This window comes from Aplidium turbinatum, chromosome 9 (genome assembly GCF_918807975.1).
Source record: "Aplidium turbinatum chromosome 9, kaAplTurb1.1, whole genome shotgun sequence".
In the NCBI taxonomy this organism is placed as follows: domain Eukaryota; kingdom Metazoa; phylum Chordata; class Ascidiacea; order Aplousobranchia; family Polyclinidae; genus Aplidium; species Aplidium turbinatum.
The window spans coordinates 15202105-15266104 of NC_137480.1; the positions used below are offsets into that span (position 1 = coordinate 15202105).

Here is a 64000-nt window from a genome sequence, read left to right on the forward strand (position 1 = left end):
AAATCTTCGTTGGGGGGCTGTCTTCGAACAACGATTGCGCGCATATTAAATAAGATATAACAATGAAAGTTATCACTTCAATCAACAGTAACATGTTCTTTTAATTGAATTTAATTTAGATTGTTTATCATTTAAAATGAAGTTTTGGTGATGGTTTGAATTTGGTCAAGTTTAGGTGGCCACCAGATGGAGCTAGTAGTATTTTGGGACTTGGTATTAATTTAGTTGGTTAGATCTATGCTTGTGCTTTTTAACGATAGCAAATCTGTTGAAATTGAGCAAAAAATGAATAAATGGGAGACAATTAATTATCGTGAACATGCAGGGCGTGAACTGGAAGAGGATCGATTCGCTATTGAAATGCATTGGGCAAAAGCTTCGTTGGGGGGCTGTCTTCGAACAACGATTGCGCGCATATTGAATAAGATATAACAATGAAAGTTAGCACTTCAATAAACAGTAACATGTTCTTTTAAATGGCTGTCGTTTAATGTTCCTATCCTTCCAAATAAACTTTTGATAATGGTTTGAATTTGGTCAAGTTTAGGTGGCCACCAGATGGAGCTAGTAGTATTTTGGGACTTGGTATTAATTTAGTTGGTTAGATCTATGCTTGTGCTTTTTAACGATAGCAAATCTGTTGAAATTGAGCAAAAAATGAATAAATGGGAGACAATTAATTATCGTGAACATGCAGGGCGTGAACTGGAAGACGATCGATTCGCCATTGAAATGCATTGGGCAAAAGCTTCGTTGGGGGGCTGTCTTCGAACAACGATTGCGCGCATATTGAATAAGATACAAAAATGAAAGTTAGCACTTCAATAAACAGTAACATGTTCTTTTAATTGGATTTAATTTAGATTGTTTATCATTTAAAATGAAGTTTTGGTGATGGTTTGCATGTGGTCAAGTTTAGGTGGCCACTAGATGGAGCTATTAGCATTTTGGGACTTGGTATTAACTTAGTTGGTTAGATCTATGCTTGTGCTTTTCAACGATAGCAAATCTGTTGAAATTGAGCAAAAAATGAATGAATGGGAGACAATTAATTATCGTGAACATGCAGGGCTTGAACTGGAAGACGATCGATTCGCTATTGATCACGCAGGGCGTGAACTGGAAGACGAACGATTCGCCATTGAGATGCATTGGGCAAAAGCTTCGTTGGGGGACTGTCTTCGAACAACGATTGCTCATATATTAATTAAGGTATAAAAATGAAAGTTAGCACTTCAATAAACAGTAACATGTTCTTTTAATTGGTTGTCGTTTAATGTTTTTATCATTGCAAATAAACTTTTGATAATGGTTTGATTTTGGTCAAGTTTAGGTGGCCACCAGATGGAGCTAGTAGTATTTTGGGACTTGGTTATAACTTAGTTGGTTAGATCCCTGCTTGTGCTTTTCAACGATAGCAAATCTGTTGAAATTGAGCAAGAAATGAATAAATGGGAGACAATTAATTATCGTGAACATGCAGGGCGTGAACTGGAAGACGATCGATTCACCATTGATCACGCAGGGCGTGAACTGGAAGAGGATCGATTCGCCATTGAAATGCATTGGGCAAAAGCTTCGTTGGGGGGCTGTCTTCGAACAACGATTGCTCATATATTAAATAAGGTATAAAAATGAAAGTTATCACTTCAATAAACAGTAACAAGTTCTTTTAATTGGTTGTCGTTTAATGTTTTTATCATTGCAAATAAACTTTTGATAATGGTTTGAATTTGGTCAAGTTTAGGTGGCCACCAGATGGAGCTAGTAGTATTTTGGGACTTGGTATTAATTTAGTTGGTTAGATCTATGCTTGTGCTTTTTAACGATAGCAAATCTGTTAAAATTGAGCAAGAAATGAATAAATGGGAGACAATTAATTATCGTGATCATGCAGGGCGTGAATTGGAAGACGATCGATTCGCCATTGAAATGCATTGGGCAAAATCTTCGTTAGGGGGCTGTCTTCGAACAACGATTGCGCGCATATTGAATAAGATATAACAATGAAAGTTAGCACTTCAATAAACAGTAACATGTTCTTTTAATTAGATTTGATTTAGATTGTTTATCATTTAAAATGAAGTTTTGGTGATGGTTTGAATTTGGTCAAGTTTAGGTGGCCACCAGATGGAGCTAGTAGTATTTTGGGACTTGGTATTAATTTAGTTGGTTAGATCTATGCTTGTGCTTTTCAACGATACTAAATCTGTTGAAATTGAGCAAGAAATGAATAAATGGGAGACAATTAATTATCGTGAACATGCAGGGCGTGAACTGGAAGACGATCGATTCGCCATTGAAATGCATAGGGCAAAAGCTTCGTTGGGGGGCTGTCTTCGAACAACGATTGCGCGCATATTCAATAAGATATAACAATGAAAGTTAGCACTTCAATAAACAGTAACATGTTCTTTTAATTAGATTTGATTTAGATTGTTTATCATTTAAAATGAAGTTTTGGTGATGGTTTGAATTTGGTCAAGTTTAGGTGGCCACCAGATGGAGCTAGTAGTATTTTAGGACTTGGTATTAATTTAGTTGGTTAGATCTATGCTTGTGCTTTCCAACAATAGCAAATTTGTTGAAATTGAACAAGAAATGAATGAATGGGAGACAATTTCCTTCTGATTTCCACCCCGCACTTCCTCCTTCATAATAGTCCATTCCAATGTGTGACGTCATCATTTTGTCTGGTTGACCAACAGGGCGTCTTGTGGAAGAGCACCGAATTTCATTCAAAAACTGTGGAAAAATTTTGGTGCTCACAACTGCAAACCTACCCATTCTTGGCAAAGCAAGCGATTATTGTTTTGTTACATGGAAGCTACACCGTTATGGTTAGCGAATCGCAACTGCTCGCTGTACTAGTGAGTGCTCAGCCTTGTGCTGATAGCCGGGAAGAACGCCGAGTGGTTAGTGGTTAGCGCGTTGGGCTCGCAGTCGAGAGCCTGCATGTTCGACTCCAGCCACCCGCGCTTGCTGTTGTTTCTCTGGGCAAGAAACTTTACGATAATTGCCTCTACCTAGTGATCGATTTCGAGTAATGGGTAGTACCAAATTTAAGTCATAAGTAAAGTAGACAACCGGAAACAGACATTGCCGTCGGCTGCAGCGTGGGTCAGGTGTATGTCGGAAGGCGTACACCGATGCATAGCGCTCAAGTCCGCTTTCCCGCAATGCAGGATAAAGATAAACAAACAAACAAACAATTCTTAGCTCTTGTTACAATCAAAACTAAACATCAAAATCGCAACTGCTCGCTGTACTAGTGAGTGCTCAGCCTTGTGCTGATAGCCGGGAAGAACGCCCCTTTCTTTACAATTCTCAGCTCTTGTTACAATAAAAACTAAACATCGAAATCGCCTGGACGTTGAAGATGACATGCGTGTTGCATTGTCAAAAACTCAACCACAGTTCAGTCGTTTAGTTCAGGTAAGGCAACAACAACTCTCTCATTAAATTTGCTTACGTTGAAAAAGTTTCGGCATGGCACTTTGGGTCACCTTAATATTCAAATACTGCTGGCATTTCTTGAACAATTTAATCATTTTCTTATTTGAGCAACTGTTTAACCTGATATTTGCCGCAGGAGTCATAGCGGCAATACAATATGACACAGTACAGTAGTTGAGGCAAAATTTAGGTAGGGGTCCGCAGAATTAATAATTTGTCTAAAGGGGTCCGTGACAACCAAAAGGTTGGGAACCACTGCTGTATTGGCTCTGTTGTACCTACCTTAACTGTGTGATTTTTGTTGTTCCTATTACTTTTCTACTTTTCTACTACTGTTACTTTTCTATTGTTAGGAGAAAATTTAGGGCGTTGGTGTAATTCTACGTGAAATGGCGTAATTTGGAGATGGAAATGGTGTAGTGAGCAAATTGGAGTCTGGCAAAACTGCTCCAGGAACCCATCAAACCTTATAGGCACTTACACATAAAAAGTTTTGTAAGACATATGAACCATTGCACCAATCATAAGTTGCAGGGAACGCATAGAAAACATTTCTAATACCGTACAAAGTAAATTAAGTCAACGTTTCCTCGTCCACAACTTGGCGTAGAGGCAGGACTGTGTGAGCACCATCTTAGCCTTCCCTCAAAATCCACTCTGAGTGCGCCCCTACCGGTATGTTTAGTGATGGCGGTTAAAAATAAGACAAGAAAGCGTTTAGGGCCACAAGTGCTTTCAATGAAGAAAGAAAATTACATTCATCATTTTAGCAAATCTATGCCCATTGGCACGGATTCCATTGGCACTCTAAGATTTTTAGAAAACAATACAATGTAGTAGGCTAGTTGTCGGCAGACCAGAGTTTAAAAAGATAAAAAGTTTTAACAAAGCAAAGTTTACAAGATAACTGAACAATGCAAAACTAAATGTCCTAAAAAGTAAAGCTTGAAAGGGGTATGGGGGCTTGTCTCCCAGTAGGGTTGTGAATGGGTGGAAAGTTTCCGGGAATTTTGGAAACTTTCCTGGAAACTTTGCGGAAATTTTGAAGGACCCGGGAATATTGGGAATTTTCATTTGGCATTTATTATATTTAAAACATTTGCTAAATATTTCATCAATTAGAAAAAATATCAAAAACCTATTTTAAGCATTTTTTATTTTCTTGAATTATTATAAACACTAATTTGGTGTTAATCAAGAATGAGGCTTATGCATACTTTTTCAATATTTAAAAAAAATACTGATCATATTTGGGAACACTCACACCAAGGTCTGCAATAGGCTCGCAAATGAAAGGGCGGAAAAACTAGTATCAGCCAGAGCCAGGCTTGCCAGATTGGCCCTTTTTAGAGGTAGTTGGCCCCCAAAAAACTTGTTTGGCCCCTTGGCCCTTATTGTTTTCAATATTTGGCTCTTTTTGGAAGCAGTTGGCACATAATATCAAACTAGCTATTTAAATAAATGTCTTTCGGAAATTGAGACTGAAAATAGAGTTGAAATATCCGGATATCACTTAACCGGCTAACCAAGGCATTTTCACCTATCTGATATCCGGATAGTTTTATGTCGGTAAATCGTGTAATAAAAAAGTAAAAATATTACTGTGTGTTGAGTGTTTTACGCCTCTTTTGCAATTTTGAAATCCTGCATGATCCCAGATTTTTGATGGATGATAAACTTGACATGTTTGGTGAATTCGGAAAAAGAAGCAAGGTATAGGCTACGCTCTCGCAGCAACCCTGTTGCAAAGGTTACTTGGAGAGGTTGCAAGAGATCCTGAACCTAGAGTAGAAGATGAAAGCAACTTGGTATCAACTACTTCTGCAAGGGTAGAAAGAGGGCCTACATCTTTGAAGGAACAACTAGAGCAAGCCATCATGTCAGCATCTGTTGCTGCCACTGCAACTCGATGTCTCTCCTGCCTCTTCACTCCCACTTGGTTCTGAGCTTCAGAGAAGGGAGTGGGTGACACTGAACCGAATAAGAACGGGAGTTGGCCGCTTCAATGCTTGCTTGACACGCTGGGGCATAAGGGACTCTGCTGCTTGTCAGTGCGGTGCGACGGAGCAAACAGCTAACCACATTATCTTTGGGTGTCCCATCTATTCCCCTCCCAATGGAATAACAGGCCTCCGTACACTAGATGACTTGACGAAAAGTTGGCTCCAAGTCCTTCCATTCGGCTGACCACAAACTTTCTGCTTCATACGAACGACGACGACTGCAACTCCACCTTCCAAATCCAGCAATACCATAGAACTTAGCAGAAGGACAATCCGAAAAGAATGTGAAGTCTATGAAGCAACAGCGAAACGGCCAGCCAATCTTCAAATTGTTTATGAAGCGCTCCTTAGGCCTACCATTCAGTCCACTTGTGTAGAAGCAGAAAGAGCATTCAGTGCATGCGGGTTTTTGCTACAAAACTCCGGTCTCGTCGAAACGATTCAACTATTGATGCGTTGTGCTTTATTCGAAATGCGTTACAGAAAAAATAAGCATTCGATAGTTTTCGTTTTATTGTGTAAAAATGAAACAGAGTTGAACCATTAACTTGTAACTGAGTTGCTTGTAAGATAATGGTCTGCTACTATTCGGTGAGTTCCTAACCTCTAACCCCTAACCTTAACCCTAAAACGGCAATGATAATTAGGCTACGGTACCCGATAATTTAAAAAAAAAATGAAAAAATCCCCCGTTAAGGGATCGGACTCACCGAATCGGACTCACCGAATCGGACTCACCGAAACGGGCCATTCCGTAAGATAACATGTGTATTTTAGTGGTTAAAAGACTAGATACGGTATGCTGCGACAGGGTAGCTTTCAGTGTTCCTTCCAATATCCGGTTAATAAAATTGCTAAATATCCGTATATATCCGTTATCCGGATATCAAGCTTTTACAACTATCCGTTCAACCCTCACTGAAAAGTGTTATTACGAATTTTTAGACAGTGTTTAGCTGACAATGTTTATGCCAATGTCAAAGATTCGAGTGGAAACACTATAAAGTGTAGAAGTGGAAGATTTGGAATTGTTCTTGTAGATTGTGATGTTGTAATGTTATTGAAGTTGTTAACGTTATTGTGTTTTATTAGCAACGTTATTAACATTATTGAACAATTTGGCTCTTTTTTACCCAGTTTGGCCCTTTTTTCGACATTGTTTGGCTCTTTTTCTCAAAAGCTGTCTGACAACCCTGGCCCAGAGCCAGGTCAAACTTGGCATTGTTTAGGCTGTGTGAAGACAAGTCAACTCAAGTTGAAGTTGACTCTAAAGTTAATGACGCTGCAAGAACAGTCATTACTACATCATCTGAAGAAGCCGAGCAGGAGGAGATGCTAACTGGCAGCAACTAGAACAATGACTTTGTAACTGACTCAGTATTGTTTTTCTGTGTAAAAAAACAGATTGGTGATGATTAATTTTTGGAGCTGTTAAACTAAACCATATGTTTGTATGTTCTTAAGTATTTTAGTTATACATAGTACTTTTATTCTAAACAGTATAAGGCCATTATTTTCCTGTTTCAACATCAAATTAAGATTGTTTTGAAAATTTCCGAAAATTCTCAAAAAATCTCAAAAATTTTCGTTAATTCCCAAATTTTCCATGGAAAGTTTCAGCTCTGAAAATTCCCAGGAATTTTGCAACCCTATCCCCCAGAAAATAATTTGTTTTGGTCACTTATCGAGATTTTGGGTGCAATAAACTTCGTAACTGGAACTTCAAAAATTGGTCTAACTAAGGTGTCCCCACCTTCACCGATAGCATTTTCACGGCATGGACCAAACAAAAGCTCTCTCAGGCTTCAACAGGGCTACCAGAAAATTATGGTCAACCGCAAACCACAAAAGAACAAAATAAACTAAAATAAATGACAACCTTTACCTATGGGAAATGACAACCTAACAAAACTGCCCAAATAATGCCTGATCATAATAAACCTCTTGAGAATATTGGTTAAACGTATCAATCGGATAATCATATAAATTGTCTGGTGAAGGACTGATACAATTAACCGATTTCGTTTGTATTAATAAACTTGATAGATAAGAATTTTTTCAATCGAGTGGCATCTTAGTTATGTTTTGGATGTTTTTATTGCGCTTACGCAAATGCTCTACATAAGATGTCTAAATGAACAGTTTTTTTCGAAGGGGATTGTTTGGTTACATTAGATAGCTGAAATGGATTGTGGTATAAAAAAAGATTGAAAACCACTGGGGTATACCAGTGGTAGCTCGTCCTAATTGGCTGCAAGGCTGCAGCCTATTCTTGTAAAATTGGTGAATGTACTGTAAAACATTTTTGCAGGCTAGCCTATCCATTAAAACTATCCACAAGTCACCACTGGTCTACACTCTTATTGCAATTTTTTCTTACAGTAGACAAGTTTCAGTTTTCATGCATTGAAATGGGAAAGACCTAGCAATAACTAAAATTTTTGGTTTGACAGTGACACATTCATATCGATTGCACTGACTTTAAAAGCAATTCTCCAATAGACTGACTCATGAAGCACTTTTTTAATACTGGCCTGAAAAACAGACAAATCACCCCAACAGACAATTCCAACCATTTAGGCTTTTGACCTTGAGCTACCCAGGCATCTTTAAGAACAACCCTATTGATCTTAAAAGTAGCGTATTATCGTCTTCACAAGGCTATGCTTTGTTTTTATTTTTTTAAGTTTTTGGATTTTGTGGCTGTGCAAGTTACAGCTCAGTTCCTTTCTAAGCAAACAATTGCCTGTTTTAGGGCAAGGATGTGTTTGCAAACTTGCTGTTTTTCGACAAATGTTCATAACCAAGTGGATCTATGGGACACAGATGTGTTACGTATATGATCATGATGTCATATTATGTATAACCTAGCAAGTACACAAACTTTTGATTTGAAAGAGCATACTATAATTTCTGCTTTTTCAAAAAGTTTTCCACAAAGCTTTACCTTTGGGAAGAGAGATAGAGAATAGAGGTTATCTCACACTGTACTTAATTTCTGACCATTTGATATTAAAAGATAGCATTTTCATTAAGATAAAGTTTCATATTTGTCACTAAAAGGAGTAAGGTGGCCAGTTTTTTTCAAGAGTTTTCAACAACAAAACCCTGGAAAGGTGCGACAAAGCCTTGTAAAGAAGGGAGCGTTCTTCCTGGCTATTAGCACAAAGCTGGGCACTCGAGAACAATTCAACAAATTCACTTGCATGCACCATAAAACATAGGCTATGCCAGTATAAACATGTAGACACATTCAAAATAAGGTTATACAAGGTACATTGCTCTTTTGTACAATGTACAGCTACCGCAAAATGACTTTGGACCTTTCTAAATTTTCAAGAAAAACAAGCATTTTGTATACAATGAAATTTTTTAAAAAAAACTATCGACCTTTCTTAATAATTTGTCACATTGCATTATTATAACCTTCTTCACATTTTTCACAATCTTCGCATTGTTAGTCACAATGCTTATTGTTAGTGGTATGATCTGATGTAAAACGCACAGCTACAAACCTGGCGTAAATTTTGGTAAAAAGGTCCGAAGTCATTTTGCGGTAGCTGTATAGTGCTTATAAAATGATGACAATAAGAAAGAATCTGGTTTCATCAGCAACGAAATTAAACTTTTAGCTGAGATTTTGCAGCTTTTGATAAACGTAAAAAGAGCAATAATTATTTGATAATTTGATAAACGTTTCTGATCAAGGCCTCATATGTAGTACAGTAGTACAACAAGATTTGAAGCTCATTGATGTTTTTGTGACGAGGTAGTCCATATAAAATATGAAACAAATTATCATACGGCACTCGAAGACAATGAATACTAGAACACAAAAATTTACTCCAAAGTTGGCTTTCATACATATGCATACAATATGATTGAAGTAAAGTATCTTTGACTAGGTAAGAACACCAAAAAATCTAGCTCTTAATTTGTTTGCAGAGTAATATAAGGAATGAACTTGTTTAATGATATCACAGTCATCATGCAATTCACTTCTTAAATGCACATCTAAGTACTTATTCGGTCAACAAAATTAAGTTTGGAAGTAAAAAGAGACAGAGATTATATTCAGTTTGAGCCCTTTGGTGGCAAAGTAGCTTACATTGCAAGGGACTTGCCACAATTAAAGACTATGTAATGTGATTGAGCACATTATTCACATACTTTGAGGGTACTTTTTATGCTATTAACACTTGGGTAGAGACAACATAAATCATTAGCAAACAAAAAAAGATTGTTGATTGAATTATATACCAATTAAACAGCCAGCTTTAATTTTGTTCATTGCCACCGATTAATCATCCATGCACACCGAAAAGAGAAATGAGCTCAACAAACCTCCCTGTTTAACCCTTGCTCACAGAAAAGCTACAAGAAAAGTGAGATCCCCATTTTATTTGCATAAGTTGCTGATGCTGATCATGCCATTGGACATGCCAACTGATTCACTGGTCTACACGATTTTTGCTCTATGAACTTTGATGACTGATGTAGAGTAATTTTGGGGTGCTGAATTCGAATCTGACCTCAGATTTATCCTATCATGTCAGGTTTGTGAGATATGATAACAGCAAATTGTTACTTTTGCCAAAAGTGGAAGGTTTGTCGTTGCATTTATTACACATACACATTGTGCTACATCTAGAAATCCAGGTCATGGGGTGCATAAATAGCTGAAATACATCTAAAACCTACAATTTTGATACTAATTTGTTTTGGAAGCAACATTATTAACAAAGCAGTAATATCAAGCTAAAAGTATAATTGACCCCCCCTCCGTCAATGTTTTGCATAAAATAACAAAGATTTAATTTTAATTTAAGCAGGCTTATGGCAATGCTTGTCCACTTGGCTTGTTTAACACTAATCTTTCGCTATGGAACTGCATGTGTTGGTGGTAAATGCAATGCCAAATGTTTCACCTTTGGTGAAAATAAAGTATGTTGTTATGATATCTCAAAATCTGATGTGATAGTAAAAATCTAAGTTTAGATCGGTTTCAGTACCCCAAAATTACATTGAATCAGTTTTCAAAGTCTAAACAGTAGAAAAAAAATCTTTTTTTGTAGACCAGTGTCTTATTATTACTATACAGAAAGACCTTCGTGTTGCACAAGACATAAAAGTGACATCACAATGCTTACTGTGATGCATGAATACATTGGTGTATAATGTTATATGATTAATTTAAGATATTTATTGAACTGTTGATGACTAAACGTAAGTTGATGTAAGGGTAAAGACTTCTCATAATTTGTCTAACTGGCTCGTATCGCAAAAATTTTATTACAACTTGTAAAGTGTAAATCAAAGCTTCAGATCAAACGTACAAAATTTGTTCAGTAAAGTACAGGCAATAATTTAAGTTACTGTAAAAATGGCTTTACTTATCCTTTGCAATAATTTTGTAGGCATATATTGACCATGCCATTTTGAAGATACTATGACAGCTATAAATTTTCATTACATCACAAGAATCTAACCATTTTGATCAAAACTTGTAGAATTTATGTCATAATGATATATATTATATGTATTAGTATTAGTACTTTTTATCTACCGGTGACATACATATCAATAATAGTGAATTACCTGCATTGTGAAAAAGAACAGAAGAATTGATCAAATACTAGATTTTTATAAAGAGTATTTTCTCGTCAATAGAATCATTGAGAAGATACATATTTTTAAAAGTATTAAATTATTTGGTCATGGCTTCGTTTGTTTTTTGCATTTATTTATGTTTTTTGTATTTCTAAGATAAGAATAAAATGTAAGAGGATATTACGATACATGCATTGAGTGTTTGAGTAACTACAGGGTGAACAAAAAATCCTTGGGCCAACTTATAAACGATTTATTAATAGAAAATAAATAAAATTTCATCAAAAAGGTATCACAATGAGAGCTTACAGTACTAGAAATTTATTTATTTTCAATGTGGCCGTTCACTAGGATAACTCTCTCAATTCTTTGTCGGAAGTTTTTGACCCAGGCACATAGCTCATCATGGGGTATTTTGGCCTATTCTCGCAAGAGTGATTGCTTCGGAGTATTAACACTTGGGTGAGCAACGGGCCTTTGCCTCCAATAGCGACCATATGCAAAACTCCATGGGATTCAAATCAGGTAATTTTGCAAGTTGACATGAGCACCAGCCCCGAGTCTTTCTTGAGATGTAGGATGATGCATCATCCAGTTTAAATGTAAAGGGCTGACCTTTGTAGTGTTTCTTCATCTCTTCAAGGCCTGGAACCAAAATATCGTTTATATTATAGTGATTTGAATTGATTTTAACCTCTTGTTCCACAAAAATCAAAGGATATTTTCAAGTTTTTAAGATGGCGACCCACACCAAGACAGAAGACGGTTTTTGACAGCGGTAAACTGTTCTCATAAAATCTTTAATATCTGCTGAAGACTTTGCATATATTTTATCATTCTGATTATTGAACTGAGCTTCAATAATTGTGAAGAATGTTTTGTGTGAAAAAATGATCTCTTTCCATACTTGCCTTCAGTTCTCTGAGAAGAAGCTGTACTCTTTCAAGTCTCTTTTGCTTTTGGAGAGGTATAAGGAACTGTCGTTCTTTCATCTTGTTAGGAGACAAGTGAAGGTCTTTTTTCAAGATGGTTTTCGTTGAAACATTGCTCACATTCATGTCTTCAGTCATTTGACAGATGAATCTGTTTTGGTTTGTCCTCATTCTTTTTTGGACAGCCTTAACCACTTTTTTTGTTTGAGCAGTGCAAGGTTTTCTAATCCTAGGATGATCTTCAGCTGTACCAAGTTCCTTAAATCTATTCACAACATGGTAAACGGTGAATTTGGCAACTTTTAAGAGCTTGATGATCTCTAGAGTTGGCTTTCCTTGCGCGATGGTGCTGAATGATGGCTTCTCTTTGGCTCGTTTTAGACCTTACAATTAAACCTAAATTTTAGAGCATGTATGTGACATTCAATGTGTTAAGTCATAAATTGAAAAAAAAGTCCAAGGACTTTTTGTTCACCTTGTATGATATCTTACATTTTTCACAAACTGGCATATTATCTTCATGTTCACTGTTCAGGTAAACTGATTTTGCTAAAATACCATTCTCACTTTATGAAAAAAAGTTTCTGTGTTACAATGAGTGATTTTGATAATTCAGTTGGTACTGTTGAGATTGTAGAATCTATGCCGTCATCAAATCCTATCTCCAACAGGTATACTATACATACCTTATATCATAGTAAAAAACAATTTTTGATCATTTGTTTAAATTACAATAAGTTTGAAATTATATGGATTGGCTGCTGTGATAACTTAGATTTGCATTGTCATAAGTAGGTTATGTTTTTCATGGATTCTTGTGTTAGTTGAATCCCACAAAACACTAAAACAGTTTGTGTTTTACTCGGCTATTTCAATGTTGTATTTATCACCCATCAGTTTGAGATGGTTTCTTTTAGCAGGCGGAGACGACACCCATCTGATTCATCCAGTAGAAATCAAGAGATTATTATTGTTGATTCACCTGATGACGTCATAACAGCAAGGGCTCGCAGAAGGAGGAGAGGAAATCGACCAACCAACCAACATGGTAGTGGTCGACTCGAACTAGGTGAGATTGAGTAGAAGTTTGGGTTTGAGCAATTCTTTGCAGTTATTTATTAATTTTATTAAAAAGCATACCGTATCTAAATTAGTTAATAGTTAACCTAACCCAAGTGGATCATTTCAGTAATTGGTTTGTCAGCTATCGTCAGGTAGTATTCAGTGCAAAAGTTTATCTCGCAGTATTTTCAAGTTCCTGTACTTCGGCTCAAGCCCATGCTTTAGCGTTTACACTTACTTTAACATAACCAGGTGAACCCGATAGTGTGTCATACCATATTTTAACATTTTTCTTCGTGATTTTATATCATTGCATCAACTGATGTCGTATCGATGATGGTATTATATTATCAGTTATTGTAAGGCTAAAACATTATATGTATATATTTTTTTAAAATGATAATAAACCATAGTGAACAACTTATATGTACTAATGTGAATGTGTAACTCCGTCATTGTGTCTGCAATTCTGCATGACCCCCAAAGTGGAATGATACCAACAGTGTATGTTCCATCTGCATATGATCCAGGACAAGTTTTTTAAGGCAAAGTTGAACAAATAATTATCAACATGGTCAATGTCAGAAATATATTGCTGTAAGTCCTAAACTGCTAACAAGTACTCAGCACCTCTATTTAATGAGATGCCACAGTTACATAACCTTTTGATCAGCGTCTATTTTTTATAACAAAAGCATTTAAAACATCAGTCTTAACCGCTAAACTACTGCTAACTACGAGCACACACAACATTGCTTTTAGTAGTAAGTCAGAATTGATTAAGTGATGGGTAACTGAGAATTAGGTATTGATTAAAATCGATATTCATTTTTCGTCTTTGTCCTCTAACAAATTGCCATCAACACCGTTCACCTAGATCAGTGGTTCTTGATCTTTTTTGTATGTTTTACCCTTTTAACAAAGATGAATATCAGATTTACCCTCTATAGATAAAATGAGGTACTCACTCATTTATTAAAAAACGAAAGTAACAAATTCCATCAGTTACCTATATTCAATGCGATGGCTGCCATTGCTTTTTGGCAACAAGTTATTCAATGTCTGGTAAAGTAGGAGATAATACACAACAAATATCGGATTCAACATGAAGTTGGTTTCGTGCTTTAGATTTGATAGTAAGCAATGCAGAGAAGGGCATTCGCATCTAGATAAGTTGAAGAAAACTTGACCAGAACATTCAGAGCTTGAATACCTACCCTTGGATAGCAATGTTATATTTTAACCCAAAATTTTTCTAGGTTGCAAGAGTGAAACTCATCTTTTGCAAAAGAATCGTTTGTTAATTCTATAAATTCTTCTTGGATTGCTTTAAGACAGGGTTGTCGATATTTTACCCAACCCAAAAAAACCTTGGTGTTTTTTTTAAAAGACCCACTTTAAAAAAACCCATAAAAAACCCAAAGCATCATATTTGTCCAATTTTTATCAGAAAATTGAAAAAATGAACCAAAGTACTTGAAACAAACTTCAAATTAGGACTTAAGGATGTGATTGTGAAGGAAATTTCCAACGATAAATTGAAAACACAGCGGATATTTCTGTACACAAAAATCAAGTAATGCCACTTTGTACTACACTAAAACTCATTTATGCAAAAAGGCCTCATAGTTAAACAGCCCTAGTGCATTATTTGATTGAGTTATACCAGCATGTACTGTGAGTGTGAGGCACTTCATTGGTAAAAAGTAGTATTTGAGGTGAAATAAGCACAAATCTACCTTTTTTGCATCTTTTTTAAATAAAACCCCAAAAAAACCCGGGTTTTTTAAAAAAAAAACATGCGAGTTGGGCTTTTTTAAAAAAACCCAGGTTTTTCTCAACCCTGCATTAGGAACATCTTTCACTTTACATACAAAAGGATTTCTCGCTATTTTCATTAAAATGCTGCCAGTGTTTATCTCGGGGAAATATCTCGTTCAAACTTCTCCTGCAAGTTTTGAAGACAGCTGATGATGTCATCCTTCAAGTTTTGATTGAGATCATCTCCAGTTATCTCCGTCAAGTGGTGAAATGATATCTACAATACCTACAGCTGGCACAATTTTTCTGTCCTGTCAGCTGATGTGGATATTTTGATTGATAGCTCACCCCCCAAAACAAAGAAATTTACTCCCAGGCATACGCGCCGACTTCCGGGGGGCGGTGCCCCCCGTAAATTTAAGGTTGAGGGGCAAAAAAATGGCTACTGTGTATACTCAAGTATAGATCGGTCACGTGTATAAGTCGAACCCCTACTTTTGAGCTGAAAATCGGTGATATTTCCTTCTCCCATCTATGAGTCGAATAACTTATTCTCGATACTACCATTCGATGATTCATCTAAGTATTGGCATTGATAAGTTTCTGGGCAGCCGATTGTAGCATCGAATAGACAGCGATAGACACGTGTTTCGCCCATGAGGCTGGGCTCATCAGTATCGCGCCGTATTCTTGCCACTTGGGTAATCGACCGCCGCATTACCAGTCAGTTTAACTCTAATCTTTGTGGAAAGAAAAGAGCCAACAAAACCAGCAGGTGCAGGGGTAGGACATGTGAAGAAGGGGTGTTCTTCCCGGCCGCCCAGAAACTTATCGTTTATTGGAGGTCTTAATGGCTAGCGGGGAAGCTACACCGTTATGGTTAGCGAAGCGTTACTGCTGCTCGCTGTACTAGCGAGTGATCAGCCTTGTGCTGATGGCGGAGAAGAACACCCCTTCTTCACATATTGGCATTGACGTACGGTATTGAAATTTCAAAGTAGATCGTAGAGTAACTTACGCTGCTGGAATAGTGGAATAGTCACGTCTATTCATTGCAATATTAAGTAAACCAGCTATATTGCGGTAGACGCGCTATTTTGAACGAGGCCTTCTCGCTGTGAGATCAATTATAATTCAACAGAAGGCATTGTTTTGTTCGCAATGTGTGAGAATTAAATGGAAAACTGATAGAACAAAAGGTGTTTAATGATCTTGGTCGCAGCACACTCGCACGCCTGCATTAACGACGTCTCTCACCGCTATTATCACCTAGTCCTAGCCTACATGACATCATTGTTTTATGCGGCCGCTAAGGTTTGACATCGACTTCAATGATCATGGAATGTTACGTAATAAGAACGATTATATCCTACACGCAAAAAAAAAAAACTTGATCTCTTAAAATAGCTCTTTTTCTGCTGTTTTGTCTCGTGAGCTTTGCATATTGCTCAACAAGTGCATAAAGTTTAGAATTGACAAGATATCATTAAATTTGAAAATTAAGTTTGAATCAAGTGCTGCAAATAAACGTATTCCAAACTTTTACTTCGGCCGACGCCATTTCATACTCCGTGATCTACGTCAGCAATGATTTTGCCGCAAAATGTGTTCATTTTGAAAACTGCCGAGCTGGAGACAACAGCTTGTCCCGTGTATAAGTCAAACCTGTCTTTTTGAGCTGCAATTCACTTGCGAACATCTCTACCTATACTCGAGTATATACGGTATTTGATAAAAGACTATAAAGACTTTCGATAGAAAACAGAAGAGAAAACACTTCGCCGATGTTAACGCTTTGAAGGCAAGTAATTAGCAAAACGAACGAAGCGAGGTTAATAAAACATTAAAACTGATAGCGGGTTTCCACTCTGCTTGAGATCATGATTTTTTGCGTTTTATTTCGACAACTTCACTGTCTTGATCGTTGTTATTTACTCGCACGAAAAGGAAAGGATTCGGCTTGTTTTCCAACTATTTCAATTATGAGCTAACAATATCAAAATTTTTACGACTAGGCGTACTGCATGCGTAAAACTAATCGTTTCAAGCAGCGGTTCTAATAAATTCGGCTTGCGACCTAGGTGTCGATATAAACAAGACAGTAAGCTTAATCAAAGACTATTTTAATTAAGTAAAATAGCGTTATGGGTATGACGTCATCACCTTTCTCGCCCCCAAGGTTTTTTGAAAAGTCGGCGCCTATGCCCCCAGGGGTAAATTTACCCCAGTTTAAGAAATGCTGACCTAGACAGCGAATCAGTGTTTTTTTACATTGATTCAACGTCTGCAGACGTCGTCGTTTGCAAACGTTGAATCAATGCAAAAAACGACTAATTTGCTGTCTGGGGCATTGAGGGTATATATTCACATTAAAATCCTAACCAAGTGCCCAATTATGCAAGCATTTATTCTGCCAAAGCACTACAGATTTTCAGTGGGGAAAAAAGCATTGTTGATAGATGGTTTTGTTTGAAAGGAGTCTTGAAATTTCTTAAGATTTCAGGCACAGATTTCCTATTTTTGATGAAATCTTCCACAATAAATGCACGGTGTTCGCCGTTCCTGGCCATTTCACACACTGATACAAAGTTTTAAAAATTTTCACTAAAAATTATTATTTGTTTATAAAAACTAAATTTAAAAACACAAATGACAAGTCATTAGCTGCAAAATTTCATTTCAACTACCTGTCTAACTATAATAGCTTTGCAACAGCAACAATTTGAAATGCGGTAGGTTTTTCTGCCAGACGCTGTGTGTTGTCATAGTAATGCTAGGATAGCAATCAAGTATTGATACTGCAGCACAATCTGGTGTGCTATGTAGTATTAACTACACTCAAAAATATGTTTGCAAAGCAATACAGAGACCTAATAGGATGCATGGACAATTTTAAGATTAGAATGCCTACAATTTTCAGAATGTGAGAGAAACATGAGAATGACAGGACCAGTCAAATCGGTTCTGAAATAAACTATATGGAATATGTTTGAGCGAGTACAAGCTGGATTTTCAAACATTTTAAATCATTTTTCGTCAGAACTTTTTGTTATAAAGGATTGAAGTTTATTGTGTATTTTGTTATTCAGTAAGCTAGTTCTCATTCTCAATGAAATAAACCTTTAGGTGTTTTAATGTGTAGAAGTAAAGCTGTTTGAAAACATTTTTCTAGCGCTATTTCAAGTGCGACTGTTTTATGGCCTCGTTTGGACGCAGTCATGTATTATTTCTCATTGTTCATCCAGCGAAGAAGCTTTAGCTACTTAAAGGCTACTGCACTTCAGCTCATCGATTCTGGTTTCAGCTGAAGCTTAAATCAACTTTGATGAAAAGAACGCGTTGACATAACGTTGCCTGACGTTTGCTGTAATGAAAACGGGCCATACAGCATAATCCATCATTATTACATTAGTTTAACGTCTGCAGATATCAAATCAATGTAAAAATGACTGATTTTGTTGTCTGGCGGTTGTCTCTGCCAGCACTGCTTTTGTTTTTCCGATCTCTTCGTTTCTTATTCTCTTTCTTTTTCTGTATGAAACGTTTTCCGTTACAAACCCAACCAATCCATTGCTTCATACGTCATCACATCCAACGATCAGCTGGTTAACAAGCATTACGTCACCATAAAACAAACAAGTGTTGTTGTGAGGTGTTTAAAATCCCAACCTCTACTTTTACTTGTCCATACTTGTCAACGCTATTACGGTTGATTTTTTTCTTTAGCCTTTAAAATTAAAACCGTTGTCCTGCGTAATTCAGCTTCATTACCAGACTGAAGTTGAGACTTAAACATATGCGATGTTGTCTGTGAGGATGTTAAAAAATGCTCACGAAGCTCTGTTAGAAATTTGGCAGACTGACGAAGAATCGGACCATAGTTACGCCGATGGCTCTGTTGAACACATGGAAAACGTCTTAGAATCGTCTCGCCATAGTTAGTACGACTTAAAGAAAATGATTGTGTGTTACTTGATGCTAAGTGTTAAGATGTATAGGTTCTTGAGTTGTCGCATTTATCTTGTAGAAGTTTCCTTCAGGCAATGCAAGTGGAATTTTTGTTAACAGTCAAAACGCCACAGTGGCATCTAAGCTGTTCACGAAATATTTCTTTACTTCTTAAGCTACAAGCGATTAAAGGAGTTCTGGTGTGTCATTTGTGACGTAATTCCCGCTGATGCGTGGGTCAGGTTCAACATTCCTTTGCTTTCGATAAACTGACGTCGCAATTGCGCTTGGCTTGTTGCAGTAAACACATCAGAATCAATGAGAATATTTCATGGTTGTCTTTTGTTATGTTTTGAAAATGAACTTTTTTGCGGACATTGAAAACGAACCGGGCTTTGGTGTTTGGTTTCATTGTCGCATTTTGGGTAAAATGTATGTTCGGTAAGCAGCGGCATGGACGAAAGATTTCCAGTTGTAACAGGTTACGACAATCTCCATTATTTTTACTTCCTCAGTTAAAATTTGAGCATTGTGATGGACAAAAAGCGGCAGTTAGTGTACTTTTAAGTCATCACTCTGCTTGGTTCAAAAGCAGCGTTTGAGAACTATATAGTATGAATTAGTGGTGCGATACTGATGAGCCCAGCCTCATGGGCGAAACACGTGTCTAACGCTGTCAATTCTTGCAACACTCGACTGCCGAGAAATACAGTCCAGTATAAGGTACCGTATAACGTGTACCGTATAGTATAAGGTACGGTATAACGTGTACGTGTCGTGTACCGTATAAGGTATGGGGTGGAAAATAACTTTTCCAAATAAAAAGCCGTGTTTCTTTTATTACAACGTAGGGTTAAGTGGAAATTCGAAATTGATATTTGGTTAGTCAAACTATCTACTTTCCATCTGCTTTCGTTCTACTTCACTTTCCGGCAGCTTACTGCTGTTACTAGTCCAAGTCTACCGCAGGCGCAGCAGTGTACTTTTACACTTTCACAAAACCTGTTATGTTTATGTTGATTAGATTTGTTTGACCATTCTCAGCTAACAAAACCGTTTTTTTTACATTGATTCAACGTCTGCAAACATTGGATCAATTGATGTAAAAAGAAAGGATTTTGCTGGCTGGGTTACGACGCATAGAACAAAAGCCCAGACACTTTTAATGACATTTTTTTCTATCTGTTATAGTTGACCTAACTTGTCTTCCAAATGAATCCGTCACTGTCGACCTGGTTGATCTAACTTCTTCTCAAGAAAGAACATCTCCTCTTGATTTGAGATCTTCCCAACAAAGTTCCCCTCCCGTTCCAATTTCTTTGGTGAGTTCTTTAATCATTGAAACATCTTAGAAAACTGTGTTGCAGCCCAAGTTTGGATATTTGTTATTCATACAATATGTGTTTTAGCTGTTTTTCTCTCTTTGGCTAAAACCATGACTAACCTTTGTGTATCTGTTAGCCGGCAACCGTACAATTTTTGTTGATCATTTTAAATCGGCTGCAAACAAAGCCCTTGATGGCAGTGTTGGGCCAGCGGCCAGATTAGCATTAAAGAGTTTAGTAAAGTTGCTGAAGTAGATCGGTTATAGCGCTTTGCTTATACCAAACAAGCTCAGTATATATATTTACTTTGTGTACCATTGTGAGCGTTTTTTTAAAACTTGATGACTTGTCTAGCCTCAACCTACGGAATCAAATCGAAACAACCCGGTTTCAGTGACGTCTGGCGTTACTTCCACTGACCGTACCTCGTCTCGTTCTGTACTAATGTTGACATGTCCAGTTTGTTTAGAGTCATTGCAAAAGGTAACTATTGTGAAAAGTTTGTTTGTTTTTAAAATTTGTGCATGCTCTGAAACTGCTTGTCGTTGATCGTTTCATGTCACGTCGCAAGGGTCCCATTCTCATAAACTCAAAAGTTTCTTTTCCTTGTTAACAGTCTGAATTGGAAAAAAATTGTTGATATCTATTGTTATTTTTACCCTTTGACCTCAAACGTTTCCTTCCGTATGAGTGCTCACCAAAAATAGGTGCTTTATAGCAGTAGTTCTCAACCTTTTTGTCTTGGCGGACCCCTTTTGGTGCCTTCAAAGCGGTCGCGTACCCCTAAAAAAATATCTAAAAGTTTGGTACATCGCGTTTCCTAATGGAAACAAATTTTTCATATGTTTCGAAGCGACACACTATAAAAAAAATTTGCTGAACTTGCGAGTTGCGACGCACTTACGATGATTGATTGATCACATTGACGAAGTTATGTTATGAGCTATATGTTGGCACAGGATCAAAAATCAGTATTCTATATGCTGATTCAATGTTTTTCTATAAACTCGACCAAAAATCAGTAGAATTTTTGCGACCGTTACAAAGAATTTTTCCTTTTTGTCATTTGTAATCAATATTTTGTTGTAATCACAGTCATTGCAAAACTGTGACTGCTGAGTCCTGATAGACTGCTTAGTGCTGACTAATGTTTGCATTTCTAAGTTAAGCATTGATCAGCAACCCGCTGTCTCAAAAGAATTGTTAAACATAGTCTTATTAAAAGATTTAATTCATTTATCATATATCATGTTTTAGTTAGGAAATCAAACCTTTGTGCAATGTCCTTTGACATTTCAAACGACGCAACAGCGCGTTGCTACGTATAATACAGTTTGAGAATCACGGTAATACACAAATAAAGAACAAACAATTTTTAAATTTTGTAATTTATCAATCATGCTGCAAACTCGGATACTTTCACCGGTCCGCGGTCCCCAGGTGAGAACCACTGCTTTAAAACCTTAATCTTATGAGTTCAAGGGTCAACTTCGAAAAAAGTAATAACTTAACCCTATCTGGTATTCGTCTCAAAGACGCGCGAAAAGCACGAGACGTGACCATTTGGCCACGCCCGGATTATTGGTTTATAACTCAGCCGCTAAATATCGCACATTTGAGAAAATCGGCATGCACACAGTCAAATGCTTTTATTTTATATTTTAATTATTTGTTTTCAAAACAAATGTTTAGTTTTTGCATTCTGCAAACATATGTTGCAAAAAAGCTCTAAAACACAAATTTTGCTGGCATTTAGTCATTTTATGTCCGATTTTGTTCGTTCGAATTTTAATTTTAATGATTTGTGAACATTCAACAACAATATTTTGAAATTAATTATTTTTTCCTGCAATAAATGCAGTATTTTTCATATTCATACTACATCAAGCGGTTTTGAGGTTATTGTGATGAATTGCTTCTCCGCAGGTGGTCACGGCTGCTTAGCATCGCATCGTAGTATCTCTCATGACAAGTCAAGATGAATGAAAGCATAAAATAGTTGTAGCGATCCCAGCGAGCAAATCATTTTTTTCACATTGATTCAACGTTGGCAGATTGATTTTCTGGTTGAAATAACTCTAGTTTATCACATTCTTTCCAAGCCAGCAAAATTGGTCCTTTTTACATTTATTTAACGTCCGCAGACGTCGAATCATTGTTGAAAGTGGTTGATTTACCGGCTGGGTTAGAAGTATAGGTAACACGATTTCCAGTCAGCTGTTTTGTCAGGCGTTTCATTTCATAGAGTGTAGCTTTCATTTCAACCTGCCAAATGTTTTAGAATCAAAGGAAAAAAAACTTCTTTTTGATACTTTTCAACGTAGCTAAACGTTGAAACGATATAAAAGCCAACTTTTCTGCCTTGGCTGCCTGCTTTTTGCTAAATTTCCCAGACAGCAAACTCGTCATTTTTCAGACGTTGAATCAATGTGAAAATGACGGGTTTTTCTGTCTGGGTTGTTTAACTTGAGTCTGGCAATGTCGAGACAATGTAAGAAAAGTTAATTTTACTTTTCAAGATTCAAAATGAAATGTACCACAATTCTGGATCAACACACATCGAATGATCGTTGAGTTATGAAAAATTCAGTTTAGCGAAACACAATGCTCGCTGTTCTGTCATGAGCAGTCAGGTAGTGCTGACGCCAGGAATATCGCTCCTTCTCAACTGTACAATGTACATGTCATGAATGGCAATAACATACATAGTTTCAACATGTGCTTTGTGCAAAAAGGCATGTTGCATTTGAAGCAACGATGAGGAACTTTGCCGAGATTATTTCTTTTTTTGGAATAACCTGTTCCTCTGATGTCGTCTACACATATGGTACCTACAAAACGCTTTGTGGATGGCTGTGGTTGATGATTCGGTTGTGATTAGCTCTGTTTTTTTTTTTCAAAAGTAGCAAAGTGTAAATACTAAACTACAGTAACGGATCATTACTAGTTGCTAAAGTTTGCTTTTCATGTTGTGAACACGTTTTTTCTTCGTAAAAACTGGTCAACTTCACTTGCCTTGCAATGACGCAACAAAAACTGCCTGAATTGAGGTAAAACGATAAATTGTACTATGAGTCTCATTGCGTTTCGTTCTTAGTTTTAATGTGTGATTGATGACTTGACTCGCGGTTGACTGCGGCCACTGTGTATACAATAGCAGAAGCGATGAGTCATTTCGATGCCGATTGCCAAAATCTAGGAATTTAGACAAAATTTCTGAACAACCTGTGACAAAATGCTTATTGTGAACCACATAGTGTTCCAAAAATAACCAAATTAGGTTTAAACGATGCTCAAATGATAAAAAGTAAAAGTCAAGAAATATCAGCGTTTTAGGAAAATTCCTTCTATATAAAATTTCAAAACTAGTGAAGGGCGTGGCCATTTGACCACGTCTGATAACAGGTCGAGTTAAGTCACTTGATTAATTTTTTCGCACGCATTTCAAGTTAATGCATTTAGAATTTGAGAATATGCAGTTGATGCAAACATTTGAGACCAATCTTTCAAAGACTAAAATTTCGTCCATCGTGTGTATTTGGGATGGAGTTTTTGCTTGTTCTTGAAGCTGATGTTGATCATCGTTGCTTTATCTCGCCGATTCTGTTTTCGCACCGACCGGTGTATAATATATCTACTGAACTGTTCGGCTGAAAGGCCGTTGAAACGCTTCTTCATTACAGCCATCACGATAAATCTAAATATCCAATAAAAGCTGTGAGTAAAAATAAAACTTCAGAAGAAAGATACTCCAACCGAGAAAAGATGCGTTTTGTTTGCTACAGACGCCGTCTCAAACGTGAAAACCTGCGATTCTATTGATTAACTAATGTTTTATTGCAGCTATTAGAAAGGGGATCACAAATGAGATCAACAATTTGCGGCCATATCTTTTGCCAACCTTGCATCGTGTCCGCCATCCGAAGCAACAAGAAGTGCCCTACCTGTAGAAGGAAGCTCACCGAAAAACAGACGCATCCAATCTACTTTCCTATATGAAGAACCATCTGGTGAAATAAAATCTTCACACTTGTTTTTCTTGCTCGCGTTTGAAAGCCACCAGGTACGTTCTGTTGGTCGGAGCTTCTGATACGACGGTGGGCACGACAGAGGGAAAATCAAGAGTTTCTTGCACTTTTGACTCGTATTGTTTCACTTAAAGTGAGCAGTCTTCTTTAACCGAAAAGCGACTTGTTTTGTTTTTCTTCTTTACGTGGCTGCGCGCTGTACGTTTTTCATTAAGACTATATGACACCAGTTCGGTCAGACGCGCGTTTTTCGGAAGACTAAACATTTGTTTGGGAGCAAAAGATAGTTGGAGAACCAATGATGTATTTGTTTGTTTATGCAATTTACTCAATTTGTGCTCTTTAATTCATACAAGGAGTTTCCCAGCCATCAAACCAGTAATTTTTTTTGATTGAGAAGTTGTAAGTTCGAAAACTTTGAATTAATGTTGAAAAGGGCTGATTTGCTGACTGGAAATTGCAGCCTACATGTTTTGTGAGACAGTGTCCGGACACTTCTATCCTTGTGTTAAATGCGCTGAATGGGCAAGATAAACTTGTGTGACTCACGACGTGTTTGCTGAATTAACTCAAGTGCTAAATTGGCATACGTTTCTACGCTTCAATGGCCTACTTTTCTCTGTCCTTTTCTTCGAAAGTTATACTTTTTACTATATTTTTGATTTGTTCTGTTTTGCTTTTTTGTTACGGAGGTTATGGTTACTTGGAAGGAATGAGATACTCAAATCCTGGCAATGTTTGCAATAATATGAGACAAGTTAAAGTTCACGAAACTGTTTTCAAACTCGATAGCGTTCAAAAGTTTGTTATCAGGAATATTCTGTATTTTTAAGATTTGCTTTATTTCTTCTGCAAGAGTGTCTGCGTTGCTCACAAAATAAACTGTTTGTGCCACATTCACATAAACAACAAGTTACTTCGTTTTGAGTGTGCAGTCGTAGATTTCTTACGGTACACTGAGCTTTCTTATCCACGCACTGTTTCGCCTTGCTGAATAGTGCAAGAACGAATTGGCCTGAAAACAAGTACGATGCGCAGCTGTATTTCAGTTTTATGTATTTTTTTGCCTTCCGTGCCGTTAATTTAAGTTAATAAACAAACACTTTCCGATTGGGTTTAGATTTTTTCTAAACTTATTTTTTGTTACTGGACGTTCTACTCCGGCAAATCAGTCTTTAAAATATATGCTCTTGCTCAATTTGTTCTGTAATCGAGTAAGGCTAGGCTACTGGAGAAAATTTATGTTCGTTAGTGCCTTTACGGTAAAATATTTTTCAACTAATGGATAATTTTGGTCTGTAGGCCTGCCGGTGTGTTTCGACATTGCGATGTGGCTCACTCTGGCTAAAGATCTAATGATCATATGGCTCTGTTATAAGAACTGCGCCTAAGCATTCAGGTTTGCGAACGAAAAAATGGCAAGACCAAGAAAATAGTTCAACTCTCGAGGTTTACGCTTGACTACTTCGGCGACAGCAGTTCAGGTCGCTGTCGGTTTTCAAAATCTCTAGCGGTAAGTAATGTAGCCTAAAAAGCAACTTCCAAGAAGGCTTTACGATACCAGTTTAAATATTTCTTATTATTAAATAAATTCTTAGGTATGGTACTCATGACCAAGCACAAAGAGAGCTCTTTTTTTCCATAAAAACATGGTCTCGAGAAACAGATTACATTTAGAATATGCGCAGCCGACCATTTATTGTTCTCTGAAACTCCAGGGAACCATTGACAAAAGCAAGTTTGCTGGCCATAGGTTTGGTCTACCCTTTAAAACTATGAAAACATTTTTTTATTGAAACAGCATATTCTGGTTACACATTGCCTATATTTCTAAGTTTTAACAACCATATTTCTTTATATTGTCTTATTGGACACTTTAGGGCCAGTAGCGTTGACAAGGAGTACTTTTAAACCAGGCATTTGAAAAAAGCACCGTGTATTCTTTGAACATAACGTTTTTTTCTTAAAAGTGCCTTGATTTGGGGCCCGAGGATTTTACTGGTAGGCTACCGGGCCCAAAATATCTTCTCAACGGCCCTGCTCAGGGTAACGCATGGGATTGAAAGTAGGCTACATCATAAATTGCAAACGTGATAAAATATCACAGCAAGGAAACCGGCTATCAGCTAAATTCTTTTGAATTTTTTAAATCATTTATTAAAACTTTTTTCCATTGAGTGTGGTCAGCTGCACGTGCTGTTCTCAACGCTCAAGTGAGATTGGAAAAAAGATCATCGATAAAATGTGAAGAAACTTTTGTATAGCCTATAAACTAGCCCACTGCTTGATCTACATTTGTTTGATTGGAGGCAAGATTCCCATGATCTTGTGAACTTCTCATGTGATGGTCAATCGCGCATCATAAAATTATCTTGCAAGAGTTTTTTTTTTATATAGGCAAAGGATTTACTAGACAGAAATTTTTATGCAGAAGCCTATCCTGATAATTACTTTTGGCGTCAGCAGCCTTTCCATATGTCCCTACTTCCCATCTACTATAAGACAGCTCAGTTGGTTCGCTCGACTTTGTTCGCGATAAAACCGCAAGATCAAGCAGGGCTGGTTTGACTCGCGAGGTTTGCGATTTAGCAACGCACTTATCAACTGCTCTCTGTTCAGCAGTGGGCTACCTGTGGATAGAATAGCTCATACAGACAACAACACTGCAACAATCGGAAACTTTGTTCTGTTAAACTCAAATCTGATGTCCTACACAGTATAGGCTATCATTGGTCCAAAGCCTTTAGGCCTACAAGTAGATGCAAAACCGCCCGGATTAAGCTGTCAAAGAAGCTTTTTAAATTCGAGGATAGAAATTCCCATATTCAATTAAAAATATTATTGCAAAACATAAATATTCTATGGTCAACACAATCATTTGGCAACATATAGTTTATTGCCAATAGGCTACATGTTCATTGTTTTTGTCTCTTTGCCTTCCTGTGTGCATTATCGAACATGACTTTCATTGTAAATTTAATGGTGTCGCGAGACAGATATTGATCGTTTTCATCCTCATCGTTGCACAAGAAGTCTTCAGCATGATGCAGAAGATCATCTTCTTCAGAAACCAAAACTCTTCCGTTCATCGGTCCTCCTGATCTGATTGTAACCAAAGCTTCCTGTGCTCTGTCTCCTTCCATACCTTGCGAAGCTAAATATTGATCCTGAAAAAACGAAAAGGTAGGCTAAATGAAATAGCCTAGCGTATTTTTGTTACCATTTAGATTTAGTCTAATCTTTGTGAAAGTAGATTATTCGATTTTCTCAATTTAAGGCAAATTCAGGTTCAAGATCAAAGTAGGCTATGATCAGAGACGGGTGTGATCTTGAAAAGCACAATGTGATCTTGAAAATCGTGATCTGATCTTGAAGATCACTTTTTTGTGTGATCTTGAAAATCGGTAAGATCAAGATCATTCGGAAATTTAAGTTGACTTACTAAAAATATAGATTTTTCTAGAACTTTTACTGTACAAACTAGCAAAAACTACAAACATTATGCTACCGCAGCCTGCTGTTAATTATTAAAATTTGCTTTGTTAGCAACCATTAATGAAGAATTTCATGTTTTTAAATTTACAAAAGTGATCTTGATTTTCAAGATCACATTGTTTTGGTGATCTGTTCTTAATCTTCAAGATTATTTCTTCATACAGCAGTGATCTTGGTCTTCAAGGTCACCAAAACTGGCGATTTTGCCCATCTCTGGCTTTGATTGACTAAATCAAAAATTACTGATTAAATGTTGGCTAAATATTCTACAAAACAATCAAAAACATTGTTTGACCAATAAAGTGGTCAGCTAACAGACCAATGAGTAACTATGGTAATTTTTTAATGCCTATAGGCTAAGCTTTTGACCACCAACGTCTTCTGAATAAGCTGTAAGTTACTAGACTACTGTATTCTAGTTAGTGTAGGCTACATAGTTTCGACTTGCGTGAGAATTAATTTGCAATAGCTTGAAGGAAGAGGCAATATGATTTAATCGTGTTCCGCAAAATAAGAGAACTTTCAAGGGGTCTTTGCAGTTGATTTCACTTGCTGGTGTATCGTAATTAAAGAAGCTACCCAATGAATAATCATTGCCGAGTTTCAGATGCACTTCCTGCACTATCTGTAGAGCAAACAACAAATAGATCCGTAAAGCAACAGTAAATATTGTATAGGCCTGTAACCAAGGGCGTAGTCAGAAGAGAGGTGAATGGGGCAATTACCCTCCCAATCCGAAATATTTTGCATAAACATTACGCCTTCTGTTGCAGCACCATTTAGCAGAGATTTATTATAGATTTAAGCCGAAAGTACTCTTAGAATGCGCAATTTTAAAGTATTTTTTCATAAATTTCTGGGAGAAGCCCTCCAAATCCCACTCTGAACGCTTCACTTTCGCCAATTTGCTTCCAACTCACTAACATGTGCAATAGCCTAATACTTATTTTCTTCCCTCTCAAAATTGTTTGCTGGCTACGACCCTGCCTACTGTACAACCACCTTACAGTAGGCTATTTCAAAAGCAGGAAAATATTCTTGTGTTCCTGCTCATAAATGAATAATTTTCCCATTTGACAAAATTAATACTTTGCATGGCCCAATTTTCCAGCTTTTCTTCAACCCGTTATGTCATGTAAAATGCAGCGTTTTTTTTTACCAATTTAAATACGCTTACTTAGGCTAATAAAACAAGCGCTTCTCTTACCGTACGCTTTTCAACGAGAATTAGGCCTATGATATTTAGAACTTAAATGATTTATAATTGTATAGCTTATATGATATTGGAACAACCTCTTCTGATTATTACCAGACCAAGCGGAACTAAAGTTTAGTGATTCGCAGCAGCCACACCATGTCAAAGGTTATGAGACGGTCTCACGGCTTTCCGTCAGAAGAACCTCAAAAATTTATAAAGTTTTGCTATTAATAGCCATTTTTTTAAAGTTTGATTGATTAAGGAAATATTTATACTCAGACCTAGAAAGCTTCTTTGAGAGCTTTACCCTGGCAGTTTCACATGGTCCACTTGTACTTTAAACCACTGACGCAGGCCCGGTCACGGAGATTGACAGAAGTTTCTGTTTGAATGGAAAGCTGTCCAATGCGTTGCTCAAGCGCGCACCTCCAGATTCAAACTAGCGCTGCTCGATCATAAGGTTCCTTGTGCAACTAAGCTATCAGGGCGGAACTGTTGCTAAAATTGTCTGTGGGTAATTTCGCAAAGAGACTTTTTTTTGGGCTGCTGTATTTTAAGTGTGTTGTAAGTTAGTAGTTAAATTTGAAATATTATAACTTACCCAATCGCAAGATTCTACTTTACTTCTAATATGGTTTGCTGAGGTGGAAACTTCAAAAATGATTCTACTGCAATGCTGCAATCTATTAAAAGCCATATTATTTTGCTCTTTCGCTTCCATTATTTCAACCTCCAATTTCTCAACTTCGCTTTTGGCTTCCTCAACGGCTTTGTAGTAGTCTTCCTTCACCTTTTGTTGCTCCATTTTTATTTTTTCTTTGTACATAAATCAAGCGATCAAGTAGATTAAAATTACATAAAGTTACGTGCACAAGGTAGCCTACCGTGTCATTGATTAAGTGATTCACATACTTGACAGAAAATGGTAGACTAATGTGCACTCTACAAAAATATTTCATATAGCCTAAAGCTACGAATAAAAAAAAGTTCATCAAAAGCTTGACAACATTGGTTGAAAATACGAACTAAAATCACTTTTTCCTTCCCTTGTAAAAATGATGTTGATGGTAGCCTACAAAAATTGTGTTTTGCAAATAGATTTTTTCTTTTCTATTTCTTTGTGTAATTTGATTGGCCCCAGTAACATAGCCTAAACTCTAAAGCAAGGATCTTAAACTCAAATTGGTCTGAGGGCCGAATGAATAATCGTAAATTAACCCGAGAGTCGTAGCACACAATAAGAAGTCAATAAACAAAAAACACAGTAAAAAACGCAATAAAAAAGGTAGTAAGAACACACCAAAACTTTAGATCGCAAGAAAAAGTAGGAAGAACAATGACATGGAAAACACTGTACAAACGCAAAAAAATGCACATGAAAAAGAAAAACAAGAAAGAACGTAAACGAAACAAAGCGCGAAAAAACTAAACCCATGAAGAACTGACTTCTGCAAATACCAAGGTTACTATTGCAATAACGATACAATTATAAGTGAATATGCAATGTGATTGTGATGTAACTATGTGAGTTTCTCGCACGTAATAAAATGGCGCGACAGTGGTGCTAAGTCATATGAAGTTTGATGGGCTTTTTCAGATTTTTTGAGCAATTTTAGAGTGAATTTTACCTTTCTCAATTTATATAAAAAGTATGTACTACAATTGTTAATTATTTCAAAGTTTAAAAATGCAACACGGGCCGCGTGTTTTAGACCCTTAGCCAGTGGCGTACGCAACAATTTTTCCAGAAGGGGGGAGGGGCATTCAAAATTTGTTTTGAATCAAAACGAATTGAAAAACATCTATTTGCTAATAATAACCACGAAAAACGCTGCACCAATTAAATATAGATAAGGTTGGGCACCTAAACAAAGATGTAAATAAAAGCACTAAATTTCGACTAACTGGGGTTTTTAAAGCAGAAAATAAAGCCTTGCGTAATTTAAGCCATAATCTCGAGCTTTTGTAGCAACATTTACAACATTTTTTCACTTCAAATAACCAAAAAACATGAAACAAATTGTAATGAGTGGGCCCCTAAACGACCGTGCCCCCGGGATGTATGAGGGGCGGTTAAAGCGGCCCAGCTGCTCAATACCACTCTTGCACAATAACATGTTTGCATTATACACAATCACAACAAAGCTAAAAAAATCAACATTTTTAAAAGAGGAGAGGCATGGCCCAATGGCCCCCCTGCGTACGTTACTGCCCTTGGCTGATGTCTGGAAAGTGACGTGTTATTTCAAAGCTTGCGTCAGTTCTAAGGATTGTTAAACATACAGTACACCGATAATCTGATGAACCTACAAATGAATTTTAAATAGAATGTTAAAAATAAAAACTAACTTTTTTATACTGTAGACCAGACTTGGATCAATTGTAATTGAATGAAATTAATTACACATTTTCATGTAATTGTAATTATAATAATTGAGACTTTTGTTGTTGGGTAATTGTAATATTAAAAAATTGTGGTCCTATTATCCCAATTACAATTGCATTTGGTAAGTCGCACGCATGATATCAGTATTTTTGTTGAGCCGCCAGGTGGGATTCAAAAGTGAATTGTTTTTTGTAATTTTTGTAATTAATATGTGTAATTAATTACATTTAGAAGTGATTGTAATTTAAAAATTTCAAAACAGTGTAATTGTGTTCTCATTAAAATTTTTGATGGGTTAATTTTAATGTAATTGAACTGAAAGTTCTATCTATAATAATAAAACTGGTCAACACAACTTTTCTTGCATGGAGTTTTTCAATGGATTTAGGGTAATTTTGGGGTGCTGAATCCGAATCTGACCTCAGATTTATCCTGTCGCATCAGGTTTGTGAGATATGACAACAGCAAATTGTTACTTTTGTCAAAAGTGGAAGATTTGACGTTGCGTTTATTGCACATACACATTGTGCTTTATCCAGAAATCCCGGCCATGTAGTAGGGGAAGGGAAGGTAATTTGATACACTTTTAACATTTTTGCCTGTTAACTGAAAATTACGTGACACAAACTATTGATTTTAAGCTGAAATGAAAGTCTGATCCCTTAACTTTTTAAAAACATTTTCACTTTTCTATTTTTGTTACTTTTTTTATAATTGAAATTTTAAAAACGTCACTCAATTGTATCAATTTACCTTCTACGGAAGGTAAATTGATACACCCGGAAGGTAATTTGATACAGTAAAACTAATACAGAAATCCCCTTTGACAGCAAAGCAATAAATGAAAATTTAATATGTGGTTGGCGTGCTTGGGTGCAAGGATGACTGTTGAGACCTATGTGTGCGGCGAAGCTTCTGCAGCGGGATGGACATGGGAAGGATGATTGGCTGGAATTCTTATTCAAGGGGGTGCTTTGCGCTTTTCTAATTTTTTGACAGCAGATAGCGTGTAGGCCGACGAAAGCCTATATAATAGTTGTTTCCCAAAGTAGCAGGTCTTGTTAATAAAGAATAACTTATTTAAATCAACTAAATCAATGACAACATTTATTACAGTCACAAAAAATAACTTAATATACTGTATCAATTTACCTTCTCCGCATGTATCAATTTACCTTTTTCAAAAAAAGTTATAAAATTCTGATTTTTGTATGCTTGGATGCACATTGCAGAAAAAACGTGACATGCCCTTGAAGCCTTATCAATCAACTGTCAAATGAGTTTGGTTTCATCTTTCAGGAACTTTTCGTTAAATTTCCAGACGAAAATAAGCATGAGTTAAAATTTTTACGAAAATACTCAAAAAACACACTTTTACAATTTTATGCCATAAAAGCACGAGTTAGCTGCATGGCGAAATTTTTGTAGGCATTATTTTCACAGATCTTCCACCTAATGACAATATTTTTGACTAATATTTTTTGTACATTTCTGTAGAGGTGGTGTATCAAATTACCTTCCGTATCAAATTACCTTCCCTTCCCCTACATAAGTAGCTGAAATACACCCACCAACTATAATTTTGATACCAATTTGTTTTCTAAGCAACATTATTAACCATGCAGTAGTAACAAGCTAAAAGGGAGGCTAAAAGTATAACTGCCCCCCTCCCCCGTCAATGTTTTTCATGAAACAAAGATTTAAACAGGCCTGTGGCAATGCTTGTTCAGTAACCTTATTTAAGCTGTTTTGGCCTGTCTAACACTAACCTTTCGTTATAGCACTGCATATGTTGGTGGTAAACGCAACGCCAAATCTTCTACTTTTGACAAAAGTAGCAATTTGCTGTTATCATATCTCACAAACCTGACGTGATAGGATAAATCCGAGGTCAGATTCGGATTCAGCACTCCAAAGTTACCCTAAATCAGTTCTCAAATCCCATGCAAGAAAAAGAAAATTTTTTTTTTGTTGACCAGTGTAATTGATCCAACTCTGCTGTAGGCTCCGCTACAATTCGTGGGTTGCCTGCAACTACCTTCGTGCAGGCCTGTGAGCTATAATATGTTCAAGGTCACCTGCTGCAAGTTGAATCAACTAAATTGCCTTTCGAAAAGTTTTATTTTTGAAGTATTTAAACTTAAAAAAAAACTTTTTTTTTTAAAACTGTTTTGTTTGCTTTTAAGAAAGTTTAGTTTAGCCTATTAACTACTTTTATGGCTCACCATGTGTTGCCACCAAACTTTTTCTTGTTTCGCTCAGTTTCTTCACCTTTTCACGTAGTTTTTCACCTCTGTAAATGCAAGTTGTCTCATAACTTTATTTAACTAGTTGTAACGCTATTTGAGTAGTTAATAACAAGCCAACTGACAAACAGTAGCAAATCTAAAGGGAACACTTTGTCACGTAGGCTTCCCCGCAGAACGAAAAAAAATTACTGTTGCTATATAAATTACTGTATACTACTGTAGCCTATGCCTTTTACTTCTGTATATTTCTATTTTTGTGTGATTTGAATATGGACATTCTTGTTTGATACAAATAAATAATAATAATAATAATGTTAGCATGTCAATAAAGACTTACAGTATATTCAACTATAAAATTTGTTTGTTTGTTATAAAAATCTACCACATTTAATAGTAAAACATTACTGTATCAATGAGACTTCTGTATGCCTAATTGTTTTTCTGTGACCAAGAGTGAGATTCAAAGCTTTGTCTCGGAAACAGAAATTCTCATGTCATTTTCGCATGCAAGCCGGTTTCGTTTTTTTGCATTAACATTCGCCAAGATAGAAAACGCATGGTCGTATAAATAAGTGGTTACGAATGGCATGAGAACTTCAAGGGCAACTTTTGTAATAACATAACTTTCCATTTGTTGCCACCAAAAAGTTTGAAGATTTGTTGTGCTGAAGTTTCTTTTTAGCATCTCACTTTCTTCAAGCTCGATGATGTCATCCAAGTATGGACTGTTTATAGGCTATCTACTGTTGTTTAAAAAAAAAAAATTGAAAATAGAACTAAATTTTCTTAAACTAAGGATTTTTACCCAGCATGGGTAAATATTACAGCAAGTAAATTTCCTTAAACTAAGGTAATTTCCTTAAAAGTGAGAGCCCTGCTTCTGCCGTTCCATGCAAAAAGCAAACGTAAGGAAATTCATGTTTTGAGAAAATGAAGTTTTTCTTTCCGATTGTTTTTACAATGTTACGCAATTTTTTTTTCTTTCTGTGTTGCATGCAGGTGGCATCATTACATCACGCGTCAAACAGACAGATGTTTATTTACCATCATGTAAGCCGCAATCAAGTTTCGGCTGGACAATATTTTCTAAAAATATTCGCTGATAGGCTATACTATTCAGTAGACCGTGTGTTAATGTTTCAGAGGACGTTCGCACCGAACCCCTGAAACAGCTTCGTCGAACCCCAGGGGTTCGATCGAACCCTCGTTAAGAACCACTGTCCTAAACAAAACAAAACAATGAAATAATACACAAACTGCAAATGCACAAACAACGAACAACAACAACGAAATCGGAACGAAATAACAACGAAAAACAACGAAATAATACACAAACTGCAAATGCACAAAATCTCACTAAATAGGCTATCTACTGTTACAAGTTTACAGACAATGGTACGGTAGTGTTACAAGTTAGAAGAACTGAAAGTATTCAGAACGATAAAAATAATCAGATGACATGGCAGCCATCAAAACTAGATAACAGCATACATAGAATTATTATAATGAAGACGGTAATTTGATAAACGATGGCAATCGGACCTCATCAGGGAGGCAACAATAAAGTTAGACGATACTTCGCATCTTCCAACAAAAGAAAAAACATATTGCCGAAGTAATGCATCAAATGTTATATTGTTGCACAAGACTTGATGTTCACGTACGCTATAGTGTTTAGGCAAATTGTGTATAATTCTAAATACATTATTGAAGGCAACACGCAGGCGATTAATGTCACGTTGATGATAATTTTCCCACAGATGACATGCATACATTGGAGTACAATATGAACGGAATAGAACATTTTTAATATCACTGGAGCACTTGTAAAATTTTGATTTTAATTTGTTGGCAGAACAGTAGATTGATTGCACTTGTCGATTTATATCCTTGTCGTCACACATTGCCGTGTCAAGAAAAACACCCAAATATTTGACACTGTCTACGAATTTGATCTCACTTCCATTGAGCCGTACAATTGGATTCAAATTTAACTTTAAGTGATTGGTTTGGAAGTCAGGGATATCTAGAGAAGGGGATACGAAGGCTCGCAATGATTGCCTTATTCTCATGACACTACCAGGGTGGTAGTTTGTAGTGCTTTAAACATGTGGTTCTTTTTAAAATCGTAGAAAGTTTTGTAGTACAGCTGGTACAATGAGCTACAGAAGACAGTTAGCAAATGTTACGTGGAGCATATTTAAAGTTCAATTGTTTATAAAGACAGTTGAAAAGTTACCAGTAAGCTGTTTTTTTAACAAAGCCTTTGCGGTAGGCTAGATGTAAAGCAAGTATATGGGTAGTTGAATTAACAAGCAATCATGAGCCTGCTGTGAATATCCAGGCCATAGCGCAATGCAAGTTATCATAACAAGATTTATTAAACTATACTATCGGTGCCAATTATCATTTTACGATAAACACAGATTATTTATGATAAACAAAAGCCTTTCTATTGTCAGACGTAATAAAAGCCTTCGTATCCCCTTCTTTAGATATCCCTGTTGGAAGTACATAGCAAATGACTTTTTGCAGTTAAAAATGACATCGTTAGAAAGCGCATAATCTTCACACACATTCAAGATACTCTGCAGACCATGAACACTTGGAGAAATACAACAAATATCATCAGCAAATATGAGATGATTGACAAGTGTATTACCTATGTAACAGCCTGCCTTGGTTTTGCTTAACACAGTCGATAGATCATCCATATACACGGCAAATAAGTAAGGACTGAGGACACCACCCTGTTTGACACCATTGCTGAAGTACAAAAAGTACAACATGCTCAAATAGTTTAGAAATAACAGTAGCAAGAGCAATGGGTCTGAAGTTTGCAATGTCTCTTACGTCACCAGATTTGTTTCAATGGGAACTAATTCAGTTTTAAGACAAGCATTTGGCACATACCCATGAACGATGAACAAGGCACATATTAAAAAATGATGAAAGATATACACTGATACTGGAATCTGCATAAGCAATGTGCTCAAAAGATAATTTATCACAACCAACAGAGCAATTTAATGGCAATATATGAAGCAAAGAAGAAATTGTGTCAGCAGAGGTCAGAAATTGACTAGTATTGTGATAGCCATGTAGGCTAGGCTATATCATTTAAGTGAGATGAAACAAATTTTTCATTGCCAACTTTTTTACCAGTCGAGTTTAGCAATTGATTAAAGTGAGTGACACATCCACATGTTCAAAATGTCTTTACTTCCAACCAGGGCTGCGATTTTTTCTTTCTTGTCGAACGACCAAAAATTCTGCGTTCGTTTGTCGAATAGTAATATGACGTCATAAGAGTCAGATTATACGCGTATTACCACACAAGTTGTGTGGTATCAGAGTCACTAAGTTTTTAATCGCACGCTGGTTGAGTGATTGCAAAGGAGTATCAAGCGCTAAGTTATGTACCTACCAGACACGTATATTATTTGTTTTGCTCCATGGAGAACTGTTGTAAACGCGAAACTGAGGATCGCAAAAGAAAAAATCCCTTAGGCTATACACCTAGCGTAGTAGCCTACTGTGAGAATTTTTCCTTTGGCATCTCATGGCCACCTAAAGATATGGCCTGATTTGTCACATTTTGCATAAATTTCCAGATTTTTCTAACTTTGGGCGAACGTTTAAATATATTTTTTTTTAAATTAGATTTTTACGCTTTCTTTATTCTTTTCCCCAGATGACACGACAGGTTTTAACATTCTTACATGTTGAAAAACAAAGAAAATTTGATTTTGTAGATTTTAATCAGACTGTTAATTTTCAATAACAGTCTGATTTTGCGTTTTTCAACTTCCTTTTTCTCATTTGCTACTGCTTCCCCAAGGCAACAAAAAAGTTTTTTGTCATTAGGAAACCCCAAAAAGTAAAAACATCTCAAAAATTGTCAGTCAAGCACTAGCAGTAGCTGTAATCAAAATCTGCAAAATGTGACAAATCAGGCCGCATATCCAGGTGGCCATGGGCATCTCTTTAGTCTCGCTTGGTACGTAAATGGTTAGGCACGTACCCGCACGCAAACACAGTTAGGAGCGAAATATGCAAGTTACCAAGAAACACAGCGAAGATATAGCGAAAAATGAACTGCAGATAAAAGAAAACGCAACAATACTACGATAATACAAAACAATGGCGTAATGTTACAGCGTTTAAGGTGTGCCGAGATGGCAAACAAGCCCCTTCGTACAACATTGCAACTTTAGACCGAAACCCAGATCTTTCAATTGTTGGTGGTACTTCAACATGAGAGGTTGTTTCAACTTCCTGATGAGCTTGAACATCTAGTGAAGCCGTGCTATCGCCAGGGCCTGACCTTGTATTTGCAGATGGTAGCTCACCGACCGAACTGCTTGTGCAAACTCAGAAACGTCATCACTGTCTCGTCGAGAAAAGAATGTAGGCTATCGATGCGTTGTTTCTTGTGCACTTGAACGGGTTTATCTATAAAATTTTATTGTTGAAAAGTGAAAACGTAATAGGCGCATTTTACTAAGCATGCTTTTGCTTACCACTATTAAATTAAACATGTTCAAAATTGAGAATGCTTTGCTACTAAACGCTATTAGCCGGAAGTTTACCTGAATGATAAGTTCCAAAGTGACGTGGCAATGCTTCTCTCGGTAGCTCCTTCGAACAGATCCCGCACTTCACTCGCTGTTTGCTGAACCTTAACCGCTTCTCGGTAAGACCGACCGAAGCTTTTGCAATCCGTGTTGTCGGAGGATTCTTTCGCTTTTTAGTCATTATAGGATACTGACTAACTGAAGACTATCCTATCTGTAGTTGGGCAAAGCTATGCTGTTCTTACAACTTGCCTATTACCTTGCCTTGTCCACTCCCAGTGACTACCTACTATTCTTCTAGAAGCAAACTCTTAATATAGCGACCTTTCTTATCTGTGTTTCTGATTCTGAACATCTGGTCGGAAACTAGGCTATTTTCTTGATGTAAAAAACTTGCGTAATAAGTAGGCTTTATTGTATTCTTTTATTGTGTGCTTCTGCGATTATTTTCTTCTGTATCAATCACCTGTTTTAAGTTACATAACGGAAAGGAAATCTTAAATTTGTTTTTATCATCATGCACTGGCTACATAAATCCATCATTGTTTTAATCTTTCAAAGGATGGCATCTCGCCTGGTGCGAGACAAATTACCTGTAGATGTCCAGACTTCCCATCCAGCAAACTTGTTTATACATGTCATGCATTGTGACTCAACGTCTGCAGACGTTGAATCAATGTAAAAACGACGGGTTTGGTAGCTGGGTTGTGTGCTTTTGTGAATGTGCAAAATTGCCTATTACGTATTCACAGAAACTCTTTTAGTGGAAGGAAGTCGAGTTGCAACCGTGTTTATCTGTCTACTATTCTTTATTCACATTGCAAAACATTTCTGCAATCTTGGAACAACAAGTGCATGAGTCAGACATAAATACAAACAAGTTGACAACTAAAAGTAGCCTACTTCGGTTATTTTATCTATAAAAGAAACCGGTTGTGTCGAATAGCACGAAACGTGTGTGGCGAAATGTTTGATGGCAGGCGTTGGAACTTCGATCAAAGCATTTTCCCGCAGTGTTCAAAATGTTCTGGAAGAGAACTCCTTTCCATAAAAATAGCGGCTTTTTTCATCTGTATTTCTGAACATCTGGTCGGAAACTAGGCTGTTTTCTACATGTGAAAAACTTTCATAGCAAGTATGCAACAGTCATTTTACCAGAGCAATATTGTTAATTGGCTCAAACGGCGAAATACAAACTGGCATAGACGTTGACAACTCAACATAGCCTAGGTTATTTCATCTATAAAAGAAACCCGTTGTGTCGAATAGCACGAAAAGTGTGTTGCGAAATGTTTGATGCCAGGCGTTGGAACTTCGATCAAAGCATTCTCCTGCAGTGTTCAAAATGGCGGCGCTGACGCCTTGGGAGTTTCTCGTGTGAAGCGTCGCTTTTAGACCTTGCTTTGAAGTACCTGGCGCAAGAAAGTTTACGCAAGTCAGCACTTTTATGATTGCATCACGTGATGCCCCCCCCCCCCCCGATTGTTCCTCGACCTGACGACGTTTAGTCCTCTCTCAGTTTTTTTCCTTTTTGTTTTCTATTTTTTCGTTTTTTTTTTCCGTAAGGCACGGCGTTTGTCGAATAGTGATGGCGCGTGTCGAGTGACCTCGTCACCGAAAAAGGCAAAAATCGCAGCCCTGCTTCCAACCAGTGGCGTACGCAGGATTTTCTCAAGGGGGGCATTGACAGTAGCGTAGCCAGGAATTTTGAAAGGGGGGAGGTTTTGACGCCCGGCGGCCGAAGCGCGATGGCGTTTACGCCTCAAACGACACCCATCGGCGGGGGGTCTGGGGGGCCTCTCCCAGAAAATTTTGAAAAATTACTTGAATTTGGTGCAATCTGAGAGCATTTTCAACAAAAATGTGGGTATAAATATTCCTGTAAAATGGTGCTGTCAGGTGGCATAGCAAAAGGATAAGATCATGTTTTCTTCGGCATTTTTCGGAAATAAAGCTAAGTCTCTATGTTTTCTTGTTGCTAATTCCTGGCTGAGATGTTTGAATGTTTGGTATTGGCAAAACTCGCTCTTTTAATGCAGTTTTGTTTAAAATTAGGCAAGTTTTTTTTAGACTGAAAGCATCATTCCCTAGCATAAAGAGACTGAAAGCATCATTCTCAATATCGTGACGTCACACGCGTGCCAAAGGTGGGTTGTCACCCCCAACCCCCCCCCTAGCTACACCACTGGCCATTGATATCACAGAGGTCTTAGACTTTATCCATTTCTTTCTCACTATAATAGGCTTACAGAACACTATGCTACATTGGCATACCTGGGGTGGGGTAGGTAGATTGGGCTATGTATTTCGTATTGGCTTAGTCTATAGAACAACATTGTTAATTGCTTTGACAGTGCAATCCAAAACATATTAAATGCTTTAATCTACGTCATTAACTACTAAAACATTTTTAAGGGGGGGAGGGGGGGGGCCATTGGGCCATGCCCAGGGCCGGATTTAGACCATGAGAGGCCCTAGTCTATTCCATTTGTGAGGCCCCTCCCTATTTTTGAGCTCAGAGTATTTCTCTTTAAACAACATCACATGTCATTGCTTAATGTCAAAAACATGACTGCATTAAACTTTTTGTTTTTTTCATTTTCCACATTTATGGGTGCAAATTTTTAATTAAAAGAATAAAAATTTAGTTAAGGCAGTTTTGCTTTTAAGTTTTAATATTAATTTCTTTGATCAAACAACCGTTACAATAATTGTAAAGTTTATTTACGAGGACATAAGAAATAGTTACAGCCATCAAATAGAGTAAGACTAGGCTACCAAATTTTTTTTTCTAGCTTTCGTCAAAGCAAAATCCTGCAAAAGTTCATCAAAATTTATCTGTTTAAGTTTGTCACTCTCAATGCACAGAATGCTCAGTGCGGACAACCTTTTTTGAGACATTGTCAATCTCAGTTTATTTTTGATGCTTTTGAGCCTTGAGAAAGATCTCAAATGTTTTGGCACTTTTGATTGAGGTTGCAAAAATGATTTTAGAACTGCCCACCTCTTTGTGGAAGCTGAAAAAAAGGTCTAAATTTCATTGACAATGCCAAAACAATTCACTGCATCAAGACAGCAATCAGCAGCTGAGCGGCCTTCCAAATTTAAGGAGTGACCTGCGCATGGAATAAATTTTGCAAATTTCTTTCTTTCTAGGATTTTTTGCTGCATAGCCTACCGTTGTACCTACCAGCCATGGTTGCAGCATTGTCAATTGTCATAAGACTGCCCTCGGCATTTATTAATATCAAGCTAAAGCTCAGTAGCCTATAGTGAGATATTTATGCACTAAATCTGCCATGCCTACCCCAGAGTGGTCTTTCAGCTCAAGGAAAGTTATAAATCTCTCACTTGGTAAACCGTTTACATGAGACACGTATCTGATATAATCAAAGTTAACTGATCGGTATGTGAAATATCGGGATTAGAATCCACAGAAAGCTGAAATATCCCGATTTTTTCACGTCAGCCACAAAACAATTGACTCTTTAACTTTTTTGGCCATGAGCTGATCTATCTCTTCGTAAATAGTTTTTGACAAATAAGAGGGATTTCCTGATCCTGAATTTCCATAGCGATTGATATGGGCAAGTAAAAATGAATCAAATTTGGCCACTAGTTCAAAAAGACCAAGATAATTGCCGTTATTGGGAGATCCAAATTGTTCATTGTCCCTTCTAAAAGGCAAGCCTCGTTCAGCAAGAGTACAAATTACAGCGGTGATTCTTTCCATTACATGCCACCAATACTGCTGTTCTGCTTTTATTTGCTTCTCCGGCTTTGAATTCAGTAGGCTAAGCGTATATCCTTGCTTCCTTGTTAGGTAGGTTAACATGGCATTTGTGTGTTTTTCTGAGTTTTCATGAGCTTGGATAAGATAAGAGTTGTGCCGATTACAAACTACAAACTTCGAAACCGAATTTTGAGGCCCCTGGACGTTGAGGCCCTAGGCTTCAGCCTGCCTAGCCTATTGGTAAATCCGGCCCTGGCCATGCCCCCCCCTGCGTACGCTAGTGCTTCCAACAGCACTTCCGACAGAGGTAGGTAATGAACATCTTTGTGATCCAGACTGACTAAATTTATCCCAAAATGTTTTAAACGAGGAGTCTGCATGAAATGCTTTGGCAATGGCATCTGCTTCATGCTGATCTCTGTTACTTTTGCACTTTCGTAGGGAAGATTTGAATATTTTACGAGTAGCAGACATCCCAGCTAGAAATTTCACGTGTGTTACACATAGATTCTACGTACCTTGGGTCGTGTATTATACGTTAATTTTCACGTATAATACACGCATATGTGTAGACACTATTTCACGTGCATTACACGTATATTTGGTGGTGGATTTTACGTGTTTTACGCTCGCATTACACCCAATTTCCTCGTATCTGACAACACTAATACACGTGTTTTCCACCTATATTTGGTGGTGGATTTTACGTGTTTTACACCCGCATTACACCTAATTTCCTCGTATCTGACACGTAGATTCTACGTACCTTGGGTCGTGTATTATACGTTAATTTTCACGTATAATACACGCATATGTGTAGACACTTATTCACGTGCATTACACGTATATTTGGTGGTGGATTTTACGTGTTTTACGCCCGCATTACACCTAATTTCCTCGTATCTGACAACACTAATACACGTGTTTTCCGCGTATATTTGGTGGTGGATTTTACGTGTTGTACAGAGTACACCCGCATTACACCTAATTTCCTCGTATCTGACACGTAGATTCTATGTACCTTGGGTCGTGTATTATACGTTAATTTTCACGTATAATACACGCATATGTGTAGACACTATTTCACGTGCATTACACGTATATTTGGTGGTGGATTTTACGTGTTTTTACACCCACATTCTACCTAATTTCCGCGTACCGTATCTGAAATCAACAATTTAACACATTTGTATTTATTTAACACATTTGTATAACACATATTGTTATAAGAGGCTACTGTCCAATTGTGACCCTTCTAGCACTCATTCGGAGAGTTAACGCTTGTTTTGAACTTTATTTGGAATTAGAGAAGAAAAAGAGCAATAGCAGTGGTGGGAATCGAACCCGCGTCAATGAAAGCCAACCAGCTGACAAAACCCCTAAACCAACCAGCTGACAAAAAATCCATCACTTAATTTGCTTTCTATCATCTTCTTTTCGCCATTTTTACGTCACTTAAACCGGAGCTTATGATTGGTTGGCGGTTTCATTCTAGTCATTTTTAGTGGCAGAATTTCGACTTGTTAAAGTGGCTACCGTACCAAACCTTAGTAAGTAATTGTTTAATATCAGTAAGCGAGACCACTTAAATTTACACTAAGAACTATCGTTAAAAGATCACATTAATTTGCGACTAAAAATGTCATGAAGTTTCCTTTTTACATAACGTAATAAAAACGTGTAAAGACACCTACAAAAACACATAATCTAACTTATATCCTAAAAAATGCGGAGGAGCGTGGTTAACACCAATCCACTTGAGTGGAGAATTCTTTCTGTTTATACCGTCCTTTGGAGGTAGTTTTACCTAACACAGATTAAAAATTGCCCAAATGAACGAAAGAACTTCAACACGTTTAATATACGTGGCAAACACGTGTTACTTTTCAACAGATGGAAACGTGCAATACACGTGGAAACAACATATAATCAAAATACAAAAAATTCCTGTAAAACATCCTTCTGCTCGGGTAAACATTTTTTCTCTTTTGTATGCCCTCTTCTGGGTGTGATTTTACCTTATATACCTTAAAAATTAGTCAAATAATCATAGGATTTTGAACATGTGTAATATACGTGGAAAATACGTGTTATTTTTGCAAGAGTTATATTCAAAAAATAATCCCTGATAAAACTTCTAGAATCATATTTACACACTAGTCATACTAAATGATAGCTAAAATATGTCTCTAAAAAAATGTTTTTTAAACAAGTGAATTTGTATTGGTGTACACAAACTCCTTAATAACACCTGAATTCTACCTAAGATACCATACTACCTAAAATCAACCAAAAATCAACGTGTAATATACGTAGCTTTCTAGCTGGGATGGCCTTGTGTATGCTGCCAGTTTTAGGTTTGCCACCTTCAACCCAGTCCAGGTACTTAGCTCTGGCTTGTGGAGGGACGACAGTATTGTTCCAACCAGGAGTTGAATAAGTAGATATTTTCTTGTTTTTAACAAAAAGAACTTTTCTTGAAGCTTCTAAGAGGACCTCTATGATACTGTCATAAAACTTGTCAATCTCCTTTAAATGAGATTTATTACAGCAGAGAGAGTTTTGACATATGACAGAATCAGCTTGCAAAGAAATATGAGCTAACCTGTGTTTGGTTTCTTGAGCATAGCGTTTTAATTGCTGCCGAGATGCTGCTTTCCAAGAGAAAGTACTTGAATTGGTATATTTGGGATCAATGAAATCCAATTTTGGAAGTGACTTACAGTTGAAATTAACCGATAAGGGTCGATGGTCAGATATAATATAGTCATTGAGGACTTCTACCTTACATATGGATTGATGTAGAGCGGTGGAAGTGACACAATGGTCAATCCAGCTACATGTCCCATGAGCATCGCTGATGTAGGTAAATGATTCAGCAGGTAACAGGGCCATGTCTGAAATAATCAGGTCCTGGTCTGCACAGAAGCTTTTGAACATGCTTCCAAACATATTTTTGTCACTTGCATTAAAGTCACCTAGGATACAAGTGTTGTTGCTTGAGCAGTCAAAAAGCATACTTTCTAATTTACCCAAGTATTCTAAGTATTTGTCCTCATTGTTATCACAGCAGTAAGGTAGATAGACATTTATAAGGACCATGTCTGCTTCCCCTATTGCAACTTTAAGGCCAATAATACATGAATCATCACTTTGAAAAGCAGAAGCAGGAATACTTTTACTCCATAGGATGGCAGTGCCACCATAAGGTCTACCTGCATTCATTTTATCAGAAAAGTCCATGGCAGAATAACCATAGGCCTATGCATAGTGATTTTTGCTAATTGTAGAAAGGAAGTCCAGGCTTTGCTTAGCCAACCAGATTTCCTGCAGCAGTATGATATCATAATCCTTGCATAGCAACTGAACATCATGCAGAGATGATGCCACACCTCTGCAGTTGAATGAGACAGCCTTTAATTGATCTTTATTGTTACCTTTCATCAGGAGTTTGTGTGGTTGTAAGCTCTATTCTAAAATTCTTAGAAGCATTGAAGAAATGTTTTACTAAGATACCAGTAGACCAGTTGGCAGTATCCAGACATGTTTTCATTGGGATTCCTGAGAAAGAAACTTTAAAAGAACGGTAGTGATCAAATTTTTTTTTGCAACTTCACGCATCTTATATCAGTGGCTTCAGGAAATTGCTTCGATGCAAAAGATGTGATGGTTTCTGTAGTTGTGTCTGGCTGAAGCCTTGACACAAAGACTGTACAGGCATGTGTATGGCTTTTAAACTTGATGAGGAATCAAGCTAGCCTAGACGTGGCTTGCGCCGTCTTTTCTTGACTTTAACCCAATGATCCTTTCTGACATTAGATTCAGTTTGGACCTTATCAGAGGTAATCTTGTGGGGGTACTTATGATTATCCACTGTAATCACAGAGTTGTGTCTTTTCACTACATTGGAATATGACTGTTTAGCAGGGTCAGGTAGTACTGGTTGTTCAGTAGTTTGAAACACACTTACTGCCACTGCTTTTTCATGTAAGGGTTTGATTTCATTACTGTAACCATTGCTTTCAAATCAGATATGGAGCTGGTCATTGCATCAATAAAAGAGCCTTCAGATTCCTTGGAATGTTTCAACGGCCTCATGTCATTTTTCAGTGTGAGGATGTCACGAACCATGCTTGCTGCATCTACATTGTGAACATCAACAGATGGGAAGTCACATGTGGCTGTGACAAAAATTGGAGTTTTAGACTGATCGTCATGACCTGACATTTTATACAAAACTTCAAGAATATCTTTCACAGATTTTTCCAGCTTTGAGGGGCCTTTTCTAGTCACCCGTCTTTTATTGCTCTCATCTTTGTAGACCTTTTCATGCACTACTGATTTTGCTTCTGCTATGATATTTTCCTCATAATGATCACTCACAAGCTTGATGATAGTGTCACTATCAACCATGTTCATACGATTGTACACAAACCACAGCAAGGAGTTGATTACTACTTCCTTCATGTTGTTTAGACGTATTCAAATTCGCTTTTTACGTCAATTATCATTACAACAAATTTTAATTAAATTTCACTCTTAATTCACCTTAATTAAATAGAATAACATAAACGTGGACAAATATAACACAACTCTTATTGTCTTATATGTCTCAAAACACTGAACAGCGTTTTAATTAATTGATAAACCTGTAGCCTATTATCACAAGAGCAAGCTTGCAGTCTCGTAAAAATAGCTTATTGTACAGTAATGGCATAATTAGAAAATGTTGTTTGCTTATTGCTTTGCCAGAGATTGCTCGGATTGTCTTGGAAACTCTTGGGCCCATTTAAACCTTTCATGAGTTTTCAATAGGTTTGTGAACTGCGGATTGGAAATCATTGCTATATAGAGTGTATAGACGCAGGTAGTTTTTTGTATTTTGAAAATTAAGTAAAAAGTGCTACTTTAATGACGTTTAATGACGCAACCTGATTGCTTGATATACGAAATTCTTGCCTACAGTAGCCTACCTCTAAGAATCAAATAATAACACTTATGTTTGTAACTTTATCAGAACAAAATTGAAAGGAAAGTGTTTATTCGATTGAGGCTTGTCAACCATCAAAGCAAAAGATACTTTTATTTTGATGAACTTATTTCATAGGCTAGACTAAATTTAAGAGGAGTCAGTGTTTCAAACCTTCTAAGCTTTGTGGTGTTTTTAAATTGTCTTACTTTTGTGTAAATAAACTTTTGTAAACGTTTGGCCATGTTTGGCATATATTGTTTTTCGTTGTGATGGTCATAAATAAAAACGAACTGAACTGAACTTAAAAACTTTCATACAACGTTTTGCTTAGAGTTTCTAGACCACACCTGTGATGAACATATAGCAAATAAACCATCAAAGTCACGGGAGAACGACGTTATTAACTCAATAATATATAACATCTTGCATTGAAAAAAGAAAATCAGTTTATCATGTACAAATACAGTTGCTACTTCTAGTTTATGTTTGTTATGACGCATGTCTTCATTAAAAATCTCATTGGCCTGTAAAAAAAACTCACCTTCGCATTTGTTGATTCAAGCAGCCTGGTATTTGAAACGGGTGGTTCACGCTCATTTTGTCTTGCAACTTGTCAAGCAACAGTTTCATTGTGACAATCTTTCCTACTTTCTTCCACATTCTCCTCCCTCTTCCCCTCCGCTCAGCTGCTGAGGTCTAAATCAGAGTCGGGTCAATTACAATTGCAATTGAATGTAATTAATTGGACACTTCCATGTAATTTTCACTATAATAGAGACTTCTGTTGTGTCGCTTACTTGTATGATGATGAACTGTTTTATTTTGATCAACAACGCACGAGTACAAAATAATTGACACGGCGAGAAGAACACAATAAACACAGCCAGGTCAGAGACTTTAAAAAACCGGCCTGCCACGCCCTGCGGCAGCAGGGAGCGGCGTGATTTTGGAGTGGCGATGCACCCGGAAGGGAAGTCCACCAGCTTAGGTCGCGGGGGCCAGGCTGGGGGAGTCTAGGTACCTGTGGAAGGAAAGTGTGAATCGAAAATTTTATAGGACTCGTTCGCAAAAGTTAGAATGGAGGAGCCGGCCAGGGAGACGGGCTTTACTTTCCGCAAATCAGTATGTTTAAAGCCGGGCAGCGCCCATGTCTCCATGACGTGACCGTAACACAGGTACGTTTGACTCCTATACCCGGTCTGCCCCGAAGATAGAGCGGATAAACTTTAGGGTCTCCCACGAGGAAGAGAAGCTTAGCTACAGGGAAAATTTAAACTCTCGTGGGAGACGAAAATTATATAAAATGTGGACCGAAGGCTCAATTAATTGGTGTAAAAAAAAGAAAGGTAAGTGGGAATATATTGTATGCTTTACTTACTGGAGAAGTGTTGACGTTGAACCAAAGAGCACGGATGTGCACTGGTCAGACGTTGAGACAGATTCGCCCAGCTGGGTCGGGGGGATTAGCGATCGAAGCGCAGACATGACTAGGCTACGTCAACAGGAAAAATATAGAATAGTGGCATGAAACTTTGAAGGTTGCATCGAGTTGATCGGGAAATCGTGTTTATCGATGTGTTAAAAGCAACGCGAGGTTGATGGAGCTTGCAAGAGCAGAATATAAAGATAAGGTAGTGTGTAATATTCCAAAATATTGAAAAATGAGAACACAGATCCAGTGTTGTTAATGATATTACGTAATTGATAGATGATATGAGTCCATTCACATGCAATTAATACTTAATTTATTCATGCATTTTTTTTTAGTCTTTTTTTTTTTGATGATGAACTGTTTTATTTTGGTCAACGACGCACGAGTACAAAATAATTGACACGGCGAGAAGAACACAATAAACATAGCCAGGTCAGAGACTTTAAAGAACCGGCCTGCCACGCCCCGTGGAGGCGGGGAGCGGCGTGATTATGGGGTGGCGATGCACCCGGAAGGGAAGTCCACCAGCTTAGGTCGCGGGGGCCAGGCTGGGGAGTCTAGGTACCTGTGGAAGGAAAGTGTGGATCGAGATTTTTGTGCGACTCGTCTGCAAAAGTTAGAATGGCGGAACGGGCCAGGGAGACGGGATTTGCTTTCTGCAAACGCAAAAAGGTCAGCTCACGACGGGCCGGGCGACAGAAGTTTTATAAAGCCAGGCAGCGCCCACGTCTCCATCACGTGACCGTAACACAGGTACGTTTGACTCCTATACCCGGTCTGCCCATAGGCAGAGCGGATAAACTTTGGGGTCTCCCACGAGGAAGAGAAGCTTAGCTACAAGGACGATTTGAATACTCGTGGGAAACGAAAATTATATAAAATCTGGAGCAAAGGCTCAATTAATTGGTGTAAAAAAAAAAGATGGTAAGTGGGAATATATTGTATGCTTTACCTACCGAAAAAGTGTTGACGTTGAACCAACGAGCACGGATGTGCACTGGCCAGACGTTGAGGCAGGTTCGCCCAGATGGGTCGGGGGGACTAGCGATCGAAGCGTAGATATGACTAGGCTACGTTACCAGGAAAAATATAGAATAGTGGGATGAAACTTTGGAGGTTGCATCGAGTTGATCGGGAAATCATGATTATCGATGAGTTAAAACTTAAAAGCAACGCGAGGTTGATCCGAGCGGGAAAGAGCAGCATATCGGGAGAAGGTAGTGTGTGATAATCTAAAATATTGAAATATGAAAATACAGATCCAGTGTAGTTAATGATATTACGTCATTGATGATGATATGAGTCCATTCACGATATGCAATATATACTTAATTCATATATTGCTATTTTATTTTATTGATGATGATTGTATTCTTCATTGAGCTGCAGCATGCTGATGAAACGACAATTGTTTACAGGTAAATTGATAATGAAACAATGGATTTAACATACTATGACGTCACACAATTACTGGCGGGTTTTGAGGTTTGCTGTCTTGCGCGCTCGGATGCTTACTGCAGAGCTTCTGCTGTTGGGGAATTGAGCTTCTGATCGCTGGAATCGTCTTTTCTATGACGTAGCCCCTCCACGAGTGAGCCCGGCGTTCCAAGCTTTCCAGACACGGAGGGAACCTTCGATTGAGAGGGAGGCCACTTTTCTAGCCACCTCTGCTACCCCACGAGCAGGAACACCCAAGACCGCCAAAGCCCGAGAGCTCAACGGAGCATAGCTCCCGAGGGAGCCTACGACGAACGGAAGTGACAGGACGTCCTTGCAAGGGCGCTTCCTGTCTTCCAATATGTTTACACATAACTCGCCGTACTTGTCGTGTTTCCTGTCGGCGGCTTTTCGAAGGGAATCCGCGCCGTAGTCGAACGGGCAAGTGACGTCACATACGACCGTGACACCGTCAGGGCGTTGCAGGACAATGTCAGGGCGCAGATCAGCACCGCCCGCTTCCACGTGTTGTGGAACCGTACTATCTATGGTAAGCAAGGGTTGCCATTCGGCAGGTACATGCTTCACGATCTCCCACAATACTGAATTGTGTCGTTCCGTGACAACAGGCATCACGGTAGGGCAGTGGTTCAATATATGAGGGAGAGTCTCTTCCGCTTTCCCACACGCGCGACATATGGCAGGTTTATATGGGTGGCCATGGCTTGGTTTTGATTTCAAGGGAAGTAGGTTTAGGCGGGCTTTATAAGCAAATGCACGGTTCGCGTGATCCAGGAGCTCCGGTCGCCGAGTCCAAGAATTCGAAAATCCGGACAGACAGTGGGCACTGACCGTCTTGCCTTGGTCAGGTTTGGATTCCCACTGTCTCCTCCACCACAAGTCGTTGTGTTGGTGGAGGGTCGGAACCACTTTTTTTCTTAGGGGAGGGGTGATTTTGGAGCTCCCCGCGGTCAACTCGAGACCGCCATCCGGGCGTGCGGACCAACGTACATTTAGACGACGGGTAGCCGCCGGGACGCGGCCCCACAAGCTTTCGCCTGTTGGGCACGGTCTAGAACGGGCACCTTCAGGTGGGGGGTCCTTATTCAAGTAACTGGCTAGCTGGCACGAGGTAGGATCTGGAGTGCCGAACCTCAGACTGGCACAACGCCTAAGCTGCCCGAAAGCGATGGCAGAGACACGGTCGTCAGGAGACGTCAGCATCTTGAAAGCCTGGGCTATCAAAAGCGTGTCGCTTTCGCGACACAGATTCAACACACCAAAGCCCCCCAATGCAGGCTTACAGTAAAAGAAAGCGCTGCACGCCCACCTGGGAAGACGCCACGCCACCTTCAAACACTGCAATACCAGTCGATCGAGCTTCAGAAGCTCATACTGTCTGAAGCGCCGCACTCGCAGATGGTATGACGCGGACGGAAGAATGATAGAATTAAGTGCCAGAAGTTTCTGGCTTGGAGTAAGGAAAGATTTCATTAAAGAGGAAATGTGTTTCTCCAGGGTGGAGATGAAAGGTTGGGTAAGGGACGCATCCGAGGCGTAACCGGTTCGAGCGCCAAGATATTTGTACGTTTCGCCTTTGGGGATGACTCGGATTTCCTCCCCGGCTAGGGAGAAAGGTTCCGGTCGACCCGCAGACGGGACGCCGACGCTTTCCTATAGGATAAGGTGCCACACTTGCGTGGGTTGAACCGTAGCCCGGACCAGGAAGAGAAGGGATCAGTAGTAAATAAGAGGGAGATCATCTGCTCGCGATCGGAAGAAACGAGACAGATGTCGTCCGCATATGCCATACAACGTACTTTAATGTCTTCTTTAGCAGGAAGGTTGTAGCCGCAATCCGTTTTGTCACGGACGCCCCTGAGGAGCACCTCGATGACCAAATTGAATAGCAGCCCAGACAACGGGCAGCCCTGACGGACTCCCCGCCCCACAGGGATACGGTCGGTTTCACCATTGCCACAGCGGACGGTGCAGGTGTTAGCGACGTATATGTCGGAGATGCACTCAATAAGGTCTGTGGGGGCGTCGAAATGACGCAGGACCTCGGCTATGCATTCGTGCCGGACACTGCCAAAGGCGTTTCGAATGTCCAGAAACGCAACCGACACAGGCCTTTTGCGTGACTGTGCATCCGAGAGGATGGTGTCGAGCATGAACACATGCTCGTAGACGCCCTCCGTGGGCATGAATCCCTTTTGCTCTCGGCTGATAACATTCCCCTCCACCGCCCATCGCTGCAGGCGTCGGGCCAATACGGCGGCGTAAATCTTATATATGTTTCGGCAGATGGAGATGGGCCGCCAGTTGCTGACGTCGTGCAGATCACCCTCAGGGTCTTTGCATATGAGTGTGATCCTGCTGGTTATCCACTGGTCCGGTACACGACGGTTGATCCGGCAGGTCTCGAAAAGGCTGGCCAAGAGTCCCCCTCTTGGGTCCAGGGTCTTCCAGAAACCGTAGGACAATCCGTCAGAACCAGGGGCGGAACCGACATCAAGCGACTGGAGGACCGCCTCCACCTCCCGGGCCGTAATGGGACCTTCACCGTCATCGATGAGGGAGAGGTTTACATTGCCATACTCGTAACGGTGGGCGTTTATCCACTCAGGCATCTGCGAGCAACTCCCAGCTTTAGGAGCGGCCATGTCACGTCGAAATCTCTCCTCAATTTCTTGAGGGGAGAATTTCGCAGTCTTTTTTTTTTTTTTGTTTAGTCCAATTTCAGTTAGAAGTTGCACGCATGATATCAGTTATGAGTACTTTTTGAGCTGCTAGTTGTGGTTCAAAAGGAATTCTACATTGCAACCTATTTTTATTAAATGCAATTTTACTTGTCTTTGACAAAATCAAACTGTACAAAAGTCATCGATGAATATAAAAATTGAAACATTAATTTTTTGTAATCGAAACGTGTAACTAATTACAGTTGGAAGTAATTTTAATTGGAAAATTTTGGAACAAAGTAGTTAAACATTTTAATGGTGTAATTGTAATGTAATTGAACTGAACACTATGTAATTGATCCAGTTGTGGTCTAAATAATATGGATTTATTTTATGTCAGCCTATAGCCTCTATTTTGTCATGATAAGTGACAGGAAAAAAAATGCGTTGTGTCGGTTACCATAGAAGAGAGAAATCGAGAGCTAACAACTAAAATGTAGAGGAGTATAGGAGGACACTAAACTAGGATTGATTGGTAAAAGATATGATAAAAATGTTATGATTGATGAAATAGGCCTATACGCACTGCCCATGTCTCAGCGACGGGGTATAGAGGTGCGAAATTAATAGCCTGCGATTTTGGGTTGCCCAACGCCAAGTGTTCCTAGATACTATGGAAACCAAAAAGGAATAAAATAACATCTTAATGGGATAGGCTACATCGAGAAACTAATTTATAGTTTTTTTTGGCTAATATGTAGAAACCTACCAAGAAAAACCAACTTTGAGCATAATTTGGTCTACTACAATCACATGGCTTATTTTTAATTGATGACTACGTTAACTTGGATATGACATTATTGTGTGAAACTTACAGATTCTTCAACAATTTGTTTATTTTTCTTTCTCTTCTTGGGCCGCAGCTCCTTCTCTTGACCATTTTGATTTAATTTGTTTAACTTCTTCTTAGTGGCGGTTAGCGTTGAATCTCGAAGGCATTTTCCTTTTAGGATTTTGGCATCAAGGCGCTCCTTTATAAATTGCATCGAGTTGTCATGGAAGTTTTATTTTTATTTGCGTAAGTTAGATGTAGGCAGAAGTTTACGTTTCTTGGCTTGTTACTTTTGATCTACATGCGGTACAGCATACCTTTTCCAATTTTGTTTGCTCAAGTGCTTGTCTCGCACCTTGGCGTGCTTCAATCATTTGCTGTAGTTCACTTTTGACGTTTTTGACGCTCTGGTCTAATTTTTTTAATCTTCCAGGTAACGTTAACTTGTCTTTTTCCAAGTGAACTAGAATCTAACTTGTAATACGTTAAAATAAAGTCGGCAATCGACTATTAGTGATCTGCAACAACCAAGTGCGCTGTTTCTCAAGCTGCTGCTGCTGTTGGAATAACTTTTGACTTAATCTTTAGTAAGCATATCTTTTTAAAATTACCTGTAGTAGGCCTAGTTCTTTTTCTACAACAGGAAATCTGTTAATGGTTTTTGTGCTTAGAAATAAAAACACGGTTAGACTAAAGATAGCCGCCTCTCATAGATTTCATTACAGTTAATTTATTTGCTGATAGTAGCCTACCATCATGGCTTGCAAGGAAGGTATTTAACTTACACAAAATATTATTTGTTGTTTTATCTACTGTAGGCCTACATGAAATTGTTTTTTCGAAGTTTGTCGGTGTGAAAATACAGCAAACTAGTGTGCTCACCTTCTTGTAAGTTTGTTCGATATATTGAGCAGAACTGCATTTCAGCTTCATTTTATCAAGAGTGGTTGTGAGGACACGCACCTTTTGGCTGTGGTAAAATAGTTTAGAAACCTATTCATTTTTATCTAACTTGCTAGTTGCTACAGACTGCCAAGTTTTTAGGTTATTTTTTCAGTTCATTTCTTCAGTAAAACTACAACTTCATGATCTTTTTTTTATCTGTTTGGCCTAGGTTTATTTTTGGAAATTAAGTTACTGAAGTCGTCGGAATGCTACCAAAGTAGAATCCTAGTAGGCTACTGTACCATCAAAGATAGCAGGACAGCCTAGTCTACTTGACGGAAATATACGAAAAACAGTTTAACTTAACTATTTGCAAATAAGTTGTAATGAAAATTTGTGAAACTCTATGTCCCACAGGGTCTGAGTTTTTAGCTTCTTTTCTTCAGCTGTTCTTTTTTTTCTTCACTTTTTCAACTATCTATTTGAAACCAAAAGTTTATTCACTCTATTAATATTTAATAAAGACCAACATTTTCATTTGGATCAGTGGCGTAGCTACAGTAAGTTTTCTAGCTCCCAGGAGCCATGACAGTTCTTGCGTTCCCTAATACAGTGTGTGAGCCATAAAAGCATGATGCTTTACGGAAAAACTTAAGCATATTGTTAAACTTTGATACAACGCTCCAGAGACAGATTTCCTCCTTGCCCACTTAGCTACATCACTGACTTGGACAACACAGCGCAGTGCTTTCTCCTCTTGATGTGCAAATAGGTAGTTTATCTGTTAGCAGTGCTTAGGAGTTTTTAAAGCCACTTACTTGGATATTTTGTCTTCAGTTGGTTCGGAAGCCGCTTTAATGGCCTCAAGCATCCCATCCAAGCGCTCAAGTCGCTTATGGCAAAGTTCTCGTTTGTACATCACATTATTGAGAATACCAGCTTTGTCAAATATGTGTTCGTTTTTTTCATTGATAGCTTTTGCTACAGTATACCTAAATTAACTAGAGTATTGTCAGCTTCTTTGAAGGGACGCGCTATAGAAGCAACAGTCGACAAGCAACAAGCCACAGCACATCACTTTTATATTTGAAAGACTGCTGTTAGAATTAGATAAACTGCAAAATCTACTGAAAGCGTAAGCCTGCATGATAGTAGGCTATAGTTTGCAACGGGTGACGTACCAGTAACCAGAAAGATTATTATTTGAGGGAACTGTTCAAAAACTTGTTATAGGGTTAGTAAAGTAGGCTACTTAGACAGCTTTTTTAAAAGATAGGCCTAAGCCAGGGGTGGACAACCTTTTTACATACGCGGGCCAAATGAAGTAGGTTAGTGACGATGCGGAAGCGGGTCGCAACGATGCTTATTCAATAGCATAAGGGTGAGCGAACTTAATTTCAAGTATTTGTGCTCGTAATTGCTCGATATGAAACCTATTATACTACTACAGTATCATAGCCGATGCGGCCTTTGATGAACTAGATGCTCAGTTCGTAAATTCTTCCAATGTTCCCTTTGTCGTGCAGTGTCCCAAAAGGTTCTTGGTTGGCTGATTGATGTATTTCGTTGAAAATTTGATATAAATGTTGTTCGTTGCCTGCCACGAGCACATCTCCCGAGAAGGCGACCGCTTAGACAAAGATTTTAGAATTCTTCTTTTCTGATGATGTGACCGAGAAACTTGAAACCTATTCTCGTATTAATATTGGGCGTATAGTATACAGTAGTCAAAGAGTGCCACAAATGCGCTTCTGTCGTCTTTAAGGGCAACTTAAACTTGATTTTTCTTTACAAATTAAGCCTCCGTAACATACCGATACAGCCAAAACACCAAAACATAAACTAGCACAAAAGCGCAGCAAAATGTGAATAAGCCATCACAGCATAAATTGCATCATTAAACCGACCGACCAGGTTTGGCACGAGAGTCATAGGTTGCCCACCTTTGGCATAAGCTATGAAAACCTTCTATAAACAAGTTATAGGCTAATGTTAAACGACCTTTGCATTGCCAGTTGACTTTCTTTGTGGTTCTGGAAGCCAGTATGAATTACATGATAATCAGCATTGGCTGATGATTTATGAATGAAATTTAACTTTTCCTTGATTTCTTTTCTGAGATTTTTTATGAGAGTCTCATTGTCCTTGATGCTTTGTTGCGAGACCGCAAAGTATGCTTCTTTATCTCGCTGTTTCAATCTAATTTTTCCTGAAAAACAGGCATAGCATTTGTTTATTTTGTAGATTCATTAAATGTGTGTTGCATCTGTGATAGTGTAATTAGTTAGATAAGTATTTATTAAGTACCGTACCAGGTAGACATCGGATTTTTAATACATGGAAATTTAATCATGCTTAATGGCCTTATGACAGCAATTATCTTTTTCACATGCAAAACATAAGCGATGTCTGACAATAGCGTTAACAGAGGGTCCAGGGAGTACATTTGGACTCAGTCCCGAGATGATTTTAGGAGTTTGGAGCCATTCGACTCTGAAAATTGAAAAAACCACCGCGTATTCTTTGGAGCCTTTACAAGTATGCGAAACTATCAGAAATAACCTATCAAGGCTTTGTCAGACCGAGAATAAAGATTCAAAACCAAACCACTGCTTTTTTTTCTTTAAAGTGTCTTGATTTCAGGCCCAAGGATTTTTGTTTGTAGCAGGCCCAAATTATCTTCTCAACGGCCCTGGTAGCGGATCTAGGGGGCACTTTGTCATGTGCTTTCCCAAAATCGAGTAAAAACATGCATATTGAAAAACATTCAGGTAACATCAACATTTTTGGTAAAGTCTTGCAAATTACCTCTGACTTCTTCGATACGGTCTTGCATTGTCCAAGTTCCTATATCATGAGCTTTTTGCTTCGCTCCAAACATTTTCATGCTCATCATTTTGACAAAGAATGATGTTTTTACTTTTGTGTGTATTAAAATTGATATCAGAAAACAAAATTTTAAAACCATTTTTACGGAGGTTATTGATTTGTGACGTGTAAAAATGAAACAAATCTCTTTGTTTGCAAATTTTAATTTGGTATCAATGAAATGTTAAATATTGATTGACAGTGGGTTTAAAATGGGTAATGATGTTATGAAATTCACCCAGAAAATAACTGATGAAAATGTCAGGAAAAATTTAGATTTAAACTGTATTCCATCGCAAGTACAAACTGTTCATATTCCATCAAATCTTTTTGCCGTCAAAACGTTCAGACTACAGTTTGGAAATTTGTATCATAACAGTTTGTTTTCGTCATCAACTCGGCCGGAACGAAAAAATGCCATCAGCTACATTAGTCGATATACTGGCACGTCAATGAACGATAAAAAGTAGCAAACCTTGAAAGGTTTCAGACGTGCCTCAACAACAGTTTATGTAGCACGTGTATATATGTCTGGAGCTTGCACAACCACAAAACCATTATGCTCTATTATTCAAAACGCAAAAAAAAGTATCAATTGATTGTGCAGAATTAATTAATTCCGATTGTGTCAAGTTTTCGATCAAGATTTTCCAGTTGAGCTCTGACTTGATAAAAAAATTTGAATTGTGATGTCATAGTCGGCTATAAAGGCAATTTTAGTGGTCATTGCGAAGAAGCGTATGCCAATAATAAATGCAGAGCAGGAGAGAGAGTGGCAAAATAATTTACAAGTTGCAATAACAAAAGTTTAAGTCAAGGTAGCAACCTACAGTCCAAACGAAACCACTATTCTGTTCACGAGTCACCACCATCCAAGATCTTCCAGTCGCACTATCCTAGAACATGACGGTTTAATTATTATCAACTAATCAATCAGTGAAAAGGAAAAGAAAATATAAGACATTTTATAACTTGTCAATGTTTTTCTATGGTGTATTTGATATAACGGTAACATAAAAACAATAATTGAATTTAAATAAAAACGTACGTTTATTGTAGGAGTTTAGCCGGCCTGAGGATTTTCGAAACCAATTTTTTTGAAAGTAAAGCTTTCGTTTTTATTCGAAATGTTTCTTAAATTTTCAAATTTTTCTGTTTTGTAAAAACTTGCAAGTCTGAGTAATTGCTGATTCTTTCAACAACATGCCAACTTATATTGAATTCAATAATAACAATTGGCTCAAACACGCCGGGTTATTGGATAACTAAGACTAAAGTAGCATCTTTTGTTTCAGTTGTGAAAATCAAGTCGTCAAAGGTGACGCAGTTCCATTTGATTTATTTTGTTGAAAATTAGATAAAAATCTTGTTCATAGTCTCCCACGACCACGTCTTCCGAGAAGGCGACCGCTTAGACAGAGATATTTTAACTCTTCTTTTATGATGACGTGATCGATAAATTTGAGTGCCTATGATTTATGTCGACGTCGTTCAATAGTTCCTTATTTTGGTGTACCTGGTTTAAAACTTATGCATTTGTGAGATATTCTTCTATAAAACTACATTTCAGCTGCTTCAATGTTACGCCTAGTTTCTGCGGTGAAGGTCCATATTTCACAACCATGGTAGTCTCACCTTCTGAGGATTTGAAAGCTTGCGGTCTATTAGAATTGACTTCAGCTAGGCCTTCAGCTAAGCGTCTTCAACTAGGCCTATTCTTCTGCGTATGTTTTTTTTGGATCGGACATCCGCGTTATGAAAGAGCCAAGGTAGTTAAAAGAAGACACTTGTTCAATTGCGCTGTCTCCCTGATGGTAAAGTGCAAAGTGGGGTTCAGGACTGCGTTTGGAGACAGCCATGCATTTTGTTTTTTTGTCGTTAATCTGGATTTCATACTTTGCGGCTTGCGCTAATGTCTGAAGCATTGTTAAATCGTGTTTGTAGACCGCCCGGGTATGTCGTTATGAGCAAAGTTTCGTCTGTACACCGAATATTATATAGCCTATAGCAAATATTACACAAAACGCAAAAGAAAAGTTATCTAAAAGTAAGATCTAAAGGTGACATGATAGGCCTACTCGAATTTAAAATATGCTTAATCTATTATGCGTTGCACGTGGGCCCAATTTTTGTTCTACGGAAAGAATGCTTCACCTTCACCATATCATCCAGAAACATATGCTATTATTTTTGGGTACTCATATAGTTAGGCAGGGACGTTGAGAGGATAGTTTTAGTCAGGTAGCCTACCAATAAGATCCTCGGGACCAAAATAGAGACACTTTTGAAGAAAAGTTCACCATGTCTAACGCATACCACGCAGTTTATTCAAGTCCTCCGACCCTTTGCAAATATTATGGCTCTTAAATTATTCCGGCTCAGGTTCAAAAGTATGCCCCTTAGCCCCTGGACCCCTTGTCAACACTGCTGTAGTTAGGACATGTTGTCAACCTCCTTGTGATTAGTCTGAGAAAACATCAAGCTAATGAAAATAAACAAACACATAAGAAGGATATGTGGTTACTTGTTAACCTCCCTGACCTCGACTTTAAAGAATATTGTAGAAAAAGCCGTTGTTAGGAGTTCCGGACCTCAAAAAGAAGAAGACAATTTAGCATAGCTGTCATGAAACTAAAGATGATTTTATTCATAAGGTTTTAACCAACTTAAAATGCGGCCACCCCAACTCAAAACATACTAAAAATGAAGCAATATATTATAACATTTACCCACTCTAAAAGGTAATGGGATCCCCATATCTAACGGGAGGAACCCCTTTGGTGGACCTAGACGATCTTCTTGGATTTTCATTGGAAAGGCTTGATCGGGTTAGGTCACCAGTCGTTGTTGATTGCGGATTGATTGCTGGATCGCAGTCGATCGCTTGGTCGCGAACAACTTCTTCGACTTGATCGAAATTATTTCCCGGTGAAGCGCCACTGCAAGGCAACCTATCACTCGGTGTGAATGACTTTTCCTCTGTGTCCGATGATTGAGGAGAATCCACAATATATTCCGATGATTGAGGAGAATCCACAATATTCCCGTAAGAGGTATTATTAGCAGGATGTGGGGCTAAGTCTCTTAGAGACACGTTAGACTCTCGGCCGTCGCTGTATTTGATCCGAGCGTATAACGGGTTGGCTTCGGTTAAGAACACTTTCGTGACTTGATCGTCGTGTTTGCTAGACCTGTTAAACTTTCTCAGTAAGATTGGGCCAGGAGTGCTTAACCAATCAGGAAGGGACTTCCCGTGTGACGACCGTCTAGAGAAGTTGAAGAATCGCTCATGCGGGGTAGAGTTTGTTGATGTACACAGTAGCGATCTCAATGCGTGTAAGGCGTTCGGAAGGACATTTTCCCATTTGCTTACAGGCAGGCCGAATGACTTGAGGTTACATTGTATCGCCTTCCATATTACTCCGTTGTAACGTTCAACTTGCGAATTGCCTTGCGGGTGATAGGGTGTTGAGTGGCTCACAGCTACACCCCTTTCCAACAAGAATTGTTTAACATCCCTAGACATGAAACTTTGGGCTCGATCAGTGTGAATAAAACTACAAGTACCGAACATTGCAAACAGTTGAGAAAGGCACTTGATTACTGTGCCAGACGACGTATCAACACAGGGAAAACAAAACGGAAATCGTGAATACTCATCAATGACACACAATATATATATATTACGAGAACATGATGGTAAGGGGCCCTTAAAATCTAAGTTTAGCCTCTCCATGGGCTGAGTCGCTTTGATTAAATTACTCTGGACGGGTTTAAAGAAACGTGGCTTAACTTCAGCGCATACATTGCATGATTCACATATTCTTTTAACATCAGTTGTCGAGTAAGGCAAATTTTTCGAACGCACATAATGCAACAAACGAGTTAAACCCGGGCAACACAATTCTTTATGAATATCCATCAAACATTTAATGTTTCGAGCAGGTACCGTTGCGCAAAATGCTCTCGATAAAGCGTCGGGTGCTGTATTGTCTTTGCCGGGACGGTAACGAATAGTATAAGAAAAGGATGCCAGTTCGAGGCGCCAACATAGCACTTTATTGTTTTTGACTTTGGTCCGCTTCTTGCTGTCAAACATGAAAGCTACTGATTTTTGGTCTGTAATTAATGTAAAATGCCTTCGAATCAGAAAATGGGACCATTTTCTTACGGCTTTAATAATACTCGTAGCCTCCTTTTCCATGGCAGGGTAGTGTAGCTCGCTCCCTTGTAATGACCGAGACATAAATGCTACCGGTCGCCCACTTTGATTTAAAGTAGCCGATATTGCTACATCTGATGCGTCACATTCTACGGTAAACGGTGAGTTCTCATCAATTGCTTGAAGGGATGCATTAGCAATAGCTTCTTTGAGGAATTGAAAGTCGCTTATTTGTAACGTGCTTAAAGGAAAGGCATCAACTCCCTTTAGCCTTTGTATTTTGTCAGAGAAGCCCGGAACCCACTTAGCGTAATAGGCAAACAACCCAATTGTTCTCTGTAGCGATTTTTTAGAAGTGGGTGGTGGTAAATCCCAAAGAGCTTTTAAACGCTCAGGATCGGGCTTAATTTGTCTATTTCCTACGCAGTAACCCAGGATGTTAATGTTCTCCACACCATGGACGGTTTTGTTATTATTGAGCGTCATATTACGTCGTTTCATGGATTGTAGAAATTTTGCAGTGGTCTTCTCTAGTTCTTCAGAATTACGACCGCCAATGATGACGTTGTCAAAGTACACGTACGTGTTTTCAAGTTTGTCCGAAGCAACAACGTTGTCCATTATGCGTTGGAATACTGGGCCACCATTTTTAACACCAAATGGCATGCGATTAAATTCAAATAACCTTCCACCAGCTTGAAAGGCAGTATAAGGTTTATCTTGGTCAAGCAAAGGAATCTGGTGGTATGCTGATTTAAGATCATAAGTCGCAAAACTATTGTACTGTGCAAGACTGTTCACGATGTCCTCGATGCGGGGGATGGGGTAAGCGTCGAGTTTAGTAAATAGATTAATTGTTTGCGAGTAATCGACGCAAAGTCTTTTACGTCCAGACTCAGGATTTGTTACTACGACTACTTGAGCACGCCATGGCGAATTACTCGGCTGAACGATTCCTTCAGCAAGCCAATTGTTAACTTCTGAATCAATAAATTTTAAATCATTGTGACTGTACCTCCGAGATTTAGTCGCTACGGGTTTGCAATTATCTTTCACATTTGAAAATAATGATGGACACTCTACTTGGGCGGCGGCTACGGCACATGTCCCAGACATATTATGTGAAATGATGAGGTCATTTTCAGGACCAACCAATTCGAAAACTAAACGCTTATGCTTGCTTTGAAAATCTAAACCAAGAATTATATCAGAGTATAAGTTCTTTAGAATATAAAGTTCAACGTTGTTATACGTGCGATCAAGAATGTTTAGGTTTACTACACATTTACCGAGAACTCGACTTTTGGCTGACATTTGAGCCATCGTCACTTCGAGCCTTGCCGGAAAAACTTTGAGGTTTAAGTCTTTAACTGATCGTTCGTTGATAAAGCTCTTAGAATTTCCGGTGTCAATTAGAGCGGACAGTTCATGACCAGCAATGTTTATAAAAATTGTTGACTGTTTCAAGTCATTGTTCACAGTTTTTGCTGAACAGACATTACCTTGAGAGGGCGTACCGGTACTGGTCGCTGGACATTGAATATCAATCGATGCTGCCGCCGTGTTATTTGCTTGATGGCCAGAGCTGTTCCCGTTCTTTCGACAGACTATTGCCCAATGTCCTTTCTTGTTGCACTTAAAACAAACTGATGAACGCGCTACACAGTTCTTGCGGTTATGAAAACGCTTACTCCCACAGAAGTAACATTGATGTTGAGTATAAGTGGCTGATAGATTGTCGGATTTTTCGTTGTTGTCACTAACGTTTATGTCACTCTTAGAGGCTGACGCTAACATGTCCTTTTCAGAGAAATCAGCTTTGTGGCTGTCGTAAACTTCAAAATTTTTGGCTTCTTTTTCTGCTTCAGTTAACGATAACGCTTGGTTGAAAGCCGACTCAAAATCCAAAGTTTTATTCTCCAAAAGACGCTGCCTGATATTCCGCGAAAATATTCCATTGATAAATGCGTCTCTCAGCATAATATTCTTATGTTCTGCTGCAGACACAGCTTTAAAATTGCAGTTCTTTGCTAAATTTTCTAAATGGTGCCGAAACTTCTGTAAGGTTTGATCTGAGTGCTGCTTTGTAGACAGCACATATCGCGCATATATTTCGTTTGGTTTCTTGATATAAATTTGTTCCAAAAGCTGCATGGCTCCTTCATAAGTCTCGCACTCATCAATGTATTCAAAAACTTGGGGCGAAATCATGCTGATCAATGCTTTTAATTTAAGACTTAAACGGTTGGCTTCGCCTGCTTCGTTTTCGGCAGGTCCCTGTTGTAAGTGCTCCTGAATATAGTTCTCAAAGACTTGTCGCCAGTGTCTAAATTCTCTGGCCGCTTGTACATTGCCAGGCTCAATGTCTAATCGCTGAGGTTTTAACAACCTCTCCATCCTTTGCGATTTCTAGTTGAAAATTTAAGTTGGTTAAATTGTCATGAAACTAAAGATGATTTTATTCATAAGGTTTTAACCAACTTAAAATGCGGCCACCCCAACTCAAAACATACTAAAAATGAAGGCAGGTAGTTCACAACAACAAGCAACACAAAACAGAGAACAGCCAGAAGGACAAAACACGCCAACGAAGTAATCATTAGAACAAGGAGCAGTACAGAAACAAAGTACGTAGAAATAACGTAAAACAATATATTATAACAATAGCTAGTCAACAGTTTTCCAAAATTATTTCCGGGTTGTGACGGTTGACACTATCAAATTGTCACCCAGACAACCACTTTACTTTGTCCAGGTTTTTACCAGATCGAATGCGGATCTAACCAGATCTTTACCAGATAAACTGGTTGTCTGAGCATTTTCTACTGTATAGAGGGCCTACACGAGCTGGGTAGATTATGAGGGCAGTAATAGGGCCGTTGGGTAGATAGTTTAGGTCTGGTACCAATTACATACTCGGGCACACAAAACAAGACACCTCTTTAAGATAGCGAAAAAATATTAC

At 38.2% G+C, this 64000-nt stretch overlaps 2 protein-coding genes across 5 annotated transcripts; one reads left to right on the plus strand and one right to left on the minus strand.

Annotated features, from left to right (window-relative positions):
- The first annotated feature begins 10710 nt into the window (after window positions 1–10710).
- Window positions 10711–25270, plus strand: LOC145777394 (E3 ubiquitin-protein ligase RNF4-like). Of its 3 annotated transcripts, none has more exons than XM_082588764.1 (6): window positions 10711–10791; window positions 12537–12672; window positions 12922–13070; window positions 19964–20094; window positions 20452–20580; window positions 23941–25270. In XM_082588764.1, the coding sequence occupies exons 2-6, from the start codon at window positions 12572–12574 to the stop codon at window positions 24094–24096; spliced, it is 666 nt and encodes a 221-aa protein (XP_082444890.1). In that variant the 5' UTR covers window positions 10711–10791; window positions 12537–12571; the 3' UTR covers window positions 24097–25270. The 3 variants fall into 3 exon arrangements, with proteins under 3 accessions (XP_082444890.1, XP_082444889.1, XP_082444891.1); XM_082588763.1 differs by having other exon boundaries at window positions 10713–10791; window positions 12919–13070; XM_082588765.1 differs by lacking the exons at window positions 10711–10791; window positions 12537–12672; window positions 12922–13070 and adding an exon at window positions 18612–18761.
- Window positions 25271–26891: 1621 nt separating this feature from the next.
- On the minus strand, window positions 26892–56938 carry LOC145777560 (uncharacterized). 2 transcript variants are annotated; one of them, XM_082588974.1, is made up of 11 exons: window positions 56814–56938; window positions 56007–56214; window positions 54824–54997; window positions 54003–54090; window positions 53438–53590; window positions 53164–53319; window positions 47277–47431; window positions 33430–33497; window positions 29420–29634; window positions 28069–28245; window positions 26892–27292 (listed from the first exon to the last, which is right to left on the minus strand). In XM_082588974.1, exons 1-11 carry the CDS (start codon window positions 56899–56901, stop codon window positions 27041–27043), a joined length of 1734 nt encoding a protein of 577 aa, XP_082445100.1. In that variant the 5' UTR covers window positions 56902–56938; the 3' UTR covers window positions 26892–27040. The 2 variants fall into 2 exon arrangements, with proteins under 2 accessions (XP_082445100.1, XP_082445101.1); XM_082588975.1 differs by lacking the exon at window positions 28069–28245.
- Between the last annotated feature and the right edge of the window lie 7062 nt (window positions 56939–64000).

Coding starts and splice junctions, on each gene's coding strand:
- LOC145777560 (XM_082588974.1), bottom strand. CDS start 56,901: ATGATGAGCATGAAAATGTTTGGAGCGAAGCAAAAAGCTCATGATATA. Junction 47,432..53,163: donor AACAAATTGTTGAAGAATCT/GTAAGTTTCACA, acceptor ACTCTGATTTAG/ACCTCAGCAGCTGAGCGGAG. Junction 29,635..33,429: donor AAGTTTGGTGGCAACACATG/GTGAGCCATAAA, acceptor TTATGTACAAAG/AAAAAATAAAAATGGAGCAA.
- LOC145777394 (XM_082588763.1), top strand. CDS start 12,572: ATGAAAAAAAGTTTCTGTGTTACAATGAGTGATTTTGATAATTCAGTT. Junction 13,071..19,963: donor TAGTGGTCGACTCGAACTAG/GTGAGATTGAGT, acceptor TATCTGTTATAG/TTGACCTAACTTGTCTTCCA. Junction 20,095..20,451: donor CTCCCGTTCCAATTTCTTTG/GTGAGTTCTTTA, acceptor TGACTTGTCTAG/CCTCAACCTACGGAATCAAA.